Source organism: Delphinus delphis, chromosome 6 (assembly GCF_949987515.2).
Source record: "Delphinus delphis chromosome 6, mDelDel1.2, whole genome shotgun sequence".
NCBI lineage: Eukaryota > Metazoa > Chordata > Mammalia > Artiodactyla > Delphinidae > Delphinus > Delphinus delphis.
In genome coordinates, this window is record NC_082688.1 from 19,258,731 (window position 1) to 19,330,819 (window position 72,089).

General features: G+C 41.9%; 1 long non-coding RNA gene across 1 annotated transcript; it reads left to right on the top strand.

Annotated features, from left to right (window-relative positions):
- Positions 1 to 25,907: 25,907 nt before the first annotated feature.
- Positions 25,908 to 44,113, top strand: LOC132426536 (uncharacterized). The gene is made up of 3 exons (XR_009519721.1): positions 25,908 to 26,224; positions 33,034 to 33,107; positions 44,005 to 44,113. It is a non-coding gene; the product is annotated as an uncharacterized lncRNA (long non-coding RNA).
- Positions 44,114 to 72,089: the final 27,976 nt, after the last annotated feature.

Sequence of the window (72,089 nt, forward strand, 5' to 3'; positions counted from 1 at the left end):
AGATTAACAAAACCTGATGTCCAGGCACTACCCCAGACTGATTAAATCAGAATCTCCAACAATGCAAGACAAGCAACTGTATTTTTTTTAACTCCTAGGTAATTCCAAGGTGCCGCCAGAGTTGAACCAGAATTTTTGAAGCACTGGCGTATGAAGCAAAAAGCAAGGCCCTGAAGCTAGACAGATCTGCCTTATGGTCTCAACTCCACCCTGCTCCAGCTGTGAGCCCTCAGACAGATTAGTTAGTCTAGCTGAGCCTGACCTTCCTCATCTGCAAAATGAGAATGATAGTGCATGCCTCAGGTGTCCTTGTGAAGATAAAATGAGATATTGCCCATGAAGGTGCATGGCCCCTGCTCAGAGCTCAATAAATGGCGGCTGACATTCTGTCAGAAAACGACGTGAGATTCTGCTCCCTGTATTTCTTTTCTTCCGCATTTAAGGAAGCAAAAGCAAATTACGGAAGTTATAAGATTATAATGAAATGGCGTAGGGTAGATGATGAGCTGCAGATTTGGTTATTCATTCATTCAACTGGTATTTAACAAGCACCCTCCATGTGTTAGGCTCCTGCTGGGAGTTGTGAGTGAAATCGGCATGGCTATTGAGCTCACCAAGCTTCCAAGCTATTGAGTTGAAATCGTGAGGGGGGTACAATAAAGGAATTACAAAATAATAATACATTCTGATAAGCCATCATCTAAAGGAAACAAACAGGGTGCAAAGATAGAGAACAAGAGGGACCCACATAGGTGATTCAGTGTGTCTGATTTAGTAACATTTGGACTGAGGGCTCCACAACACAATTACTGACTGATAGCAAGCATGACTCACCCAGTGGGTATTGCTAATTACTAGGTTCCGGGGCAAAGAACAAGATGACTGAGCACTGGCCAGCTGCCAGCTGTCCCTGAGCCAAAAGCAAATGAGCTGCACCTTGGACTCCTCTGGCACGGCTGGTAACAACCACCCCAGCAATCCCTGGAGCTCCATTCCATGCTCTCAGATGGGAAACATTTCTCCTGTACCACTGCGTGGGGATCGAGAACGCTTCTTGGCACTCTCTGCGGTTTTTTAGAAGTGACACCCAACTGGACTTTGCTTCCTGTGCTAGGGAACTCTCCCAGTTATTGCCCTGGCACTAAGAAACACAATCTGACACAATAAAAAAAATTAGTGGCATGTATCCCTTCTCCCAAGAGTTCCATGGAGAGGAGAATAGGGTCTGGATGACAGTAACCATTTTATAGAGAAGTAAACTGAGGCCTAGAGAGGAAACCATCAGGCCCAAGGATTCACAGGAATAAAGGGGGCCATGTCTGAGCAACACCAATACAGTGTTCCCAGCCCCTACAGTGCTCCCCTAGAGGGTGTGGTCCCTGAGCAAAAGGGCCAGACATGTCCCACTCTGGAAGTCTACACAGCAAAATTAAATCCCTGTAAGTGCTTGCAGGTATGATGCAGGCAGGAACAGAGGAGTAAGGACCAACACACTGGGACCTTCTCACGTCTCCACGACCTTGTCCAGTATTTTCACTGTGAGCATTTTTACCATAGACATCTTTGCTGCAAGCTTTTTCGCCATATAGCCAATTGGTTGTAAGGCAATTTTGCCATAAAAGATAAAATAATTTAAAAAAGAGGGACATTTAGGGCTTCCCTGGTGGCACAGTGGCTGAGAGTCTGCCTGCCAATGCAGGGGACACAGGTTCGTGCCCCGGTCCGGAAAGATCCCACATGCCGCGGAGCGGCTGGGCCCATGAGCCATGGCCACTGCGCCTGCGCGTCCGGAGCCTGTGCTCCGCAACGGGAGAGGCCACAACAGTGGGAGGCCTGTGTAATGCAAAAAAAAAAAAAAAAAAAGGGACATGTAAAAGGACATGACATGTATGCACTGATGTGTATAAAATGTATGACTAATAAGAACCTGCTGTATAAAAAAATAAATAAAATAAAATTCAGAAATTAAAAAAAAAACCTAAAAAGAAAAAAAAAAGGACATAATGACTTATTTACAAAACAGAAACAAACTCACAGACTTAGAGAACATACTTATGGTTACCAGGGAGGAAGGGTGGGGGACAGGGAGGTAGATTGCGAGTTTGGGATTGACATGTACACACTGCTATATTTAAAAAGGATAACCAACAAGGACCGACTGTATAGCACATGGAACTCTGCTCAATATTCTGTAATAACCTAAATGGGTAAAGAATTTAAAAAAGAACAGATACATGTATATGTATAACTGAATCACTCTGATGCACACCTGAAACTAACAGAGCATTGTTAATCAACTATCCTCCAACATAAAATAAAAATTTCAGGGCTTCCCTGGTGGTGCAGTGGTTGAGAGTCCACCTGCCGATGCAGGGGACACGGGTTTGTGCCCCGGTCCGGGAGGATCCCACATGCTACGGAGCGGCTGGGCCCGTGAGCCATGGCCGCTGAGCCTGTGCGTCCGGAGCCTGTGCTCCGCAACGGGAGAGGCCACAACAGTGAGAGGCCTGCGTACCGCAAAAAAAATAATAATAATAAAAAAATTTCAAAAAAACTCAAATCTTAAGGACATAATGAAACATGAAAAATGAATAACAAAGTTAAAGACTTTATTGCAAAATACAAAATATCTGAATATATTTAAAATGTGCGTAGATTCATGGCAATACTGCACAAAGAGCTGACTTTATTTTGTGGGTTGTACCTAAGACTTGTCTTCCAAGTCTTTCATTCACAGTAATATACATTTTTTGGCTTATTGATTCGTCTCCTCGTTCACCACGTCATACATTTTCCTTTTTGCTAAAATTCCTTCTGTCGTTAAGAGAGATTTCCAAGCACTAGGGCGCATATTTGTGGCGGAGCTCCGCATTGCGTGGTGAAAGCCTGTTGCTTATTCTTTACATACTGGCACGTGTCCGTTGATAGACATCCCATGGGAAAGGTGGGTTCAACTCTGTGCCTTCAAAGCCCTTGGCCCATTTCACCTCCAATGTAGTGTGTTTCAAAATAAGAAACCAACTCTTGGGGCAAACCATCACGCTCTGTCAACTTGATAAAGCCATCAATAACGTCGCTAACTGGGAAGAACGCTATTCATTCCAACCGTTTGAAACCAAACTGTCAAAACAAACTCAGCCAGTTATCTTATCTTTCACAGCAAAACTGCCTTACCATCAATTTGTTATGCGGCAAAAATATTTTCGGCAAAAAGGCTCATGGCAAAGATGTTTATGGCAAAGAAGCTCACAGCAAAAATACCTAGAACCCCCTAGGATATTCTCCCCGTCCATATATTCATGAGCCCTAGCACTTCAGAGGCACAGCCATCCTCCACCAAGTGTCCAAAAGAAGAAAGAAGGACAGGGGAGGGGGAAGGGGAGGGGAGGGAAAGGGAGGGATATCTGCCATTACTGAGCACCTCCCCTGAGGCAGGCGTGACACAAGGCGCTTTACACTTGTTAACTCATTTAACCTTACCTAGAAGATAGATATTAATATTCCCGTTCTACACATGAAGGAACTGAGGCTTAGAAAGCTGTAAGAAAATTGACCACTGCTGTTCACCTCATAAGCAATAGAACTCAGCTTTCAGAGGCCTTCTTCCTTCCAGGGTTTACATTTCTGACCTGATGCAATCTTCTAACCCGACTTCCCCCCACAGTCACTCCCAGGAAATGGCTTAAATAGAAATTGATGGCTCAGCGTTCACTCGAAAGAGTGTGAGCCAGTCAATAGCTGCTCCAGATGGACCAGGCTAATCATTAGGATTATTCAGGAAGACAGAAAAGCAGCCCCTGATTGAATCACACAGATGCTCTAAGCAATGTTCCATGGCTTTGGTAAATGAAGAAGGAAGCTATGAAGAGAGTACTGAAAAACACTGGACATTTGCCTGTGCTTCCCCCATAGTCCCCCAAAGTGAATCCTGAAAGGTTAAAAGTGGTTTCATCACAAGTGTGGTTGTCAATTTCATAAAATGGGGAAGAAAAAGTCATTCGTGGGGAACTTAAGCCTTCTTTCTGCAAAGGTGAACGCTGGGCCCCAATTCATAACCACAGAGAGAAGAAAATGAAGCCCCTTACAATACAGCATAGAAAAGCAAGAGGCTAGAGACATGGGGTCCCTGTAATGCTCCACCGCATGCCCTTATCCAGGTCACTTGACAAAATTATTGTGCACTCATTCAACCAACATCAGCACCTAGCTCTAAGCACTACCCTGAGAGAACAAAGATAAAGAAGACATTGGGACTTCCAGTTGTAGCCACGCAGAGTAATGACTAAAAGACTTCCTGTCATCACAACTGTAAAACTGGACTAAGTATATGAAGCAACTGCTTTTGGGCATTGGACAACAGACAACATAGGGCTGTGATCTTGAGAGAAAGGAAATATGTGAGATGTGCTCCACATTCATCTCAGCTTCCTGCCTATGCAGTTTCCAAACAGTGACCCAGGGAAGTGGTACCCAAAGAGAAAGCAGCAGTCTGACAAGGTAGAGGAAACAGCAGGTTTGGGGACAGCTAGAATTTGTGCGGAAGGATACAGGAAAGAAGGATGTTGTATAGAGAAGCTGCAGAAATCTTCACGCAGGTCCCTTTGGCTGAATATTAAACTGTGCAAATGCAGAAGCATCACAGCAAACAGCTACAGGGAGCTTAAGAGCTGAATGGAGATTACAGAAGTCACACACTATTGTGATAGGATGGAATTCTGACCAACCAGAGTAGAGACAGATGACTGTAAGCCCAGGCATTCAGCTGAGACCCTAGAAAGACCACATTTAGGAATAGGATAAATGTTAGTAGACATGAGTCTCATCCTAACAAGCCCTTTGAACATGGCTTGACAGGATCAAGACTTCCAGAAACAAAACCAAACAAACAAAAGAAAACACAAAAAAGCTCAACATTTTTCAAAGTAAGACAACAAAAATCCAGGCTCTCAGCAACCTAGCCATCCATAATATCCAGCATACAATAAAAATTACCAGACATGCGCAGAAGTCAGGACAAATGTGCCTTGCAGCCAGAAAGAAAAAGAAATCACTGAAACATACCCAGAGATGGCAGAGCTGCTGGAAATAGGGGACAATATCTATTTGATATTATATATATGGTCATTGCTTTAAATCAAAAGATGGACATGACAAGTAAACATCTGGACTCTCAGGGAATAACTGGAAACTACAAAAACAATCAAAAGAAGATTCTAGCACTGAAAAATACCACATCACGAATTTCAAAATTTGCTGGATGGGTTTAACAGCTTAATGGACATTGCAGAAAAAAAAATATTGGTGAACTCAAAGACAGGTTAATAGAAATGAACCACATTAAGACAGAAGAAGAAAAAATACTGAAAATATTAACAGAAACCCAGTGACCTGCGGGACAAAATCAGGTCGAATATATGTTTAATGAGAGTCCCCAAAAGAGAAAAGAAAATTCACTGAAGCAGAAAATATACATGAAAGAATAGCAAAATTTTTCCAAATTTAATGGAAAAAAAGCAACACATGAACCAAAGAAACTTAAAGCCACCAACAGGATATGTTTTTTAAAAAGAAAAAAAGAACACCAAACGAAGGTTATCATATTCAAATGAATGGAGAAGAGAAAAATCTTAAAGCAGTCAGAAAAAAATACACATTACATTCAGGGAAACAATGATAGGAATGACATCCGATTTCTTAACAGAAACAAGACAGTGGAATAACATCTTTAAATTGCTGAAGGAAAAAATATATCAACACACAATTCTGTATTCAGTGAAACTCTCCTTCAGAAATGAAGGCAAAATAGAGATTAGATTTCAGCATGGGAGACCTGAGAGAATTGCAGTAGTCTAGGTTTGTCTGTGGATGAAATGAACCATGACTCTCAAGCTCTTAGGTTAAAATCTCAGGGAATGAAAGAGATGATGATAACTTTACTGACACACGACCAGAAGGGCAGTTTCTTCTACTTGTTCACCCAGAAATAGCTTTTGACTACCAAAATTTTTTGAAAGCGTTTTCTATGGAAAAAGATTCTTTGGGAGCCTTAACAAAAGCAACAAAAAGGCACATTTCTTGGGGGACAATAAATGAAGAGAGACTGCATGGGAAACTTCTCATCATTCAGTGTTCCAGTTTATGGTACAGAGAAAATCTGGACAGGGTTTTTTTCATGGAAACAATGCAGTAAATGTGATACTGCCTCAGCGATCAGAAAGCATTGTGTGAACTGAGTAACTAGGATTCCCTTTTTAAAATACTCCAGAGAATTTCACTAGGGTGAATTTCCTGTGATTGACAACATATCAACAGAAAGGACATATGGGCTTGATATCGTTTTAGGAGGCCAATGCATTCAGCTCATTCATTCACCCAGTATTTGTTGAGTGCTTACCTTGTACCAGTGTTCTATGTGTCCTGACTATAACCATTAACAACATAGGCATGGTCTCTGCTCTCAAGAAGCTAACATTCTAGGGCTTCCCTGGTGGCGCAGTGGTTGAGAGTCCGCCTGCCGATGCAGGGGACATGGGTTCGTGCCCCGGTCCGGGAAGATCCCACATGCCGTGGAGCGGTTAGGCCCGTGAGCCATGGCCACTGAGCCTGCACGTCCGGAGCCTGTGCTCCACAACGGGAGAGGCCACAACAGTGAGAGGCCCGCGTACAGCAAAAAAAAAGAAGCTAACATTCTAGTAGGGTGGGAGTGGAGAATCTTTTAAAAACACAATTTGGATAGTACACATGCTCTATATGGGCAATAGGAGCCATGGAGAAAGTGATGGAGTTGGGGACAGAGATCTTAAAAAAGGAGATGATGATAATGATTCTGGGGGTCGGGGAGAGGGACAGATTGGGAGTTTGGGACTGACATGTACACACTGCTATATTTAGAATAGATAACCAACAAGGACCTACTGTAAAAAAATAAATTAAAAATTTAAAACAAAAACAAAAAATAAATAAAATAAATTTTAAAAATCTATCAAATGGAATGGAGGTTAATTGCAAAGATTTAAGTGTACTCCTAGAAGTCATCAAGTCTCTCAACTGAAGTAGTTGAGCATCTGGGCCCCAGTACTAACCCCCCAGATGAACTGTGGCCTCTTCCTAATTCTATAGGTAATAAAGCCCTAGTTGAAGAATTTTCAAATGCTGAAACACAGAATCTGGACACCTGGAACAAGTTGATCTGGACTTTTTATAGTTGACAGTCTTGGTATTCAGGTACCAGTGGACTCTTCAGAAGCTACCCTAGGTCTTTTGGACCACAGTTCCCAGCAGCAGCTCTTTCAGGGCACTGATGAACTAACATTTCAGCAGGTAATACAGCTCAGCTGTAGCAATAGGCAATAGCTCCAGTTCAGCAGCCACACATAGGAACGCTTCTAAGACTGAACGAAAGGAAACTAGATTCCATATGGCTACAAGTAACCTGAAATGAATCTACTGTTGTCTCAGATGGCCCACAGAGACCATCCCTCTCACCCATGTTTTTATCAGTCATTATTCAAAGTCGTCCAATTCATTGATTACCTTAGTGAAGAGTTCCCTGAAACTCTACATGTAGCCCTGCATCTCTTTTGTTTCCTCCATGTCACCTTGCATAGTTCATTTTTAAGTGCTTATAAGGTAGAATATCTGCCGTTTCACTGAAGAATCCCAGCAGTTAACACAGCGCCCTAACTATAGTGACTATGTAACAAAAATGTGTTGAATGAATATTCAACTGGAAAATAGCTTACTGAAAGGCAGGAATGCATATATTATACATCTTTAAATATTTACACTAAGTAGTTTTATAGTTTTTAATTATAGCCAGTCTGTAAGATAAAATTTTAAGTTGAAATTGAAGTATAAAAGTATAAACATTCTACAAAAAATGTTAATTCTATTCCTGAGGTATATGAAAACTATGAAACATACAAAAATATTTCAGCTTAAACTTGATCACCAAAAAAAGTCTTCAAAGCCACAATATATCTGCACTTTCTTCTCCTTAATGGAGAGTTCCATATGCTGAATTTTAAGCACACATGAATTTTATTTTGGTAACCTTAAGAATTTGAATTTTCATCTAACTGAATAACTTCAAATGGTTGATAGTTATTAAAAAAAAGAGTTAAATTGAGAGCAGAGGAATATAATGTTTTGGAATTAAAGCAGACCTTAGCTTTCACGAAGCCTTGATGAAGATGGAGACAACTGAGAGGGTGTAACACAAAAGAAGATCCAGAAAAGAGGAACTCCAGATTTTCTTGACATTCGTAAACTTGTGGGTAGAGGACCAAAACATGCATGCACATACCACACACATACACCTATTTACACACACCTCTTGAGATGTGCATTATCACATAAACAAATGTACCAGCATCATGTTGGAACTAAAGAAAGGAGAAAAATGCATCTAATAAGCAGTGTGAATGCTAATTGGAAATTAATAGTATTGGATATTATGACGGCCAAGATGGAATATAAATGAGTGATTACATACTAGAACTACAAATTGCTTCTAATTTCCTTAAAATGTTATTAATATTGTCATTATTTGGTGTACTGCTTTTTTTCTTTTGTCTTTATGAAAATAAAAATACTTAAAAGGGCATAATGGGGACTTCTCTGGCAGTCCAGTGGTTGAGACTTCACCTTCCAGTGTGGGGACAGGGCAGGAGGGTGGATCCCAGGTCAGGGAGCTGGGATTCCACGTGCCTCACACCCAAGAAACCAAGGCATAGAACAGGAGCGGTACTGTAACAAATTCAGTAGAGACTGTAAAAATGGTCCACATCAAAAAAAAAGTGGGGGGGGGGGATAATGAAGGCAAAATAAACCATTTAAAATATACTGAAACTGAGAATTTATCAGTAGTAGATCTGCACTGAAAGAAATATTAAAGGAATTTCTTCAGGTTTGTGGAAGATGAAACCACAGGAAACAAAGATCTATGCAAAGAAATGAAAACACCAGAAATGGCAAATATAAGAGGGAATATGAAAGAAATTTTCCCTTATTTGTTAATTTTTTAAAAGACCATTGACAGGGCTTCCCTGGTGGCGCAGTGGTTGAGAGTCGGCCTGCCGATGCAGGGGACATGGGTTTGCGCCCCGGTCCAGGAGGATCCCACATGCCGCGGAGCGGCTAGGCCGGTGAGCCATGGCCGCTGAGCCTGCGTGTCCGGAGCCTGTGCTCCGCAGCGGGAGAGGTCTCAACAGTGAGAGGCCCGCGTACCGCAAAAAAAAAAAAAAAAAAAGACCATTGACAGTTCCGTGTTCTGTGATAGTCTAGTTGGGTGGATGGGTGGGAGGGAGGTCCAAGAGAGAGGGGACGTGTGTATGCATATGGCTGATTCACTTCACTGTGATGCAGAAACTAACACAACATTGTAAAGCAATTATACGCCAAAAAAAAAAGACAATTGACTTTCAAGTAGAGCTCGTCAAGCTACAACAAGCAGGTCATATCTGGCTTGCTGTCTACTTCTGTACAGCCCACAAGGTAAAATGGCTTGATAAAGATAAAAATTTTTTAATGTTGCATAGCTGAAAATAAATCAACAGTGTAATAACATTTCACAACATGTGGGAAGTTATATGAAATTCAAATTTCACTGTCCATAAAAACACTCACTGCATAGAACACAGCTATGCGCATTTGCTTAGGCAGCATCTACGGCTGCTTTTGCACAATAATGGCACAGCAGACCAACAGAACCGGTATCTGCCACTCCCATCACCTCTAACTGCTGTGTAGTGAACTGTAAATCACAGTAATGCAGTCATAACTTAGAGCATTTTGAGTTTCATACTTATACCTGTAATGCAGCTTTTCTTAATATTACCAATGCAAATCTGTCATGTTAAAAAAAAACAAGTGGACTTCCGAGGTCTCGCTTTAAGATACAGTGGAGTGTGGACTATTGTTTTGCCAAATAGATGGCAATATAGTGTGTTTATTATACAATGGCACTATAACTGTATGAAAAGAATAGAATATATGTCAACATCACGAGACTAAGCATTTGTCACAATATTCCGCATGCGTGAGTTAGCAACGGTCAGAAGAACTAGAAAATTTAGAAATAACAAATGTCCTCACAGCACAATGTCCTCACAAAAATGAGAAACGAAAATGAAGCCACAATAAAGGTAAGTTCCAATTGGCTAATATGTTAGCCAAGCAACGATAAATCACTCACCAATGACGAGTTAATTTTTATTAGTAGAAGGCAATTTTATTTTTTTTAAATCTTTATTGTAGTATAATTGCTTTACAATGGTGTGTTACTTTCTGCTAGATAAAAAAGTGAATCAGCTATACATATACATATATCCCCATATCTGCTCCATCTTGCGTCTCCCTCCCACCCTCCCTATCCCACCCCTCTAGGTGGTCACAGAGCACCCAGCTGATCTCCCTGTGCTCTGCGGCTGCCTCCCACTACCTATCTATTTTACATTTGGTAGTGTGTATATATGTCCATGCCACTCTTTCACTTCATCCCAGCTTACCCTTCCCCCTCCCTGTGTCCTCAAGTCCATTCTCTAGGTCTGTGTCTTCATTCCTGTGCTGCCCCTAGGCTCCTCAGGACCACTTTTATTTTTTTTTTGAATCCATATATATGTGTTAGCATACTGTATTTGTTTTTCTCTTTCTGACTTACTTCACTCTGTATGACAGACTCTAGGTCCATCCACCTCACTGCAAATAACTCAATTTCGTTTCTTTTTATGGCAGAGTAATATTCCATTGTATACATGTACCAAACCTCCTTTATCCATTCATCTGTCAATGGACACTTAGATTGCATCCATGTCCTGGCTATTGTAAATAGAGCTGCAATGAACATTATGGTACATGACTCTTTCCGAATTATGGTTTTCTCAGGGTATAGGCCCAGTAGTGGGATTGCTGGATCGTATGGTAGGTCTATTTTTAGGTTTTCAAGGAACCTCCATACTGTTCTCCATAGTGGCTGTATCAATTTACATTCCTACCAAGAGTGCAAGAGGGTCCCCTTCTCTCCACAGCCTCTCCAGCATTTATTGTTTGTAGATTTTCTAATGATGGCCATTCTGACTGGTGTGAGGTGATACCTCACTGTAGATCTGATTTGCATTTCTCTAATGATTAGTGATGTTGAGCATCCTTTCATGTGTTTGTTGGCAATCTGTATATCTTCTTTGGAGAAATGTCTACTTAGGTCTTCTGCCCATTTCTGGATTGGGTTATTTGTTTTTTTGATATTGAGCTGCACGAGCTGCTGGTCTAATTTAGAGATGAATCCTTTGTCAGTTGCTTCATTTGCAAATATTTTCCCCCATTCTGAGGGTTGTCTATTCAACTTGTTTATGGTTTCCTTTAATGTGCAAAATCTTCTAAGTTTCAATAGGTCCCATTTGTTTATTCTTGTTTTTATTTCCATTTCTCTAGGAGGTGGGTCAAATAGGATCTTGCTGTGATTTGTGTCACACAGTGTTCAGCCTATGTTTTCCTCTAAGAGATTTATAGTATCTAGCATTACATTTAGGTCTTTAATCCATTTTGGGTGGATTTTTGTGTATGGTGTTAGGGAGTGTTCTAATTTCATTCTTTCATTCTTTCATTCCCGTTTGTGCAGCACCACTTATTGAAGAGGCTGTCTTTTTTCCATTGTATGTTCTTGCCTCCTTTATCAAAAATAAGGTGACCATATGTGCGTGGGTTTACCTCTGGGCTTTCTACACTGTTCCATTGATCTATATTTCTGTTTTTGTACCAGTACCATACTGTCTTGATTACTGTAGCTTTGCAGTATAGTCTAAAGTCAGGGAGCCTGATTCCTCCAGCTCTGTTTTTCTTTCTCAAGATTGCTTTGACTATTAGGGGTCTTTTGTGTTTCCATACAAATTCTGAAATTTTTTGTTCTAGTTCTGTGAAAAATGCCAGTGGTAGTTTGATAGGGATTGCATTGAATCTGTAGATTGCTTTGGGTACTAGAGTCATTTTCACAATGTTGATTTCTTCCAATCCAAGAACAAGGTATATCTCTCCATCTGCCTGTGTCATTTTTAATTTCTTTCATCAGTGTCTAATAGTTTTCTGCATACAGGTCTTTAGTCTCCTTAGGTACGTTTATTCCTAGGTATTTTATTCTTTTTGTTGCAATGGTAAATGAGCGTGTTTCCTTAATTTCCCTTTCAGATTTTTCATCATTAGTGTATAGGAATGCAAGAGATTTCTGTGCATTAATTTTGTATCCTGCTACTTTACCAAATTCATTGATTAGCTCTAGTAGTTTTCTGGTAGCATCTTTAGGATTCTCTACGTAGAGTATCATGTCATCTGCAAATAGTGACAGCTTTACTTCTTTTCCGATTTGGATTCCTTTTATTTCCTTTTCTTCTCTGATTGCTGTGGCTAAAACTTCCAAAACTACGTTGAATAAGAGTGGTGAGAGTGGGCAACCTTGTCTTGTTCCTGATCTTAGTGGAAATGCTTTCAGTTTTTCACCATTGAGGACGATGTTGGCTGTGGGTTTGTCATATATGGCCTTTATTATGTTGAGGAAAGTTCCCTCTATGCCTACTTGCTGCAGGGTTTTTATCATAAATGGGTGTTGGATTTTGTCAAAAGCTTTCTCTGCATCTATTGAGATGACCATATGGTTTTTCTTCTTCAATTTGTTAATATGGTGTATCACGTTGATTGATTTGCGTATATTGAAGAATCCTTGCATTCCTGGAATAAATCCCACTTGATCATGGTGTATGATCCGTTTAATGTGCTGTTGGATTCTGTTTGCTAGTATTTTGTTGAGGATTTTTGCATCTATGTTCATCAGTGATATTGGCCTTTAGTTTTCTTTCTTTGTGACATCTTTGTCTGGTTTTGGTATCAGGGTGATGGTGCCCTCGTAGAATGAGTTGGGCAGTGTTCCTCCCTCTGCTATATTTTGGAAGAGTTTGAGAAGAATAGGTGATAGCTCTTCTCTAAATGTTTGATAGAATTCGCCTGTGAAGCCATCTGGTCCTGGGGTTTTGCTTGTTGGAAGATTTTTAATCACAGTTTCAATGTCAGTGCTTGTGATTGGTCTGTTCATATTTTCTATTTCTTCCTGATTCAGTCTTGGCAGGTTGTGCCTTTCTAAGAATTTGTCCATTTCTTCCAGGTTGTCCATTTTATTGGCATAGAGTTGCTTGTAGTAATCTCTCATGATCTTTTGTATTTCTGTAGTGTCAGTTGTTACTTCTCCTTTTTCATTTCTAATTCTATTGATTTCAGTCTTCTCCCTTTTTTTCTTGATGAGTCTGGCTAATGGTTTATGAATTTTGTTTATCTTCTCAAAAAACCAGCTTTTAGTTTTATTTATCCTTGCTATTGTTTCCTTCATTCCCTTTTCATTTATTTCTGATCTGATTTTTACGATTTCTTTCCTTCTGCTAACTTTGGGTTTTTTTATGTTCTTCTTTCTCTAATTGCTTTAGGTGTAAAGTTAGGTTGTTTATTTGAGATGTTTCTTGTTTCTTGACGTAGGATTGTATTGCTATAAACTTCCCTCTTAGAACTGCTTTTGCTGCATCTCACAGGTTTTGGGTCGTCGTGTTTTCATTGTCATTTGTTTCTAGGTATTTTTTGATTTCTTCAGTGATCTCTTGGTTATTTAGTAGTGTATTGTTTAGACTCCATGTGTTTGTATTTTTTACAGAATTTTTTCCTGTAATTAATATCTAGTCTCATAGCGTTGTGGTCAGAAAAGATACTTGATACAATTTCAATTTTCTTAAATTTACCAAGGCTTGATTTGTGACCCAAGATATGATCTATCCTGGAGAATGTTCCATGAGCACTTGAGAAGAAAGTGTATGCTGTTGTTTTTGGATGGAATATCCTATAAATATCAATTAAGTCCATTGTGTTTAATGTATCATTTAAAGCTTGTGTTTCCTTATTTATTTTCATTTTGGATGATCTTTCCATTGGTGAAAGGTGGGTATTAAAGTCCCCTACTATGAATGTGTTACTGTCGATTTCCCCTCTTATGGCTGTTAGCCTTTGTCTTATGTATTGAGGTACTCCTAGGTTGGGTGCATAAATATTTACAATTGCTATATCTTCTTCTTGAATTGATCCCTTGATCATTATGTAGTATCCTTTTCTCTTGTAATACTTTATTTTAAAGTCTATTTTGTCTGATATGAGAATTGCTACTCCAGCTTTCTTTTGGTTTCCATTTGCATGGAATATCTTTTTCTATGCCCTCACTTTCAGTCTGTATGTGCCCCTAGGTCTGAAGTGGGTCTCTTGTAGACAACATATATATGAGTCTGCTTTTGTATCCATTCAGCCAGTCTATGTCTTTTGGTTGGAGCATTTAATCCATTTACATTTAAGGTAGTTTTCAATATGTATGTTCTTATTACCATTTTCTTAATCGTTTTGGGTTTGTTGTTGTAGGTCTTTTCCTTCTCTTGTGTTTCCTGCCTAGAAAAGTTGCCTTAGCATTTGTTTTAAAGCTGGTTTGCTGGTGCTAAATTCTCTTAGCTTTTGCTTGTCTGTAAAGGTTTTAATTTCTCCACTGAATCTGCATGAGATCCTTGCTGGGTAGAGTAATCTTGGTTGCAGGTTTTTCTCCTTCATCACTTTAAATATGTCCTGCCAATCCCTTCTGGCTTGCAGAGTTTCTGCTGAAAGATCAGCTGTTAGCCGTACAGGGATTCTCTTCTATGTTATTTGTTGTTTTTCCCTTGATGTTTTTAATATTTTTTCTTTGTATTTAATTTTTGATACTTTGATTAATATGTGTCTTGGCGTGTTTCTCCTTGGATTTTTCCTGTATGAGACTCTCTGCACTTCCTGAACTTGATTGACTATTTCCTTTCCCGTATTAGGGAAGTTTCCAACTATAATCTCTTCAAATATTTTTTCAGTCTCTTTCTTTTTTCTCTTCTTCTTCTGGAACCCCTATAATTCGAATGTTGGTGTGTTTAATGTTCTCCCAGAGGTCTCTGAGACTCTCCTCAAGTCTATTCGTTCTTTTTTCTTTCCTCTGCTCGCGGTTGTTATTTTGACTATTTTACCTTCCAGGTCACTTATCCATTCTTTTGCCTCAGGTATTCTGCTATTGATTCCTTTTAGAGAACTTTTAATATCATGTATTGTGTTGTTCATCATTGTTTGTTTGCTCTTTAGTTCTTCTAGGTCCTTGTTGAACGTTTCTTGTATTTTCCCCATTCTATTTCCAAGATTTTGGATCATCTTTACTCTCATTACTCTGAATTCTTTTTCAGGTAGACTGCCTATTTCCTCTTCATTTGTTTGGTCTGGTGGGTTTTGATCTTGCTCCTTCATCTGCTGTGCATTTCTCTGTCTTCTCATTTTGCTTAACTCACTGTGTTTGGGGTCTCCTTTTCACAGGCTGCTGGTTCGTAGTTCCCGTTGTTTTTGGTGTCTGTCCCCAGTGGCTAAGGCTGGTTCAGTGGGTTGTGTAGGCTTCCTGGTGGAGGGGTCTGCTGCCTGTGTTCTGGTGGATGAGGATGGATCCTGTCTTTCCGGTGGGCAGAACCACGTCCGATGGTGTGTTTTGGGGTGTGTGTGACCTTATTATGATTTTAGGCAGCCCCTCTGATAATGGGTGGGGTTGTGTTCCTGTCTTGCTAGTTGTTTGGCATAGGGTGTCCAGCACTATAGCTTGCTGGTCGTTGAGTGGAGCTGGGTCTTAGCACTGAGATGGAGATCTCTGGGAGATCTCTGCCGTTTAATATTACTTGGAGCCGGGAGGTCTCTGGTGGACCAATGTCCTGAACTCGGCTCTCTGACCTCAGAGACACAGGGCTGACACCTGGCCGGAGCACCAAGACCCTGTCAGTCACACGGCTTCCATTCCAAGTGGTTGGCTCATGGATGAGAGCCTCCAAAACTCTGGGGGTTCATTGATCCCTACAGACAGGGCCCTTGGTCAAGAAATCGATTTCATGAAGTGTCTGCAGGCTCTATTGACTGTTCCACCAGGAAGACAAGTTCCCATAGGACCTGCAGGTCTTGGAGGGTCTCCTGGGGAGGTGGGGGTGCCTGTGACTCACTGTGAGGACAAAGACACTAGAGGCAGAAGCTCCAGAGAATATTCCTCCTCATGAGGTCCCCTGCAGGCTGCCATTTTCTCCCTTGTAGCTTTTTTTTTTTCTTTTTTTGGCGGTACGCAGGCCTCTCACTGTTGTGGCCTCTCCCGTGTGGAGCACAGGCTCCGGACGCGCAGGCTCAGCAGCCATGGCTCACGGGCCCAGCCGCTCTGCGGCATGTGGGATCTTCCAGGACTGGGGCACGAACCCGTTTCCCCTGCATCGGCAGGCGGACTCTCAACCACTGCACCACCAGGGAAGCCCTGTAGATTATTTTATACCTAATAGTTTGTTCCTCTTAACCCCTTACCTCTATATTGCCCCTTCCCCCTTCCTTCTCCCCACCGGTAACCACTAGTTTGTTCTCTATATCTGTGAATCTGCTTCTTTTTCATTATGCTCACTAATTTGTTGTATTTTTTAGATTCCACATATAAGTGGTATCATACCATGTTTGTCTTTCTCTGTCTGACTTATTTCACTTAGCATAACATCCTCCACGTCCATCCATGTTGGTGCAAATAGCAAAATTTTATTACTTTTATGGCTGAATAGTATTCTACTGTGCGTGTATATACATACACATACATACATACACACACACACACACACACACACACACACCCCACATCTTCTTTATCCATTCATCTGTCAATGGTCATTTAGGTTACTTCCTTATCTTAGCAATTGTAAATAACGCTGCTAATAACACTGGGGTGCATGTATCTTTTTGAATTAGTGTTTTGGGTTTTTTTTTAATATATACTCAGGAGTGGAATTGCTGGGTCATATGGTAGCTCTATTTTTCGTTTTTTTGTGAAACCTCCATACTGTTTTCCCCAGTGGCTACACTAATTTACATTCCCAGCAACAATGTACAACGGTTCCTTTTTCTCCACATCTTCGCCAATGTTTATTATTTGTGTTCTTTTTGATGATAGCCATTCTGACAGGTGTGAGCTGGTATCTCATTGTGGTTTTAACTTGCATCTCTGATTAACGATGTTGAGCTTCTTTTCATGTGCCTGTTGGCCATCTGGAGGTCCTCTTTGGAAAAATGTCTATTCAGTTCTCCTGCCCATTTCTTAATTGGGTTGAAACAAACAAACATGATTTTGGATAGTGGTACGTGCTCTGAGTGGACAACAGGAACAACGGAGAGAGTGATGGGAGCAGGGGTAGGGTTCAGGCTTGCTACGGTTGGGGGAAGCCTCTCCAAGAAGGTGACTTTTGAGCTGAGACTGATAGGAGGGAGTGAGGCAAAAAAAATTCTGGGAGGAACATTATGAGCACAAGGACAGCCAGTGCAAAGTCCCTGAGAATCCCTGGAGGGGCGTGGTTAAAGGCAGGTGGGGTCCTGTTATGCAGGGCCTTGTAGATCACAGTCAGCAAATCGCCACAGTGGACATTTAATTCTAACTGCAATGGGAAGCCATTGGAAGGTTTTAAGCAAGAGAATGGGATCATTCAGTATTTGCTTGCTGCGCCAGCTTATTCCCCTGCAGAAGGAAGGATTAGAACAGAGATTCTGAATCACCTCACATAGAAATATTTAAAGTAATACTTATCCAGGCCCAATCTTAGAGATTCCGATTTATAAGGCTTTTGAAAATTGGAATGTTGAGCCTTTCCTGGTGTTTCTGCTGTGCAACTTCTCCATATGATCCCCTTTTGCCTCAAGTGTTTACAAGTAGGGAAATTAAGATCACAGGTTATTAGAGGGACTTCTGGGAAGACAGCGGAAGAGTAAGATTCGGAGATCACCTTCCTCCCCACAGATACACCAGAAATACATCTACACGTGGAACAACTCCTACAGAACACCTACTGAACGCTGGCAGAAGACCTCAGACCTCCCAAAAGGCAAGAAACCCCCCACGTACCTGGGTAGGGCAAAAGAAAAAAGAAAAAACAGAGACAAAAGAATAGGGACGGGACGTGCACCAGTGGGAGGGACCTGTGAAGGAGGAAAGGCCTCTTCGCGGGTAGAGGCTGTAGGTGGCGGAGCGGGGAAGCTTCGGGGCCGCGGAGCACAGCACAGCAACAGGGGTGCGGAGGGCAAAGCAGAGAGATTCCTGCACAGAGGATCAGGGCCGACCGGCACTCACCAGCACGAGAGGCTTGCCTGCTCCCCCGCCGGGGCGGGCGGGGCTGGGAGCTGAGGCTAGGGCTTCCGTCGGAGAGCAGGGAGAGGACTGGGGTTGGTGGCGTGAACACAGACTGCAGGGGGTTAGTGCGCCACGGCTGCCCGGGAGGGAGTCCGGGGGAAAGTCTGGACCTGCCGAAGAGGCAAGAGACTTTTTCTTCCCTCTTTGTTTCCTGGTGCGCGAGGAGAGGGGATTAAGAGCGCTGCTTAAAGGAGCTCCAGAGACGGGCATGAGCCGCAGCTAAAAGCGCGGACCCCAGAGACAGACATGAGACGCTAAGGCTGCTGCGGCCGCCACCAAGAAGCCTGTGTGCGAACAGAGGTCACTATCCACATCCCCCTTCCGGGGAGCCTGTGCAGCCCGCCACTGCCAGGGTTCCGGGATCCAGGAACAACTACCCCGGGAGAACGCATGGCGCGCCTCAGGCTGGGGCAACGTCACGCCGGCCTCTGCCGCCGCAGGCTCTCCCTGCACTCCATGACCCTCCCTACCCCGGCCTGAGTGAGCCAGAGCCTCCGAATCAGCGGTTCCTTTAAGCCCGTCCTGTCTGAGCAAAAAACAGACGCCCTCCAGCGACCTACACGCACAGGCAAGGCGAACTCCAAAGCTGAGCCCCTGGGAGCTGTGAGAACAAAGAAGAGAAAGGGAAATCTCTCCCAGCAGCCACAGAAGCAGCGCATTAAAGCTCCACGATCAACTTGATGTACCCTGCATCTGTGGAATACATGAATAGACAACGAATCATCCCAAATTAAGGAGGTGGACTTTGAGAGCAAGATTTATGATTTTTTTCCCCTTTTCCTCTTTTTGGGAGTGTGTATGTGTATGCTTCTGTGTGAGATTTTCTCTGTATAGCTTTGCTTCCACCATTTGTTTCAGGGTTCTATCCATCTGTTTTTTTGGGTTTTTTTTCCTCTTAATAATTATTTTCTTATTTTAATAACTTTATTACATTTTATCTTACTTTATTTTATTTTACTTTATCTTCTTTCTTTTTTTCCTTCCTTCCAACAAATTCCTTCCTTGCTCCCTCCCTCCCTCCCTCCCTCCTTTCTTTCCTTCTACTTCTTCTAATTCTTTCTTTCTACTTTTTCTCCCTTTTCTTCTGAGCCGTGTGGATGAAAGGATCTTGGTGCTGCAGCCAGGAGTTAGTGCTGTGCCCGAGGTGGGAGAGCCAACTTCAGGACACTGGTCCACAAGAGACCTCCCAGGTGCACATAATATCAAACGGCGAAAATCTCCCAGACATCTCCATCTCAACACCAGCACCCAGCTTCACTCAATGACCAGCAAACTACAGTGCTGGACATCCTATGCCAAACAACTAGCAAGACAGGAACACAACCCCATCCATTAGAGGAAAGGCTTCCCAAAATCATAATAAGTCCACAGACATCCCAAAAAACACACCACCAGACGTGGACCTGCCCACCAGAAAGACAAGATCCAGCCTCATCCACCAGAACACAGGCACTAGTCCCCTCCACCAGGAAGCCTACACAACCCACTGAACCAACCTTAGCCACTGGGGACAGACACCAAAAACAACAGGAACTACGAACCTGCAGCCTGCAAAAAGGCGACCCCAAACACAGTAAGATAAGTAAAATGAGAAGACAGAAAAACACACAGCAGATGAAGGAGCAAGATAAAAACCCACCAGACCTAACAAATGAAAAGGAAATAGGCAGTCTACCTGAAAAAGAATTCAGAATAATGATAGTAAAGATGATCCAAAATCTTGGAAATAGAATAGAGAAAATGCAAGAAACATTTAACAAGGACCTAGAAGAACTAAAGATGAAACAAACAATGATGAACACCACAAAAATTAAATGAAAAATACTCTAGATGGGATCAATAGCAGAATAACTGAGGCAGAAGAACGGATAAGTGACCTGGAAGATAAAATAGTGGAAATAACTAATGCAGAGCAGAATAAAGAAAAAAGAATGAAAAGAACTGAAGACAGCCTCAGAGACCTCTGGGACAACACTAAACGCACCAACATTCGAATTATACGGGTTCCAGAAGAAGAAGAGAAAAAGAAAGGGACTGAGAAAATATTTGAAGAAATTATAGTTGAAAACTTCCCTAATATGGGAAAGGAAATAGTTAATCAAGTCCAGGAAGCACAGAGAGTCCCATACAGAATAAATCCAAGGAGAAATACGCCACGACACATATTAATCAAACTGTCAAAAATTAAATACAAAGAAAACATATTAAAAGCAGCAAGGGAAAAACAACAAATAACACACAAGGGAATCCCCATAAGGTTAACGGCTGATCTTTCAGCAGAAACTCTGCAAGCCAGAAGGGAGTGGGAGGACATATTGAAAGTGATGAAGGAGAAAAACCTGCAACCAAGATTACTCTACCCAGCAAGGATCTCATTAAGATTTGATAGAGAAATTAAAACCTTTACAGACAAGCAAAAAGCTGAGAGAGTTCAGCACCACCAAACCAGCTCTACAACAACTGCTAAAGGAACTTCTCCAGGCAAGAAACACAAGAGAAGGAAAAGACCTACAATAACGAACCAAAAACAATTAAGAAAATGGGAATAGGAACATACATATCGATAATTACCTTGAATGAAAATGGACTAAATGCTCCCACCAAAAGACACAGATTGGCTGAATGGATACAAAAACAAGACGCATATATTTGCTGTCTACAAGAGACCCACTTCAGACCTAGAGACACATACAGACTGAAAGTAAGGGGATGGAAAAAGGTATTTCATGCAAATGGAAACCAAAAGAAAGCTGGAGTAGCAATTCTCATATTAGATAAAATAGACGTTAAAATAAAAACTATCAGAAGAGACAAAGAAGGACACTACATAATGATCAAGGGATCGATCCAAGAAGAAGATATAACAATTGTAAATATTTATGCACCCAACATAGGAGCACCTCAATACATAAGGCAATTACTAACAGCCATAAAAGGGGAAATCGACAGTAACACATTCATAGTAGGGGACTTTAACACCCCACTTTCACCAATGGACAGATCATCCAAAATGAAAATAAATACGGAAACACAAGCTTTAAATGATAAATTAAACAAAATGGACTTAATTGATATTTATAGGACATTCCATCCAAAAACAAGAGAATACACATTTTTCTCTAGTGCTCATGGAACATTCTCCAGGATAGATCATATCTTGGGTCACAAATCAAGCCTTGGTAAATTTAAGAAAATTGAAATTGTATCAAGTATCTTTTCTGACCACAACGCTATGAGACTAGATATCAATTACAGGAAAAGGTCTGTAAAAAATACAAACACATGGAGGCTAAACAATACACTACTTAATAACGAAGTGATCACTGAAGAAATCAAAGAGGAAACCAAAAAATACCTAGAAACAAATGACAACGGAGACACGACGACTCAAAATCTATGGGATGCAGCAAAAGCAGTTCTAAGAGGGAAGTTTATAGCAATACAATCCTACCTTAAGAAACAGGAAACATCTTGAATAAACAACCAACCCTTGCACCTAAAGCAATTAGAGAAAAAAGAATGAAAATAAAACCCAAAGTTAGCAGAAGGAAAGAAATCATAAAAATCAGATCAGAAATAAATGAAAAAGAAATGAAAGAAACGATAGCAAAGATCAATACAACTAAAAGCTGGTTCTTTGAGAAGATAAACAGAATTCATAAACCATTAGCCAGACTCATCAAGAAAAAAAGGGAGAAGACTGAAATCAATAGAATTAGAAATGAAAAAGGAGAAGTAACAACTGACACTGCAGAAATACAAAGGATCATGAGAGATTACTACAAGCAACTCTATGCCAATAAAATGGACAACCTGGAAGAATTGGACAAATTCTTAGAAAGGCACAACCTGCCAAGACTGAATCAGGAAGAAATAGAAAATATGAACAGACCAATCACAATCACTGAAATTGAAACTGTGATTAAAACTCTTCCAACAAACAAAAGCCCCAGACCAGATGGCTTCACAGACGAATTCTATCAAACATTTAGAGAAGAGCTAACACCTACCCTTCTCAAACTCTTCCAAAATATAGCAGAGGGAGGAACACTCCCAAACTCATTCTACGAGGTCACCATCACCCTGATACCAAAACCAGACACAGATGTCACAAGGAAAGAAAACTAAAGGCCAATATCACTGATAAACATAGATGCAAAAATCCTCAACAAAATACTAGCAAACAGAATCCAACAGCACATTAAAAGGATCATACAACATGGTCAAGTGGGGTTTATCCCAACAATGCAAGAATTCTTCAATATATGCAAATCAATCAATGTGATAAACCATATTAACAAATTGAAGGAGAAAAACCATATGATTATCTCAATAGATGCAGAAAAAGCTTTTGACAAAATTCAACACCCATTTATGATAAAAACTGTCCAGAAAGTAGGCATAGAGGGAACTTACCTCAACATAATAAAGGCCATATATGACAAACCCATAGCCAACATCGTTCTCAGTGGTGAAAAGCTGAAACCATTTCCTCTAAGATCAGGAACAAGACAAGGATGTCCACTCTCACCACTGTTATTCAACATAGTTCTGGAAGTTTTAGCCACAGCAATCAGAGAAGAAAATGAGAGCTAATCAATGAATCTGGTAAGGTAGTAGGATCCAAAATTAATGCACAGAAATTTCTTGCATTCCTAAACACTAATGACAAAAAATCTGAAAGAGAAATTAAGGAAACACTCTCATTTACCATTGCAACATAAAGAATAAAATACCTAGAAATAAACCTATCTGAGGTGGCAAAAGACCTGTACACAGAAAACTATAAAACACTGATGAAAGAAATCAAAGATGACACAAACATAAGCAGAGATATACCACGTTCGTGGATTCGAAGAATCATTATTGTGAAAATGACTATACTACCCAAAGCAATCTACAGATTCAATGCAACCCTTATCAAACTATCAATGGCATTTTTGGCAGAACTAAAACAAAAAATTTCACAATTTGTATGGAAAAACAAGAGAGCCCAAATAGCCAAAGCAATCTTGAGAACGAAAAACGGAGCTGGAGGAATCAGGCTTGTGGACTTCAGACTATACTACAAAGCTACAGTAATCAAGACTCTATGGTAGTGGTACAAAAACAGAAATATAGATCAATGGAACAAGACAGAAAGCCCAGAGATAAACCCACACACATATGGTCACCTTATTTTTGATAAAGGAGGCAAGAATATATAGTGGAGATAAGACAGCCTCTTCAATAAGTGGTGCTGCACAAACTGGACAGCTACATGTAAAAGAATGAAATTAGAACACTCCCTAACACCACACAGAAAAATCCACTCAAAATGTATTAAAGGCCTAAATGTAAGGCCAGACACTATAAAACTCTTAGAGGAAACCATAGGCAGAACACTGTATGACATAAATCACAGCAAGATCCTTTTTGACCCACCTCCTAGAGAAATAAAAATAAACAAATGGGACCTAATGAAACTTAAGAGCTTTTGCACGGCAAAGGAAACCATAAACAAGACAATAAGACGACCCTCAGATGGGAGAAAATCATTGCAAAGGAAGCAACTGACAAAGGATTCATCTCTAAATTAGACAACAGCTCATGCAGCTCAATATCAAAAAAAACAAACAACCCAGTCCAAAAGTGGGCAGAAGACCTGAATAGACATTTGTCCAAAGAAGATATACAGATTGTCAACAAACACATGAAAGGATGCTCAACATCACTAATCATTAGAGAAATGCAAATCAAATCTACAGTGAGGTATCACCTCCCACCAGTCAGAATGGCCACCATCAAAAAATCTACAAATAGTAAATGCTGGAGAGGGTGGGGAGAAAAGGGAACCCTCTTGCACTGTTGGTGGGAATGTAAATTGATACAGCCACTATGGAGAACAGTATGGAGCTTCCTTAAAGAACTAAATATAGAACTACCATACGACCCAGAAATCCCACTACTGGGCATATACCCTGAGAAAACCATAATTCAAAAAGAGTCATGTACCACAATGTTCATTGCAGCTCTATTTACAATAGCCAGGACATGGAAGCAACCTAAGTGTCCACCGACAGATGAATGGATAAAGAAGATGTGGCACATATATGCAATGGAATATTACTCTGCCATAAAAAGAAAGAAAACTGAGTTATTTGCAGTGAGGTGGATGGACCTAGAGTCTATCATACAGAGTGAAGTAAGTCAAAAAGAGAAAAACAAATACTGTATGCTAACATATATATATGGAATCTAAAAGAAAAAAAAAATGGTCTGAAGAACTTAGGGGCAGCACAGGAATAAAGACATAGAGAATGGACTTGAGGACACAGGAGGGGGAAGGGTAAGCTGGGACGAAGTGAGAGAGTGGCATGGACATACACACACTAACAAATGTAAAATCGATAGGTAGTGGGAGGCAGCCGCATAGCACAGGGAGATCAGCTCTGTGCTTTGTGACCACCTAGAGGGATGGGAGAGAGACGCAAGAGGGAGGAGATATGGCGATAAATGTATATATACAGCTGATTCACTTTGTTATAAAGCAGAAACTAACACACCATTGTAAAGCCATTATACTCCAATAAAGATGTTTAAAAAAAAATAAGCTACAAGGATATATTGTACAACACAAGGAATATAGCCAATATTTAATAACTATAAATGGAGTATAACCTTTAAAAATTGTGAATCACTCTATTGTACACCTGTAACTTACATAATATTGTACGTCAACTATACTTCAATTTAAAAAAATCATGTTTGTTTTTATTGCCTCTCTCCATCCCCACTAGAATGTAAGCGCCCTGAGAGTTGAGACCCTGCCTATTTGTTAATGGTTATAGCCTAATGCGTATAGAACACTGCCTGGAACAGGTAAGCACTCAACAAACATTGGGTGAATGAAGAACTGAATGCATTGGCCTAAAATGCATAGTCAAGCCCATCATCAAGTCCTTTCTGTTGATATGTTGTAAATTTCAGGAAAATTTCCCTCCTGAAAGTCACTGAGGTATTTTAACAAGAGATTGGAAATCCTAATTACTCAGTTCACACAATGCTTAGTGAAGCTGCTTTCAATTTATTCGAGAACCTTTTTTTCTCTTGACCTTGCTGATTTAATAACCTTACATTCTGAGAATTTAGAATAAAAAGGAAAAAAGCACCTCGATAGCACTCTTTTTAGCCCAAACAGCTGGATTTAATCCTATGTATCCACATTTTTCATGGCTGTATTTATAGCACAAGGTGATGAATTCCCTGCTCCCATAACTTGAAAGCAATAATTTCACTGTGGGCCTCAGATCATCTCCAAGACATACTACATATGCATATTGCATAGTGCAAATTCAGCAATTTGCTGAAGTACAGCTATCAACATGTGGTTGCAACATGTTAACAGCAGAGCCCTATATTTAAATGAAACATAAGATGCTTTGAAAGCAAGGCAGTCACTGGGCAAGATCCCAAACTACTTTGGTTACTGCCCACAAACACAAAATCAGCAAGTCTCATCGTGTGGGGCTCTGCCAGTCATTCCACCAGGTGAGCAGGTGTGATGCTGCTGGACCCGTGGGGCAGGGGGTGGTCTCAGCCCACGCTTCCTTTAAGAGTGTGAGCTGAAGGCAGCTCCGTCATTTAAAGGTATAGATATGCACTGTCCATAAAACACGCCCAGTAAGTGGAGGACAGTGCTGCTCAACTAAAGGGACAGCGGCTCTACCGGAGATAAAACTGGCTGTTCAGTGCTTAATGAGAGTTTCTCTCCAGAGCCATGCCTTCTGAATGGGTTTTCACAGGCTGACTTTAAAATCCCACCCTGGTTAGGATCGGATTCTACTATACAACAGATAAAGCAGAGTGGCTCTGATGAAGTGACCTGGGAGAAACTCCAAGAGCCTCCCCCTCCCTGATGCAGCTTCCCCTGACTTCTTCACCTCTCTAGAGACCAAGTCCTGGGCCATCTGTCGAATGCAGGTAAGGTGTGGCTGCCACTGTTGAGTCTGCCCGACAGCAATGACTAAACAGGCCTGACCTGTGGTGAGAGCTCAATAAAGGTGCGCCAGCCTGCTGAGGTGGGGCTGAGGATGGATTCGGCAGGATATGCTGAGACAAAAGGAACAGGCACTTCGGTCTGGGGACCAATGGGAAAGATACAGAAACAGGGAGAAGAATTGGCTATTTAGGGAAGAAGATGAGTTTACTGGGGAGAGAGAGTGACACAGAGCAGCAATGGTGGATAAGATCGAAGTGGCAGGTGGAACTGGGTGTGGCCCTCCTTGATTCCGGGCTTTTTTGGAGGAGTTGTAAGAGTCAAGGCAAGATGGTGCGTCCAGGAGATTCCCTTCTTCTAGTGAGCTCTCTGCCCTGACAGCTCACTGCTGTTTTCCTTTTTAAACAGCATTTTATTTATCTCTGGCTCAAAGGGAGCAGAGAAGAATGAAAAAATGAAAAAGAAGAGTTATTTTAATGAATATTTGTTGAGTATATATTATATGCCAGATATTAGTGGAAGTACTGGAGACACCATAGTGGGCAGGACAGATAACATCTGTGGTCTCATGGAGATAATATTCTAGTGGGGGAAACTGGTAACAAAGCAGCCACTACAAGGAGAACTAAAGATGGTGATGGATGGAATCAGGAGTGATTGAGTGGGCAGAAAGGAACCAATTAGAGTTGATCAAACAAGAGACAATTCCAGGCACAGAGAATAACCAGTGCAAAGACTTTAAGTGTGATGAGCTTGAAGTGTTCAAGGAGCCAAGAGAAAGCCAGGGTAGCCCTAGAAGAATGAGGAGGGAGGCAATGCAGTGGGAGATAGGGTCAAAGAGGAAGATAGGGGCCAGGTCATGTAGGGCTCTGTATAAGGAAAAAGAGTTGGGGTTTAATCTATAGGCAGTTGGAATCCATTAACAGTAAACAAGGTAGTGACATAATCTGAGTTATATGTTCAAAGAGCAATCTGTCTGCAGTTTAGAGAATAGATGATAGAGGTGCAAGAGTAGGAGAGAAAGGGCACCAGTTAGGAGATTGTTTGGATGATCCAAGGCAAGAGAAAATGGGGCCACAGTCTATAGATGTAGATTCAAGAGAAGGAGATTCTTTTGGATCACGTTTTTCAAACAGATCCCACATGACTTAACACTGGGTTGGATGTGGGTGCTGAAAGGAAGAGAGAAGTCAAGGTTACCTTAACACCTAGTTTTCTGGGCTTTAGCATCTGGGTGGCTGTTGCTGCCATTTCCTAGAGTCAACAGATGGAGGAATGGCCTTGGCTGTGGGGAGAGCCCAGAGTTATATTCCACTGTGTAAGTTTGGGGACGCTTACTGAACAGCCAGGTGGAGGTGGCAGACAAGCAATGGGCAACATGAATCCACAGTCCCAGGGAGAAATCAACACCAGTCTATATGTCGGGGAGCCATCAGCACAGAGATAGTTGTTAAGCCACAGGGCTAAATGAGGTCACCTAGAGAGACTCATATAGATATAGATGGAGAAAGAAGCCCAAGACTGCTCTGAGACATCCCAAGATTTAGAGGTTGAGTGAAAGACAAGGCAAAAGAAACAGAAGTGTCACCCAGTCAGGTAGGGAAAAAGCCAGGAGAGTGAGAGGTCACAGAAGCCAAGGGAATAGAGCGTTTCAAGAAGGGATACTTCTGGGAGACCACACAACGTAAAACCCAAGAAATGCCCACCACTGGATCTGACAACATGAAGATGGTTGGTACACTTGAAAAGCAGTGTCTCAGTGTGGTGGTGGGAATCTGTTTCAGTTGTCTGTCACTAAGTAACAGATCACCAAGTACTTACAAAGAACCTGAAAAGAACAATTTATTATTTCTCATCATTCTGTGCGTTGACTGGCAGTTCCTCTCTTCCACGTAGTATCGGGTGGTGAGTTGGGATGATTACAGTCATCTGGAATCATCAAGCTGGAACATCCAGCATGGATGGAATTTAATGCTGGCAGTCAGCTGGGAGCTCCACTTGGGCTATGGACCAAACTGACTACATGTGGCCTCTCCACGTAGCTTAGGCTTCTCACGGCATCTCAGTTTTGAGAAGGAGTGTCGCAAGAGGGACCAGACCACGAGACACACCCAGGCAGAAACTGCAGGGATTCTGATGAACTAGCTTCAGAAGTCACGAAGCACTGCTTCTACAATGTCCTACTAATCAAAGTAAGCCCAGAATCAAGGGGAGGGAAAATAGTCTTCACCTGCCAATAGGAGGTTAGCAAAGAAACTGTGGCCATCTTTAATCTTCCACAGGACCACAGCCTGATGGAAGTGACAGGAGAATTTGAGGCAAGGAAGGGGAGAGAGAAACCACAAATATTACCTGCACTCAAGTTCACGAACTTGGCTTAAAAAGAAAAAAGAAAAAAAGGCAAGGCCTTCATTATGACCCTACTAGTAATTCTGCTAAGTTTAACTTTCCATTTTACAAACCTACCAAAACTAAGAAGTATAAAATTAGGTAGGGATAAAATATAAAACAGCAAAAGTACTAGGAGAAAATAGGGATAAAGTCATATGAAGATATAGCGGGCGACCTTCCTATAAACTCTGACAATGGGAGCCACAAAGGGAAAGACATTTTGACCAGATGAATATTTTAAATTTCTATTCATCAAAAACTAGAATTTAAGAAGTCAACCAAAAACTAGGAAATGTATTAGGAACATCACTCTTTAAATAATTCTTGCAAAGCAAGAAGAAAAACAAACACCCCAATGGAAAATGGGCAAAGGATACATATATACAAAAGAAGAAAATAAAATAGCCAATAAACAGATGAATAAAACATTTCAACTTCATTGGCAATCAGAGAATGGCATGTTTTGAAAATCTCACGGGCAGTGTCTTTTATGTGAACAGCAAAATAGGCAAGGTTCGTGGGAAAAGGCACTTCCATACACTGCCAGAGAAAGCATGGAGAGAAATTTAGCACATACGTATCAAAAATCCAGCTGCGTAAGATGTACTGTTGCTCTACAAACACAGACCATTGTTCTTCGGCATCATCCGACCTTTGCCAGACCCCCTCCACCTCTCTGGGTTTCCTGACTCCAGCACTCTTCATTGCAGGAAAACGCTCTTCGTCACTCTAAAGCCAGCTTAGATGTTAATTCTTCCAGTTAATTCTTCCACTCCGCTCCGAGACAGGAGCAATCCCACCTTGCGCCTTTCTCCAGTGTGTGTTGCTGTCACACTGTAATATGATTATCCGCCTTTCAGCTGGGTGATCTTCAGCAAGTCGCTTAAACGACGCTCAATTTCTATCTCTGGAAATGAAGGCGATAATACCTATGCTGCAGGGCTTTGGGAAGGATTAAGAGCCTCTCGATTTATTGGTACATACACAGTGAAAGATTTTATTTTTCTAATTCTTGCTACTTTTATACTCTGTCCAGCTTTCCCTTCCCTTTGGATAATAAGCTTCCTTAAATATGGTTCACTTCTGTTCTACTACTTCTCAGTCACCTTAAATATTAAACATGGCCTAGTTTCTATTTTTACAGCCTGGTCCACCTGGTTTTGAAGCCACCTCCTAAAAGTTCTCTTCCTGGGCCCCAGCCCAGGTTGTGCTCGTGCTTTCAGTAGCCTGGGGCAGGAGTTGCATGCGGTACGTACTCCGCTCTTCCTTCTTCCCTGGCTTTCTTCCTCTGTTGGGGTGGGAAGGAGGGAGAAAGAGGTTGATGTTTGTTCTCACCCAACTATTGGTGAGTGAGTGGCTGTTCTCTTCTCTTCTACATTACTCATAACTCTTGTTCCCTTTTGTGAGCAAACCCACAGGGATCTTTCGAGGTGAAGGTGGGTGACCTTCTTTTTGGTTGTCTCTGCTTCTCAGTCTGATTCTGGAAGTGCTGGCTGTTTCTCTCTAGGGGCCAGTGTCCAAATGCAGGCTCTCTTGTACAGGCTGTTTGCAGTTCTTTGCGGAGGGGGGCTCTCTGGGGACTGCTCTCTACCCAGGCCCCTGGCTGGGAGGCCCAGCTGAGGCTTGACATCTTCCTCTTCCTTCAACCCTCCCACCCCCGGGTAAGTCCATCCTACAGCCCCTGTGGGCAGAGGTTTAAGCCCCAGGCACCTTTCTGAGGTTCACTTCACCCAAGAGAGAATCCCCTATCGTTACAGTGAGAACGCAGCTCACCCACACTTCCTCTCTCCGACCCACCAACTCTCACCTACCCCTTTCTCTACAACCAACAGCATCAGCCTTAGAGTTCTAGGTTCTACACAGGTCCAGATGTTCACAGAGATTTCAGAAGTGAAATAAACTGCCCTTCCAACTTTGAGAGGAGGGTGAGGGAAAAGATGTTGGGCTTTCCCAGTATCTTCCCATTCCCAAGTCAAATGGCCTTCCATGACAAGGGGGAGAGGAAGGAGAGCTGAGAGCACACAGAATCAAGATTCCCCTCCCAGTACCTCTCTGGACTCTATGCCCCATCCCTTCACTTCTCACTGATGAAGGCCATCAGACTTCCTCTGCTCTGGCACCTGGAAGCACACGGGAAGTCCTTCACCAAGAGCTAAACTTTCTTGAAACAAGGTTTGGAGGAATCTAGCAACTCAACAGGGTGCTATCTCTACTGCAAACCCAATGTTACCTGGCAACTTCCAGTGACATGAAAATATGCTGTTTCAGACCAATCTGCTTCATTCAGAAAGAGAAAACAAGTACCGAGCGCAGTGTTAGCGTATGATCATTAACACCAGCAGTTATTGTCCTTGTCTTGACTGGGGACTCTTTCAGAAAAGAGACTATAGGTTGTTAAATTCATTTCAGTTCACTCTAACAATTATCAGTTCAAGACCTTATGTGCCCTAGACACATGGCTAGCCATGACCTCAAGGGGCTTATGCCCTAGTGTGGGAGATAACAAGGAACCAGATGATTCGGGAAAGAGTGAAGGGAGCATCACAGGCAAGTTTCCCAGCAGAACGGACCATGAGCTAGTCCTCCCAGCCTGAATAAGAGTTAGCCTGGCAAAGAGAGTTTTAAGTAGAGGAGAGAGCCCAGCCAAAGGCCTAGAGGTACAAGGCAGGCTGATGTGTTTGGGAAACTGACAGGGATTCAATCTGACTGAGAGAAGAGCACTGGGGTGAGAGGCAGAGATTGAGGGCACAAAGAAAGATGAGGCTGAAGAGGTAGATGGAACCACGGATGAGAAGTACTGTGGGCCATGTCAATGACTGTGGACTCTCTCTAGGAGTCCTAGGGAGCCATGAATGGGCTTGAAACAGGGGTAGAACTTGATATGATTTCCAGCTTGGGAAGATTATCCTGGCTGCACTCAGGAGAAAGAATTGGTTAGGAACAAGAGTAGAGTCAGGAAGATCTATTTGGAGGCTAGTGGCCTGGACTAAAGTATCATCAGAGAGACCAAGAAAAGCATGAAGACCAGAGACATGCAGAAGGCGCATTCAGCAGCCTTTGACAATTGATAGAATGTAGTGGTTGGAGGAGAAGAATATGCAAGTATGATGCCCAGGTTCTGGCTGGAGCAACTGAAGCATAGTAGTGCTACTTTCAAAGCTAGATGGTGCCAGGGGTAAAACGTGTTTGGCTCAGGGAATAACAAGGTGGTGTATTTAATATCATACATTATTTATATACCACTCACGACAACCCTGTAAGATAGATAACACTCTTCCCATCTCATAAATGGAGACACTAACAGTCCGTGAGGCGAAAAGTCATAAAGTCAGGAGGACGTAGAGCTGGGACAGAACTCCTCTTGACTGTAGGAGCCCCCAGGAACAAGGGATCCCCAACAGGCCAAACTGCCAAGATCACCTTGGGGCTGGTCGTCATTAACATCACCCTGGAAGCTCGCACTTCCCCTTTAGGGGAGCAAAGGAAGAAAATCTAAGAGACATCACCCGGAGTCATTTCTGTCCAGCTCAAATTCCCCACCAGACTGGGTTGGGGCCTGGACTTTCTTTATCTCCACCACACAATTTGCCAACCCTTCACCCACAGTTAAAACAGTCCCTGTACATAGGGAGGAAACATCAGGCAAAAGGTAGCATTTCCTCTTATGGGGGAATTGTCCCCACCTACTCCCTAGCCTCGCCTTGCACACCCATGGTTCCTTGGTCACTGTGGTCTTGGTGTCACAGCAATGTTCATCCCCCTTGCTTCTTCAGGAAAGCATGCCAAAAAGAAGTAACATGCCACCACAATTATTAAACCACTTCTCTCTGCTCAGTGCTGGGCTTAGATCAACTAATGCTCTCTGATGTCTGTAACTCCTGGAGTTCTGGAGTTTGCAGGCCTCAACCTTCTCCCTTTCTCAGCAAATGCAATGAACTACCAGATCTGTATCAAACACCTACCATATGCCAGTCATCGTGCCTGGCACAATGGAAAGCTCAAGGATAAAGAAGACTCACTATCGGCCAGGGCAGTTTTGTCTACAGAACCCAAGTTAAAGTCATAAATTCAAAAGATGGGGAAACCAAACATTTTTGAGCACCCACTATACTCCAGATACTATATTAGTGCTTTCCATGTGGCATCTCATTCAATTCTCACAACAAGCCATGAAATAGAAATTATTTTCCATATTTTATATACAGTGGGAGAAGACACTCAGTGTAGCAAAGACTGACAAACCTTGAGGAAACTCATTTCTCTTTTACCTGTTCATACATGTAGACTACATTTCCCAAAATCCCTTGCAGGTATGGCTATGGGTATGAGTCCTGACCAAGAGGAACTCTGGTCCACAGAAACTCTGTGTGATCCTTCATTTTCCCTCATCTCTCTGTCACAGCCAGAAGAATCCTGGAAGTCACATGTTGAAGATGACAGAGACACCTTGGGTCTGATTCCTGGAATCTCTGCATGGTTAGTGAGAAAATTCTATTGTCATAAGCCACCAATGTTCAGGGGTTTATCCATTACTGTAGCTAACATTTGTTAATGAACACAAAAGATTTCAAAGACACCAAATTACCTGCACAAAGTCAACCAACTTGTTAGTGGCAGAAAACAGATTTATTTAAATTTAGGTTTACCGAAGCCACATATTTTACCTACGGTTTGGGAGGTCTGGAGAGGTTTCCTGAAAGAGGTATAACTTCATCATGGCCATAGCAAATAAGGATGATTTAAAAAGACAGAAAGGAGGGTGGCAAAGGGTCAGAGAAAGGAGGCTATAAAGTATTCTTAAGGAATACGAATGGAGTAAAGGTTCTACAATGGAAAATTACAGGAGGGAAAATTGGAAATGTAGACTGAGCTGTAACCATCAGAATAAATTAGGCTACATTGCATTAACAAACAGAATCAAAATCTCAATGGCTTAACACAACCAGAGTTTATTTCTGGTTCACACGACATGTTCAGTGTGGATCTGCAGGCGTCTGACATGCATCACTTCTGGTCATATTTCTTTGGTCAAAGAAAGTAATATCACCACATTTAAACTCAAAGTTAGAGGAAATATAATTCTACCATACACCCAGAAAGCAAAGATCTGGAAATATTTGATAAATAGCACTAATGGCTGCTAAAAAATAAGAAGGTCCTAGATATCAAAGTAGAGAAATATATGTTCCTTTGGGAAATATTTTTATTAGAGGATTAACCACGTAAGTTTTATCAGAAGCAGGAATTCTTATTTTTGCCAGATATGGAGCAGAATTATAGACAGAAAGACTGGATAGAGCTTATAGAAAGGTAGTTTGGCTATGGATATGTACTGGGAATTTTAGGAATGTGTATATATCTTTTTCCCTTCAAATTTCTTTGTTTTACAAGAATTGCACCCAGGGATGCAAGGTTTCTTCAATGTATGCAAATCAATCAATGTGATACACCATATTAACAAATTGAAGAATAAAAACCACAATGATGATCTCAATAGATGCAGAAAAGGCTTTTGACAAAATTCAACACCAATTTATGATTAAAAACTCTCCAGAAAGTGGGCATAGAGGGAACCTACCTCAACAAAATAAAGGCTATATATGACAAACCCACAGCAAACATCATTCTCAATGGTGAAAAACTGAAAGCATTTCCTCTAAGATCAGGAACAAGACAAGGGTGTCCACCTTTGCCACTATTATTCAACATAGTCTTGGAAGTCCTAGCCATGGCAATCAGAGAAGAAAAAGAAATAAAAGGAATCCACATTGGAAAAGAAGAAGTAAAACTGTCACTGTTTGCAGATGACATGATACTATACATAGGAAATCCTAAAGATGCCACCAGAAAACTACTAGAACTAATCAATAGATTTAGTAAAGTTGCAGGATACAAAACTAACACACAGAAATCTTTTGCATTCCTATACACAAATAATGAAAGATCAAAAAGCGAAATTAAGGAAACAATCACATTTACCATTGCAACAAAAAGAATAAAATACCTAGAAATAAACCTACCTAAGGTGGCAAAAGACCCGTACACAGAAAACTATAAAACACTGATGAAAGAAATCAAAGATGACACAAACAGATGGAGAGATATACCACGTTCTTGGATTCGAAGAATCAATATTATGAAAATGACTATACTACCCAAAGCAATCTACAGGTTCAGTGCAATCCCTATCAAATTACCAATGGCATTTATCACAGAACTAGAACAGAAAATTTCACAATTTGTATAGAAACACAAAAGACCCCGAATAGCCAAAGCCATCTTGAAAAATAAAAGCAGAGCTGGAAGAATCAGGCTCCCTGACTTCAGACTATACTACAAAGCTACAGTAATCAAGACAGTATGGTACTGGCACAAAAACAGAAATATAGACCAATGGAACAGGATAGAAAGCCCAGAGATAAACCCACACACCTATGGTCACCTAATCTATGACAAAGGAGGCAAGAATATACAATGGAGAAAAGACAGCCTCTTCAATAAGTGGTGCTGGGAAAACTGGACAGCAACAATGTAAAAGAATGAAATTAGAATTCCCTAACACCATACACAAAAATAAACTCAAAGTGGATTAAAGACCTGAATGTAAGGCCAGATACTATAAAATTCTTAGAGGAAAACATAGGCAGAACACTCTCTTGACATAAATCGCAGCAAGATCTTCTTTGACCCACCTCCCAGAGAAAGGAAAATAAAAACAAAAGTAAAAAAATGGGACCTAATGAAACTTCAAAGCTTTTGCACAGCAAAGGAAACCATAAATAAGATGAAAAGACAACCCTCAGAATGGGAGGAAATATTTGCAAATGAAGCAACTGGCCAAGGATTAATATCCAAAATTTACAAGCAGCTCATGCAGCTCAATATCAAAAAACAAACAACCCAATCCAAAAATGGGCAGAAGACCTAAATAGACATTTCTCCAAAGAAGACATACAGATGGCCAACAAACACATGAAAAGATGCTCAACATCACTAATCATTAGAGAAATGCAAATCAAAACTACAATGAGGTATCACCTCACACCGGTCAGAATGACCATCACCAAAAATATCTACAAACAAATGCTGGAGAGGATGTGGAGCAAAGGCAACCCTCTTGCACTGTTGGTGGGAAAGAAAACTGATATAGCCACTATTGAGAACAGTATGGAGGTTCCTTAAAAAACTAAAAATAGAACAACCATATCACCCAGCATTCCCACTACTGGGCATATACCCAGAGAAAACCATAATTCAAAAAGACACGTGCACCTCAATGTTCACTGCAGCACTATTTACAATAGCCAGGACATGGAAGCAACCTAAATGTCCATCAACAGAGGAATGGATAAAGAAAATGTGGTACATATATACAATGGAACACTACTCAGCCATAAAAAGGAACGAAATTGGGTCATTTGTAGAGATGTGGATGGACTTAGAGACAGAGTGAAGTAGGTCAGAAAGAGAAAAGTAGATATCATATATTAACACATATATGTGGAATCTAGAAAAATGGTATAGATGATCTTATTTGCAAAGTAGAAATAGAGACACAGCCATAGAGAACAAATGTATGGATACGAAGGGGGAAACAGGGGGTGGGTGGGATGAATTGGGAGATTGTGACTGACATATATACACTATTGATACTATGTATAAAATAGATAAATAATGAGAACCCACTGTATAGCACAGGGAACGCTACTCAATGCTCTGTGGTGACCTAAATGGGAAGGAAATCCAAAAAAGAGGGGATATATGTATATGTATAGCTGATTCACTTTGCTGTACAGCAGAAACTAACACAACATTGTAAAGCAACTATACTCCAATAAAAATTAATTTTAAAAAAGCTATAAAAAAAGAATTGTATGATATTTAAGTCTTTGGTTCTGGACTCAGACAAATCCAGACTCTGCCCCCTACCAAATAGGTTATACTGAAGAAGTTACCTGGCCTATCTTAGGCTTTCTCACCTGTAAGATGAGAATGATAGTAACTGCTATCTTATAAACTTGTTTGAGATTAAATATGATTTAATACATGTAAAATCCCTTAGTAAATTCTTTTAAAAAATATTAGCCACTGCTAAACACTCAAGAATTCACAAAGGTATACACATTCTTCCTAGCACTGTTTGTAATAGTAGAAAATTTGAAATTCTCTTTTGTTCCATCAATGTAAAGATTATCACGTGTGTGCAGAGAGACAGAGAAGAAAAAAGAATATGAAATTGTTATTTTTTAATAAGACAGAATCATATATATTGATCTGGAAAGATATACATAATATATTGTGGAAGTGGGAAAAGCAAGTTGCAGAACACAATGCATAGCTTGGTTTCAAGTGTGTGTGTATATATACAAGTCACGATAAGTATATTAAGTCGTGGTAAGTCCTATAAAATATTTTAAAGATTATGCCATAGAGAGTGATTGGTTGGGGATGGGATGCTATTTTAAATTGGGTGATCAGAAAGAACCTCGCAGAGCAGAGCTGTGAATGACAAAAAATTATGTATAAAAAAGAAATCACAACCCAGCACCCAGATATTGGTATGTAATAGTATTCTCCAATAAAAAAACAAAAAACAGGGCTCCTTGGAGAAATGGCTGATTCTCCAATGGCAGAAAATAGAGAGGATGAGCCTACAGCACCTTGTAGTGCCAGAAAGTAAGAAAATGCTCAAGAAACAAAAGAATGGAGGCATGCCCCAGGGACACAGGAGCTGACTAAAAGAGCTCCTAAGGACCAAAGTTGGAACAATTTAGCAATGAAATAAGTAAGGTAGTATTGGATTCACCCCAAAGTATAAACTCATATTTATGAGTCCATACTGATAGAAATAAATGAGTAAATAAACAAATGCAGGAGGATAGACAAATTTCCGATGATAAGAAATTCCAAGTAATTTATGTAGATATTCTGCCCTCAAGGAAGTGAAGCATAACTCCATAACTCTTTGAGTTTGGGCTGAGCAAAGCGACTTCCTTCCTGAGAGCAGAGTATGGAAAAGCGGGGGGTGGGGGGGAACGGTTAACTTTATAGGAGAGAAATCTGACAAGTATTATCTCAGCCAAGAGATCAAGCTTAGCATCATCAGTGATAAGTCACGTCGATAGCAGGTATCCTTGACATGATATGATGAGAAGGGCACTTCACCTCTGTGGTCTTCCTCGCAAAACCTATAACCCCAGTCTAATTATAGAAAAACATCAGACAAACCCCAGTTGAAGGACAAACTATTAAAAAAAACCTGCCCTCAAAATTATTTAGATCATCAAAACCAAGGAAAGTCAGAAACTGTCACAGTTCTGAGGAGTCTTAAAAAAACAAAACCAAAAAAACCCCCCAAAAACCACTAAATGTAACATGGTATCCTGAATGGGATCCTTGAACAACAAGGAAAAGTCCTCGGGGGAAAACTGAGGAATTTAAATACATTACAGACTTTACTTAATATTGTTTCAATACTGCTTCATCAGTTGCGACAAATGTACCATACTAATGTAAGACATTACCAGGGAAACTGTACTATCTTTGCAACTTTTCTATAAATCTTAAATGACTCTAAAATAAATACTTTATTTTTTATTGAATTGATGCCTATGAACAGAAGAAAACTGTGGTATATTCACGCAATGGAATACTATTCAACAATTAAAAGGAAAAGATTAGTAATAGATGTTATAACACAGTTGTATCTTAAGGATATTGTACTAAGTAAAAGAAGCCAAACACAAAAAAAGTACATGCTGTATGATTCCATTTACAGGGCATTCTAGTATAGGCAAAAATAACCTTTGGCAATAGATGTGAAAACAGTGGTTATTTGGGGATTACCAATAAGGCGAGAATTGACTAGGAAGAAACATGAGGAAATTTTCTGGGTTGATGGAAATGTTTGGTGTCTTGATGCGTGTTCATCAAAATTGCTTGAATGGTATACTTAAGATCTGAATTTAAAATATATATTAAATATGGGACTTCCCTGGTGGCACAGTGGTTGAGAATCTGCCTCCTAATGCAGGGGACACGGATTTGATCCCTGGTCCAGGAAGATCCCACGTGCCGCGCAGCAACTAAGCCTGTGTGCCACAACTACTGAGCCTGCACTCTAGAGCCCGCGAGCCACAACTACTGAGCCCGCATATTGCAATTACTGAAGCCCGTGTGCCTAGAGCCCGTGCTCTGCAACAAGAGAAGCCACCACAATGAGAAGCCCACGCACCACAACAAAGAGTAGCCCCCGCTCGCCGCAACTAGAGAAAGCCCACACCAAGCAACAAAGACCCAACGCAGCCTAAATAAATAAATAAATATAAATAAAATTAAATTATAAATGTAAAATACATATTAAATATACGTATTATAAATACATCTAAAATATATAAAAATGATTTAAAATGTAAAGTATATAAAATCAATTTTAAATATACATTAAGTTGTGAAAGGAAATAAGAAAGAAAGTGAGGGAGGGAGAGAGGAAAAAGATGTTTTAGAAGCCTAGGACATTTGCATTACAAGAAAAATTAAAATCGTGTTTAATTAATTCACTTAGAGAAAAGCACTTTTTAACCTTCCAGACACAAACACAACAAAAATGGGATCATACTGCTCATATTAGTTTGTAGTCATTTTTTAAATTAACAATATAGTTTGTAATGTGTCCTTCAATAACACGGCACCTACTGGAATACAACGACATTGTACAGCGCAATTATATTGTATAACCTTGTAGAGACACGTGGCAAAACCTGCTAGCTCTCTCACTAGGGATTTTTCCAAGGGGCACTTAGGCAGGAATAGTCTTAAAGAAACTGATGACTAGATCATCTCTGTCCATTTGGATACTTTCCTAAAACTGACCCGCCTGAGAATACATCTTTGGTCAAGGTAAGGCTTTGGGCTTATCTTCTGGGTTCCCACTTTCCCTTTCAAAGTCACTTTTTTCTCTGTATACAATAGAAAGACACAATTTTCATCCAACCTGAATATGATGATGAAGATGGTGGTGATGATGATGATACAGGTTGTCAAAAGGGATAATTCAAAATGTAGGTGTCAACTTTGAAAAAGCAAGCTAAGAACTGGATAACAAATTCCTTCACAAGTCAGATGGTTTCCAATTCTTGTTTTCAACAAAACTGATGGAGTGAGTTGTCAACTGAGAGACGATTAAGAATAATATTTGATGGTAGACTACTGTGTGATTTTTCACATTCCCTCAAAAAGAGTTCAAGGAATTGAGAGACATTGCTATAAAATAATTCCTTCCATTTCCATTTATTTATTTATGGAACAAGGTTTTTCGGTGCTTGAATCTAGGAAAATAAAATCAGAAATATAATTGATGGTTATGCCTATACTTCCTATCACTAGTAACCATACACAGACACATAAATTAGTTTTTTAAAGCCTCATCCCTCTCTTTAAGAGATAACTTTTTGTTTCACATTTGCCAAAATATATGCTATGCTTACATTATTTTAATCAATTGTATAGTATCAATAATTATAATGATAATCTGAAGAAAAAATTTAATACTTTAGAGTCCCGTAGCCACTTTAAATTAAAATTTCCACTTCTATAAATATTATTGTGGCTGAGAGGTATGATAAAGTGATCAATAAAAAAAAACTGTTCAAGCAGGAAATATATATTAGAAAAAAATCTGTAGAGGAAGCAGAATGAGAAAAGGAATGATAGAAAATTTCCAGCTGTTTAAAACCATGTTTATTTATTTTTTAGATGGAGGATGGTGGTTATTGTATTGCAATGGTATTTATATTCCATTGGATGTATCTTAAAAGGTGACACGTTATAAAGCAGAAACTAACACAACATTGTAAAGCAATTATACTCCAATAAAGATGTTTAAAAAACAAAGGTGACACAAGAGTTTTATTTTTTATGTCAACATTTACAATAGGCCAGAAATTTTATCCTTCATATTCATATATGCCTGTGATAAAAAATAAAAAGTTTCAGAGACAATCTAAATGTGTACAAGGTAGTCTATAATTTTTCAAAATTCTTTTAAAGGATATGTGAGCAAAAATGTTTGAAGACCTTAGGCCTACCCAATACACATTCATTCTTTCTTCCTTTTGTTCCTTATACCAGAACTGCTGGCAATGTGCCCAGCTAAAAATCGAAGTCTCTGCAGATAAATACAGACAGGTGACTAAATGCCGGCTAATGACATGCTCACTTTTGCCATTTCTGCCTTCCACATGAGGTGTGAATACAATGGCAGGAGCTCCAGCAACCACTTTTGGCCATGCACTAAGAACAGCAGTACTGAAAGACAGAAGGAAATTGGGTTCTAGATGACTTTGTCACTCCTCCCTACCAACCACAAACTCCCTACCTCCAGGTTTCTTTTAGGAGAGAAAAATAAATCCATACATCTCTAAGTCACTATTATTTGGGGGTTTCTGTTATACAAAGCCAAATATAATCCTGCCTGGTAGAGTGGCTATAGCATGTTTCATATAATCAATCAATCATCAAACATTCAGGTTTTTTCAGATTACGCTATTATAAACCATACTGTGATCCTTATAAGATGTACCTTCGGATACATGCATAGTCATTTTTCTAGGAGACAGTCTAAAAAGTAAATTCTGGGTCAAGAATGTCTTGATACATAGTCAATTTTTTTTCTTTACAAAGGTTAATTTACACTCACATCAATAGTATGCGAGGGACTTCACTAGTGGCGCAGTGGTTAGGAACCCGCCTGCCAATGCAAGGGACGAGGGTTCGAATCCTGGTCCGGGAAGATCCCACATGCCACGGAGCAGCTAAGCCTGTGGGCCACTACTGAGTCTGTGTGACACAACTACTGAGGCCCAAGCACCTAGAGCCCGTGCTCCGCAACAGGAGAAGCCACCACAATGAGAAGCCCGCGCACCGCAAAGAAGGGGAGTCCCCGCTCGCCGCAACTAGAGAAAGCCCACACACAGCAATGAAGACCCAGTGCAGCCAAAAATACATAAATAAATTTATTTTAATAAATAGTATATGAGACTACAAGAACTCCACATACCTTCATCATCATTGGGTAGTCTTTTCTCTTAAATACTGCAATTTGATAGAAAGGAAAAAGGTTTATTTGTACTGTTTGTTAACTAATAAAGTTAAGCTCTTTTCCTGTGACATTTCCTAATGGCATTGTTTTTTATTATTATTTTTAAAAATTAAGAAAAAGAGCTAAAAGTATTTTTGCTCCAGATTAAGATAAGGTTGGAGAACTAGAGGCAAGGCTACCTCTGGGGTATCTGTAGAAATAAAGCTCCATGGCAACAAGGAAGTTGTCTGTCTTATACCGTGTTCTGTGTCTGGCACATAGTAGGCACTCATTAAGTAATTGCTGGATGTATGAAAGCCACAATCTTACTATGTGACTTCCAACAGTTAATTCCCTGCTCTGGGCCTCATTTTCCTGATTAATAAACTAACAGGATTGAATGAGTCTCTGTCATGGTCTTTTCCAAGTCAAACAACTTTTTATTCGAAGAGAGTCAGATCCAAGCAATGCCTATAGAGTATCCAGTGGGAAATACTCCCTTCCTTTGGGGCTATTTCTATTCGTCAGAAAGACCAGAGGCACAAGGGGATAAAATAAATAGAAAAGGACAATTTAACATTCTTTTTTGTTCTTCTTCTTCCACATTACTAGAAAACAAAAGCATTACAAAGGGAGTGGGAAACACCAGGAATATCTCTCTTCTCCTAAAATCATCCTCTCAGGACTGGGAGTAGACCCTAACTCTAGTCTAATGTCTATATCCTCTCATTCTGTTTGAGCCCAGACTTTGAAGTCAGAGAGGCCTGGGTTTGACTGAGCAAGTATGGGTAAATGAGAGATAATGATATCAGTACTGCAGGTATCAATTGAGATTAGGTATATACCCTGTACATAGAAGGGGCTCAATCAGTGGTAATTCCCGTGGTGGTACCCAGTCCCAAGTACCAAGTAGCCAAGCAGTGGTGGCAGTGGTTTTTTCCTAGAAAAGCCCTCACGGTGTACTTGGTCATGGTTTTGGCTACATTCATTTTGGATTCTTGCTCTCGGGCCCTCCTGGAGAGTCTGAGAGTTTCCTAAAACCCTTTCAAAAATTCCTTTGCTACTTAAATGAGCCAGAGTGGATTCTTCTGTCTGCAGCGCAGAACCAGGACTGTAGTAGCTTCTGTCAGCCACCACGTTTTATAAATCATTTAGTCTAAATCCCAAAAGAAGAGTTTTATTGGAAAGAAGCTTTAGTCTACCCATGCAGCTCAGCAACTATCCTTGACTTTATCGAATATGGATTCAAATTCTGCCCTAGTCAACTTGTGTGTAAACTGTCTTCTCAGCTCAACAGAAGCCCCTTAGAAACAGAGGCAGCCTGTTGAAGCCCAGTGGAAAATGACCAGAGGAATGAGTGGGGATGAGGAGATAAGGTCCTGAGTCCAGCACTGGAAACCCACGTAGCCCAAGGCACATCCTTTCCATACTGTGGGCCTTGGTTCCCCAGTCCGTGAAATGGGAAGACAGCATCTAGCCCAGGAAACTGATAAGAGGTCAAAAGGACAAATAGATATGAAGACCCCTTGTCAACTGAAGACCTAAGGGACACTTTAAATAGTGTCTTTTTCCATCTACCTCCCATGAAAGGCAGGGACTGGGTCAGACATTCCTCTTTCTGGACCCTTAGCTTGGTGATCAGGTCTCTCAGACCAGGGGCAGGGCCAAAACATGAGTCACATCGCCCCCTGGTGGATTTAAAGGGAAAGGGTATGGCTTTCAAATGGGTGACAAAGCTACAAAAACAGAACTCACAGAATCCTAGAATTCCAGAAGTGAAAGGGCTCTTCGAGACCATTTAATCTAACATCCTCATTTAAATATGGGACACTAATAAAGGGCCAAGAGGAAAAGTGACTTTCCTGAGGTCATACCAAGAACAAAGGTCAGAGCCAGGGCCAGATCCCAGACCCTAATGACCATCCAGAGCAGAGGTCATCCTCTCTGACATGAAACACAGAAACCCTCAGTGGTCAGTGTCCACATGACCTTGAACCCTCGGCACAGCTCAGCTATGCTGTCAGCAAGTAGTGCTTTAGCTGAACTCTGACCAAGATTGGGTAATTTCCCCACCCAGTTATGCTGTCAAAAAGTTTTACTTCTTTTTAAAACCTACCGTGTCAATGTTTTGATTTCAATACAAACAAACCAAGCTCTAACTATGGCAACTTCTTAGAAACTTAGAAAATATTCTCAAGCATGACTGGATAATTCTAAGAGAAAAGAACAGCAGAATGTTTGAGTTCTCCATGAACTAGAGAAACCCTTTTTTTCAGACACCAATCTCTCCCACAGGTGATTGTCTATGAAGATAGAAGAGTCCAGAGGAATTGAATGCAAATCACCTTCACATCAATGCAACTGCCAACCTGAGTCTGACTTATGTAAGACGCCACATTCTAATGGTGCCCAATTAGTCATCATAATAAATGCTAAAAGAAGTGGGTCGTGTTGGGTCTTTGCAATGGAGTGAAAATTTCCCATTCAAGACAATTCTTAGAAGTCTTATTTTTAGCCTCTAAATCCCTTTGGAATCTGAACCGGCCACAGGGAAGACTTCATTCAAGGTAGGGCTCAAATAAGCCACCTGAGTTCTGTCCCCAGAGACAGCAGGTGGGACTTTGAGTGAGTTACCCTCCCCCCAGCTCTCTCATGGGTAGCAGGGGGCCATCCAGTAGGTCCTGCCAGCCTTGCAGGGTTACTGAGAGGATCTAGTGGACTTCATCCCAGATCACACATTTTAATCCCCCACTCAGGAAGAGCCTGAGTATTCGTACCATGTCTAGACAGGATCCTGAAGCTTAGCCTGATTCAATCCTCTATTTATTATTTTTACTCAACAATAACAATATCTGGTATTGAGTGATTACAGTAACACTATTCTAAGACGTTCTCATGGCTTAACCCAACTTCCATGAAAACTCTGTACAGAAGGCACTACTAATTATCCCCATTTTCGAGATAGAAAAATTGAGGCTCACAGAGGTTAAGTAACTCATCCAAGATCAAACAGCTAATAAGTGAAAGAGTCAGAATTTGAAGCCAACTCCACCTGACTTCGTAGTCCATTCTCTTAAATCCAACCCCACTCGGAAGATTATCTTTACCATCCATTAGCTAAATCCTAGTAGGGAGTGGGACTTCAATCCAGAACTGAAGGTCAAAATCACAAAAGGTTCTGTTTCAGTTTGAGCCCAGTGTCCTCCCAAAGGCACCTCTAAACTGAATTTTCATGCTTATTCTAAGCATTTTTGTCCTCACTCAGCTTCCTTCTAGCAACATAAGTATATATCTGTAGTAACAGCCAGATAGGAAGTGACACCACGTTGGGAGTCCATTAGGTGTTTCCTCCTTCTGAAGGCAATATGAAATTTTTAAGAAGAATAAAGGCTTTGGAGTCAGACAGGCCCAGATTTCAGACCCAACTCTGCCATCTCTGCTACCTGCTTGTCCTTGGAGATTTACAGCGGCCCCCCCTTATCCATGGCAGATACGTTCCAAGACCCCAGTGGATGCCTGAAACCACTGATAGTACTGAACCTTTTTTCTGTTCATGTCTTCCACCCACAAATTTAATGCCTTTTCCATCTTGACTAAGTACTTATCACACACTGTGGCCGTAACTTCTGTAGTCTGAGGTGCTACAGCAAAACTAGCACAAATTTCTTTTTCCTTCCTCACAATTTCACACGTAAGATTCTGTCTTACCGTAGATCTTAGCAATTTCAGCATCTGATTTTTTTTTTCTCTGTTAAGTCAGGAACTTTCTCCTTTTCACCTATCGGAGCACTTTATGGTTTCTCTTTGGCAGATCCAAACTGCCAGCATTACGCCTCTTGTGCTTTGAGCCATTATTAAGTAAAATAAGGGTTCCTTGAACACAAGCACTGTGATACCATGACAGTCAATCTCATAACCAAGAGGTGCTACTAACTGATTAACAGACGGGAATGAGAATGGCTGGACAAAGCGATGATTCACATCCTGGGCAGATTCACATCCTGGGCAGGTCAAGGCAGATAGCTCGAGTTTTTATCACACTGAAGTCTAAAACTTATGAATTGTTTATTTCTGGAATTTTCCATTTAACATTTTTGGATCATGGTTGACCATGGGTAACTGGAACCGTTGAAAGCAAAACCACAGATAAAGTGGGGATTACTGTATTCCCTCTGGGAATCTTGGAAAATGTGGATAATAATATCAACATTATACTGTTGTTATGAGAATTAGTTCAAACCCATCCATGAATACCTAGCAGTGTCTGGCAGGCACACAGTAAGCATACAAAACATAGTGGCAATTAGCAGACAATCAGCCTGCATTCAGAGACTTATTTTCTTCCTATGCCAACCCCAGTAGCAAGAGGTGATGGTGGGCATCTGGGTAGGAGGATGCACACCTGTGACCTGCAGCATCACGCAGTGAGATGTGCATTGGCTTTAGATTGATTCCCAGTTCTGCGATGTTAAGCAGATTGCTTAATTTTGCTGAGACTCAGTTTTCTTCCCCATAAACAGAGGCAATAAATTCTCATTATATTTTATGTATCTTCATGATACTTACCACCCAGTCAGGAAACCAGGGTACAGACATAAAAATAAAAGGAAGATTAGAGCATCTCAAATAAAAAATGTGAAAAGTCCTTCAATGATGTAAGCTACTGAGTTAAATATTCTGAACTACCTTTATTTATTTTAAGAAATGAAATATTTATAAGAAATACTAATAATACAATAAAATATCAGCCCTCTGGATGTCCTAAAACTGGGGCGTTACAGTTAAGATATTTAGATTGTTTCAGACAAAAGAAATCCATTTGTCTAATTTTAATCAAATCGAGTAGAATTATTTTCAAGCGTATCTTACATTTCTACACATTCTTCATAAACTTTTCTAATTGTAAAAGCATCATAAATACACAAGAGCGGTTCTTGCAATATACAAAAAGAGGCGTGCACAAGAATGTTCAAAACAAGACTGTTTGTAACAGAAAACTGTAAAGAATTCAAAAGTCTACCAACTGAGAATGATTAAATTTATAAAGCATCGATACAATAAAAATAACTATATAGCAAGAAAAAATGAAATTAAAGCTATAAGCAGCATGGATGACTCCTCAAAGCATAGTATTGAATGAAAAGAACCAACTCATGGAACAATGCATGTAAGCGTTATATCACTTTTATAAAATTCAAAGCAAGCAATCCTAAATTAGATAATGTTTAGGGATACATAGAGAAGTAGTGAAGACATATTTTTTAAAAAAAATTTTTTTTTTATTTTATAGTAGTGATTACTGCTGAGAAATATGTGAAGGAATAGGATTAGGGAGCAATATATGGATCAATTCAATAGTATTGGAAAAGTTCCCTGCTGGGTGGTAGGGTCACCTATTTGAATATGATTTTTCTTGATTTACTATATTTAGAGCTATAATTATAGATACACACATGCATATGTATACTATTATATATAACAATGTTACATAATAACACTTTTAAACCCCATGCTATTCAATATTGGGCCAGAAATCTGATTCCCTTGCTCCTGATCCTGTACTGTTAATGTCTTAGGAAATTTTTCTTATGTCTATTCTATGAGTAGATTGTACTTCTCAGTTACTTATTAAAAAAGAGGTCCACTAAGGATCTGAGAGTAAGGCTGTAAACTTAATTACAGGAAGAAAGCAATCCACAAAGGCAACTCTGTATCCATCCCTCAAAGGTCAAGTGATAGAGGGTGGAGAACGGAATAGCACTGGATATCAGGGATGACATATCAATACTCAGAAGGAGGATATGAGTTAACACCTATTCCAGGGCTATCAGGACTAGTTTATTTCCACAGGCCACGACTGGACAGAACTGCATTCCCAAAGAGTTCACTGTGCTCTCCTGTGCTATATATAAGCAGGTCCAAGTCACTGAATTCGTTTGCCCAGGCTGCCATTAAAAAAAAAAAAGTACTACAAAAGCATCATAGACTGGGTGCCTTAAACAACATAAATTTATTTTCTTACAATTCTGGAGCCTAAAAGTAAAAGAAAAAGGTGTTGGCAGAGTTGTTTCTTCTAAAGGCCTTTCTGCTTGGAGATTGCTCTCTTCACCCTGTGTCTTTACATGGTCTTCCTCTGTATGTTTGTGTCCTAATCTCCTCTTTATAAGGAAACAAATCCTATTGGATTAGGGTCCACTTCAATGACCTCAATTAACCTTAATTACCTCTTTAAATGTCCTATCTCCAAATACAGTCACATTCTGAAGTAGTGAGAATTAGGACTTCAATACATGAATTTGGGGGGGACACAGTTCAGCTCATAACAGTCACCAGGGGTTCTTTGGAAAATGAGGGGCTTGATTATATTTCAAATTAGCCCACTGTTATCCAAGAAAACTTTGCATAATGATGGAAATGTTTTTCTCTCTGCGCTATCCAATAAAGGTAGCCCTAGGTAGCTTGCTACTGAGCACTTGAAATGTGGCTAGTGTAACTGAGGAACTAAATATATTTTCTATTAATTTTAATCAATACTAATTTTACTTTTACTTGTCACATGTGACTAGTGGCTACCATTGTGGACATCTTCAGGATTAGACAGACCACGAGCACAGGGGAGGCATACATCTGACAGACTGGGAAAGATCAGAACATCAGATTAGAAGGACTTTTTAGAGAACCTTCAGGAAACCCACCCACTGCCCAGAGATCTGTACCCCAGAGAGAAAGAACATTTGGTCCAGGGTCCTAGAGAAGTATGAGAATCCTCATGGCAGATTTATCTGTTGTTCTTTCTTTCCTTCATTCAAATTCTTCTTTGACATCCTCAGAGAATTAGTTCCAGACACTTGTTCTATATTCCCTTACCAATAACTAGCAGCCCTTATGTCATCCTGCAAAACACCATCTCCCTCTCATCTCAAGGCCTTCATACTTCCTACTCCTTCTGCTGGAGGCTTGTCCCCCAAGATCTTTGTTCAATGACTTCCTTCTTGCCAACCAGGCCTCAAATCAAGTGTCAACTTCCTTGATTGCCCTGTCCAGATTAGCAGCCCCCTCAATCCTGTTGCCCAGTTTTATTTCTATCATGATACTTCACTCTATATTATATCATCTTGTTTATTGATTTTTTTGTTTATTACCCATTTCCTGCTCTCCACCCCTACTGTACTGTGAGCTTCATAAGAGCAAGAAACTTGTCTGTCTTGCTTGCTGCTTTTATCCCCAGTTCCTAGGGATAGATCCTCAATAAATATCCCATGACGGATGGAAGATGGATGGATAGATGAATGTTTGTCCTCCTAAGGAGAAGGCCCCTGCCATGCTTTAAGTCTTATGAAGCAATAAGGACCTCCAATACCCATGCTCTCACCTTCCGCCCCCTAGAAAGCCAGCCAATAGGATGGCCTTGGGCCTCAGCCAACAGGATTGAGGAGACCATCCTGCACCCAGGAAATCCAAGAAGCCATTCATAGGGTAACCGATTACTTGTATAGAGCCCTACTGCTTCCTCACCCTCACGGACTCATTCCAGCAAGACAGCATCATCGTAAAAGTTCCCCTCCCTGGAGTGTAGAGGGGGTGACCATGAATGGGTAAAAGTCACAAACCTGTGCAGGGGGCCCAACCTGGCACCAGGCCCAAGAAGTATAAAACTGTTCCTGCCTGCTGATAAAATAATTCCACTGTGAGTGTTCCCAAGAAAATATTCCCAATATGAGGAGGGGTTGGTGAGGAGGGACACAACATACGATAGTGTAGAGCTGAAAACATCTCAAACACACAGCAACAAGAGAACAGCCAAGCAGACCATGTGGTCCATTACACAGGTGAACAATCCCTTACTCCAAACCCTTACAGCTTGATATATTTTGGAAATCAAATATTTCCAATTTTAGAAAAGCTATACATTGCTTCTATTCTTTTGAATTTTATTTTATTTTTTTATATAGCAGGTTCTTATTAGTTATCCATTTTATACACATTAGTGTATATACGTCAATCCCAAGCTTCTATTCTATTGTATATCACACCCAGCAAAGTCGGGGGCAGCCCACACTCAAACACACTAATACTGCAGCAAAACAGATGCATAGTCACCCTGGGTGGGATAAATAAAGAATACAAAGAGCCTCAGATCAATTCAGGTGACGTTAGGAAAAAGAATTTGCCCAGCAGAAGAGCTTCTGGTTTATGGAGCATCATAGATTTCAGAACTGCAGACAAGAGATAAGGACCTACTCTATTAACAAGAACACAACAGACTTTCAGGTTAGTCTGTTGAGACTATCAAGAGACAGGCCCACGTTATGTGGTGATACTGAAAAACTTATTTAGGAAAAGAAAAATAGATTAGTCAATAAAATGTGTTCCACCAACCCGTAAACTACATGCTCACAAGGACTGGGAGAGGATGGGGGTCACAGGAAGGTCAGTCCATGAAGCTATAAGTACATGATTGAAAGGAAAAGCAAGAACAGGGGCAGTGAGAGCAAGAGAGGGTAGGAAAGAGAAAACAGTGTCATCCAAACTGCGCCTTCTTCCTGACCTTTCTCCCTACTCAGGGCTCACCTAGCATGGAGAAGTGGCAACAAAGTAACAGGACCCTATACAGCAGAAGAGAAAGAGGTCCAGGGCACATCTATATGACATGCATTACAAATCACCTGCAAAGATTTTTAGTGGGACCCCTGCTGAACACCAAAGAAATGTTCTCACCAGGGCCCAAACTCATTGTCTGTGGCTCAATCCCTACTGCAGTTAAAACCCCAGGGACTCCATTCACAAGGTCAGAAGCCCTGTTGGGCAGATCACCTGCTATTTTTTCTGGTGCAGACAGAATGGGTAGAAACAAACGATGCTGAGAAAACTGCTCTGATCTGGAATTTGTAAAACAAGAGCATTCATCCTGGGTCAGCTTTTGAAAACATTGTTTAAAAATGCATGGTCTCCCATCTGTTTCTCTTCAGCCTCTCTTTTTCTCAAGAAAGTGAAATTCCACAAGCTCTTTTATTTTTCCTGTTGTGATAAGAACACTTAGCATGAGATCTATCCTCTTAACAAAATTTTAAGTGTGCAATATGGTATTTTTAACTATGGGTATAATGCTGTACAGCAGATCTCTAGAATTTATTCATCTTGCGTAAGTGAACCGTATACCCAATGAACAGCTCATTTATTCCTTTCCCCAGCCCCTGGCAACCTCCTTTCTACTCTCTGCTTCAACGGTTGACTATTTTAGGTACTTCATACAAGTGGAATCATGCAATATGTAATCTTCTATGACTGGCTTATTTCACTTAGCATACAGTCCTCCATCCACGTTATCACATATGGCAGGATTTCTCTCTTTTTTAAGGTTTTATTCCATTGTGTGTATGTACCACATTTTCTTTATTCATTCATCGATGAACACAGAGGTCATTTCCTTATCTTGGTCATTGTGAATAAAGCTGCAATAAACATGAGAGTACAGATATTTCTTTGAGATCCTGATTTCAATTCCTTTGGATATATACCCAGAAGTGTAACTGGTAAATCATATGATAGCTCTATTTTTAATTTTTTAATTAACTTCTATACTGTTTTCTATAATGGTCGTACCGGTTTACATTCCCACCAACAGTGAACAATAATTCCAACTTTTCCATATTCTTGCCAACACTTGTCCTTCGTTTTTTTGACAAGCACCATCCTAACAGGTATGAGGCGATATCCCATTGTGGTATTGATTTGCATTTCCCCGATAACTAGTGATGTTGAGCACCTTTTCATATACCCTTTGATCATTTGTATGTCTTTTTGAAGAAATGTCTATTCTAGTCCTTTGCCCATTTTTAAATTGTGTGTCTTTTTGCTATTGAGTTACAGGAGTTCCTTACATATTCTGGATATTAACCCCTTGTCCGATACAGGGTTTGCAAATATTTTCTCCCATTACATAGGTTGCCTTTCCACTCTGTTCGGTGTTTCCTTTGAAGTGCAGAGGCTTTTTTTGTTTGATGTAATCCCACTGTTTATTTTTGCTTTTGTTGCCTATGCTTTTAGTGTCACATTAAGGAAATCGTTGCCAAGACAAATGTCAAGAAGATTTTCCCTTATTTGTTCCTTTTAGAAGTTTTACAGTTCCAGGTTTTACATTTAAGACTTTAATCCATTTTGAGTTGATTTTTGTTACACAAATAAATAAATGACATCCTGTGTTCAGGGATCAGAATACAATATTGTTACTGTCCATTCTATCCAAAGCAATCTATATAAATTCAACACTATCCCCAGCAAAACTCTAATGGCATGTTTCACAGAAAAAGAAGAAACAATCCTAAAATTCATATGGGACCCAAAAAACACTGTGAATAGCCAAAGCAATCTTGAGAAAGAAGAACAAAGCTGGAGGCATCATACTGCCTGATTTCAAAATATATTCCAAAGCTACAGTAATTAAAACAGTATGGGGCTTCCCTGGTGGCGCAGTGGTTGAGAGCCCGCCTGCTGATGCAGGAGACGTGGGTTCGTGCCCCGGTCTGGGAAGATGCCACATGCCGAGGAGCGGCTGGGCCCGTGAGCCATGGCCGCTGGGCCTGCGCGTCTGGAGCCTGTGCTCCGCAACGGGAGAGGGCGCAACAGTGAGAGGCCCGCATACCGCAAAAAAAAAAAAAAAAAAAAAAAACAGTATGGTACTGGCACAAGCCCTTTTGTTAGAAATCATCCTGCTAACAGCCAGGAATTGAACAAGAAGGCTATTCCTGACAAGGAAGGGAACTCTGGGGCTTGAATAACACCATCTGGGTACTACTTTCTGCTGCATCGTCCCCCAGTGTTCCTTGGTAATCCATGAAGATGCTCCAAAGATCCCTAAGATTGAGACAAGAAGGTGCTGGGACTCACCTGCTGAAGAGGTCTGATCTTCAAACGCCTACTTGGACACAAAAGCAGAGAGGAATGACAGCCCTGTGGTTACATGCAGGAGCAATGGAGCCAGCAGGCCTGGATGCAAATTCTGGCTCCTCCTAAGAAGCTGTGTGATCTTTAGCAAGCTGCTTAGCCTATATGTGCCTTAGTTTCCCATAAGTAGAAGGGATAATGATAGCATCTACATTATAGAGTTGTATGAAGATTAAAGAAGAAAGTCCACCAACTGTGATAAGCACAGTGATTAGCACATAGTAAGGGTCTGAGAGAAGCTAGTTTTCTATGTGCAATGTGCCAGTACGTGAAGACTGACTGTGTGTTGCCATCTTAACTAACGCTTATGTCCAGTTCCTCCCAGCTGGGTCCTTTTCTTTGATTTCAAGTTTCTCAAACACAAGGAACATCTGCCATGTTACAACAACCCTCAGATTTGGGGATCCTTGGCCCAAATTGTAGGAGTGGAAACTGACACTCAAACAAGGGAAGTGACTGGCCCCAAATCACACAGTTTCTCAGGCAAGACAAGGATTTGAACCAGATTTTCTGACTCCAATAAACAGTGTTCTTTTTTTTTTTTAACATCTTTATTGGAGTATAATTGCTTTACAATGGTGTGTTAGTTTCTGCTGTATAACAAAGTGAATCAGCTATACATATAACAGTGTTCTTTTCATAGAACAATTATCCCATTAAAAAATCTTTTTGGTGGGGAATCTATGTCCTTGGAAGGAAATTTTTTTAGAAATACACAATAGATAGCTGAAGTCAAGATTGACAAGTGAGGTGGATCTGTGCGTAGACTACATAGAAATTTGACCTTGAAATAGAGAAACGGATTTTGGGATCTTGGGCAAGACCTGTTGCTAAACTGGGCCTCAGTTTCCTCATCTGTAAAGTGGGTTTGTTGGACAACATGACCTTAAAGGGACCTTCAGGAAAGGTTTGAATAATGGAAACCCCAGTGGCATTATGCTTGTTGCTGGATATATGAGTTTAGCTAAGTTTTGTTTAAATTATAGTTAACTTTATTGCATAGGTGCTTCTGAAACAACAAAGACGATCACTTCATTTTACAGAGAAAAAGAATAGTACCCAGAGAGGTATTAAATCTCTTTGAGGAAAAACAACCTCTGACCATCTCCTGCCTCATCCCCGGAGATACTCTCTGAATTTGTTTGGAGACATAATCGGTAACATCTAAAATTAGCACCCAAGCTTCTTCCCTCTCCCACTTCATCTCTGAGAGGTTCCACAGATTGGAGAATTGCTTATAATGATGATGGAATAACTCATTTTAAAAATCGCAAACTGAGAAAACAAGTTTACTGCTGTATATTTGAATGGTTTGGGCCTGAAAGGAAGACTGTGTCTTCCACCAAACAAAGGGGAAAAAAGCAATTATCTGAGACGAAAACCCCCAGCCCACCACTGTGCCTTCAAAAGATGGAATTCATTGATCAGAGTCAAAGTTCCAGGTCTAGATGGAGAAAAATAAGGTCCCTGCATCATTAATTTCAATAGAATCTAAAATAATGGGATGCAGCCAGGCAAAAATACAGAGAAATCTAATGTTCCCTTTTCCCTAAGTCACCTGCTCTCAGAGTGCAACGGGGCAGAAGACACACTCACACTTAACAGCTGCCCAGAAACAGTTTTCAAAGCCTCTGGGCTTTCTTCTCTTTTGATTATGATATATTTGAAACATTCAGAAAAATTCAGAGAACCATACAGTAAGTACTCACATACTAACCCAGATTTCATAAAGTTTGACATTTTGCCATATACACTTCAGGCATTCTAAGGCAATAACATGTTACAGATAAAATTGAAACTTGCTTCCCTCCCATCTCCTTTCCTCCATCCCCAAGATAACCACTATCCTGATACTGGTGTATACAGTTCCATGCAGATTTTTTTATACACACTACATATGTGTTGTTCTGTATGCTTTTTCTTATTATGATAAAACACTGAGAATAAAATTTACCATTTTAATCAACAGTACAGTCTAATGTCATTTAGCATACTCAGTGTTGTACAACCATCACTGCCATCCAATTCCACAACGTTTTCATCACCCCAGGAGGAACCCTGTGGCCTTTAAGCAATCACTTCCTCTTCTCCCCAGCCCCTAACTAACACTCATCTTATTTACATCTCTACAGATGTGCCTATGCTAGACATTCCCTACAAATGGAATCATACAATATATGGTCTTTTGAGTCTGACTTCTCTCACTTTGCATGATGTTTTCAAGGTTCATCCCTATTGTTCCATGTATCAGTACTTCATTCTTTTTATGGGCAAATAATATTCCATTTTGTGCATATGCCATAATTGTTTCTCCACTTATCTCTCGATGGGCACTTAGACTGCTTCTACTTTTTGGCTATTACGGATAATGGTGCTAAGAATATTCATATGCAAGTTTTTGTGTCAACAATTGTTTTCAGTTCTCTTGGGTAGACGCCTAGGAGTGAAATTGCATATGGTAACTCTGTTTAACATTTTGAGGAATTGCCTGTTTCCAAAACTCTACATGTTTGTATGCTGGTATCATCCTGCATCTAATTTTTTCACTCACCGTTATGTTTTGGAGAGTCTTTGGCTGCGGTTCATTTATTTTAATGGAGGTATAGATGCCACTGCAGGAACAAACCACTGTTCCTTTGCCATTACCCTCCTGCTGGATATTTAGGCTGCTCCTGGTTACCATAAATATCACTGCCATGAAGGGAGTTTCAAAGGTTTCAGTCTATAGACCCATTCTGTAGAGCAAGAGACTCTCACAGACCACTCATTGTATCTATTCTTAGTTCACAGCCCCCCAAATCTCCCAGAGTGACGCTTCTGGGATGTGGGTGGAGAATCAAGGTGAGCAAGCTGAAGGGATGCATCAGAACATGCCCCCCAAATAGCTAAAGCTCTCAGACCAGGGGTGGTCAGTGTATTAGCAGTCCCTGTTATTGGCTTCCCTCCCTGGAAGAGGATTACCCATCCCACTCATTGCTCTGTGGTCTGCAGTGCATCCTTGAAGGATAGTGGTACACTCCCCACTCCCCCGCCCCCGCCCCAGAAATGAGGCTTAGCCATGTCATTGGTGTGGCCTCGGGATGTGAGCAGTAATGATGTAAGCAACATAGAAGAGGGAGCTTTGGGAACCATTCCCCGCCTCTTCCTTCCACCACAGCAATGACACATCACAGATGAGGGCTGCTTCCTCAGCCTGGACCCCAAATGAAAAAAGCAACTTGCCCACAAGGACCTACAACATGAGCAAAACAAACGTTTATTGTTGCAAACCTCTGAGATGTTGGTGCTCTTCGTCACTGCAGAATAACTCAGCAAAAGCTAATGCAAAGGGCCTCTTCTTTATTCTCATCATGACTGAATTCTCTGCAATTTTTACCTAAAGGTCCACCTACCTAATTTTTAAACCCTTTTAGGCATCATTCCAACTAAAATGCATTTACCAGGTTTGGACCCCGCCCATTACCCAACCCAGAGCCTGGGATTGAAAAACACAGGAAAAAAATAATAGCAAGTATTCATGAGAATCTGCTCTGGGCCAGGCACATTCTTGCAGGCAGCATATCATTTGTCCTTGTGTAGCCAAACAAGGTAAACCTTGCCATTATCCCCATTTAATTGATGAGGAAATGGATGCTTCAAGGTGTTAAGTAACTGTCCTCAGGTGACACCTGATCTAGCAGAGACAGCTGGAGGAACTGAACCCAAGGACTCTCACTCCTCTGGTCCTTTGAGACACAGAGCCTGCTTCCATGAGCTCACTGACATGTGATGGAGAAAACAGCCTCCTGTCACACCACAGCTGTTTGTTTGTGCCAGGGACTTGGTGAAGATAAACCAGGCAGACAGCCCCAGCTCCTACCCTGCGGGAGGTGACAACATAGGAAAACAAATTTTTAATACTAATTTCATTCCGTGAATATGAAATATCCAAAATAGGTAAATCCATAGATACAGAAAACAGATCAGTGGTTGCCAGGGGCTGGCGGTAGGGAGCATGTGGAGCGACTGCTTAAAGTGTGCGGAGTTGCCTTTTGAGATGATGAAAATGTCTGGAACTAGACAGCAGTGATGGTTGAGCAATATCGCGAACGTACTAAATGTCACTAATGGTAAATGTGATGTGTATTCCACCTCAATAAAAATAAAACTAACTGTACAAGTGTGTATCATTGCAGTAAGTGCTGCAGAGAAAGTGTTCAGGGAGCTATCCGGCCACAGGACAGGGAGGCTTGCCTTAGTCTGGGGATCAGGGATGCTTCTCAGAGGAACCCCCATTACGACCCCACAGTCACGAGTGCCTCAGTGGAGACTCGGCAGAGGTCAAGGCCCCGCAGAGCGTGCCCTCGTGAGTGCTGTGAACCTCCCTCACAGCAGTGACCACAATGCACAGTGATAGACCCATCGGATGGAGGCCTTGTTAATGACTCTTTTGCCCACTGGAAAGCAGGCTTATCCATTCATTCAGTCACCAGGTATATTTTGAGCACAGAGGCCATGCAGACACCGTGGTGAAAACAACAACAGAGTCCCTGCCTTTGGTGGGGCTTAGCACCAAGAGGGGAAGGGACGATGAGCAAGTCAATCAGTGTAAGCAGAGATGGTGATGGGGAATAAGCAAAGGAAACAAAATGAGGCCACGAGAGAAAGAAGAGGGAGCCATTGTGTATGTGGCAAAGGGCTGGAATCAGCTTCCCTGGGAACAAAGATGTGAAGGAATAGGATGTGCACAGAGCAGGGAGAAGAGGCTCCAGGCACAGAGAACAGCAGGGACAAACGTTTGGAGGCTGAAGAGTGTTTGACACATGAGGGTGGACAGGAGGCTACCGAGGATGGACCACAGGAGAGGAAGTACATCAGCATGGTGGGTGTCTGTCTTTTCCCTGCTGGGAACAGAGCATCTGGCACAGTGCCTAGCAGGCAGTGTGCTTGTACTGGGAGGGATGGGGGTTGAGAAGCTGCTCCTGGGAACCGTAAGATCCGGGTTCTAGTCCCAGCTCTCTGCCCACTTGCATTATGACCTCAGGCAAATCCCTGCACCTCTTTGGACCTCAGTTTCGTCATCTGTAAAATGGTGGGTGAGGGCCCCATGATCCAGGAGAGGTTGCCACCTCTCTGATTCTGCTTCCACGTTCACATGGCCTCTGCCAACAACCTATGCACAAGCCATGGTTTCCTGAAAAAGGGAGGATGGGAGCAGAGAGGAGAAACAGAAGCCTTCGCCACCCACTATGAAGTGAGCTCCCCAACCCTCCTCAGCCCCGTTCCTGCTGGAGGAGGTCAGTAAGCCAGCAAGGTGCATCCTCTGTCCCTCCCTGGGCCCCCAACCCTCCTCCTTGGCCAGACTCACAGACTCCAGAATTGGAAGAGGGGACTACGGGGGAATGTGCACCTCCTTCCCTGCCGCTCCCAGGGAAGGAGGCGCACATTTTGCCAGACATCTTGCCTGATAGAAAGTTCTTTCACTGAGTTGAAATCTGCTTCTTGGAGAGTCTACCCTCAGCCTTTATTCTACTCCAGAGAACCCTCCATTTCTCCAGAAGAAAGCACAGAACTTGGGATCACAAACTTGTATCTGCGACAGACCTTGAAACCTTGAATGACCTGTTTCTCCATGCCATGTAAGATGAAGATGATGTTGTTGTTATGATGATGATGATGACTTTAGATAATGCCTATTGGAAGTTTACTGTATACCAGACAATGTTCTAAGCACTCTGCTTAGAAATAATTCACTTTATTATCAAAACCAACACCACACGATAGGTACTATTATCCCTCATTATACAGAGTAGGGGACTGAGGTTCAGAGATGCTAAGTAACCAGCCCAAGGTCACATCAAGGATGTGATAAAAACTAGACAGAATAATAGTGTCTGTTTCTCCAAGTCATTGCTAGAACTAAATGAGGTTAACATAGCTAAACTTACCGAGCCCTCACTGTGCTAAGCACTTGTGGTATGCAGAATAATGGCCCTTCAAAGATGTCCTTGATCCCTAGAACCTGTGACTATATCATCTTACATGGCAAAAGGGACTTTGCAGATGTGTTTAAGGTAAGGACCTTGAGGTGGGAAAATGATCCTGGACTATCTGGGTCTAAACTGTATTATCAGTCTAATGAAATGGGTTCCTGAAAGCCAAGAATATTTCCCAGCTGAAGTCAGAGGGAGATGTGACCACAGAAGAATAGGTGATCAGTAAATGGAATCTCCCCTCCCCGCTTTCCTTATAACAATCTTTTGAGCTTCATCTTTAATGCTCTGTCATCTCCACTGGAAATCACTTCTTGGACGCCTCACCAGCAGCCCAGGCCCACCCACAGAGACTCTAAAGTCATTGGTCTGGGGTGCAGCCAGAACACTGACATTTTATAAAACTGCCCAGATATTCTAACCGTCAGCCAAGTTTGTGAACCATAGGTCTGCAGCAATATCATCCAAGACACACATTGTTGACTTTCATTCCAGTCCTGAATAGATGCACAGAAATCAGACACAGACAAAGATTTCCTCCAAATGCATTCATGAGCAAAAAGGCTTTGTGACAAGTCCTCTCTCTCCCCCTCTCCCTCTCTCTCTCTCTCTCTCTTTCCCCCAGCCTTAGACAGTACCTCTTGGAGTCAGCAATTTCCAATTACAAGTGTCAAATTACTGAAGCCATGTCCCTAGTAAGCAACAGGACCGTGCACTTCTACTGTCACAGCATCTTCCCTATGAGGCTCCTTACCCTTTCCTTCCACACCTGTTACCCCATTGCTGGCTCAAGGCACCCATGTTTCCATTTTACAGACCAAAATACCTGGACTCAGAGTGACAAATGCTTTAGAAAAGCACAAGTGATGCTAGAAATCAGGTCTCAACTCCAAAGCCTGACTTGTTCAGTCCAGTGATGTCTCTAGATCAAGCTCCTTACCTCTCTGAGCCTCAGTCTGTCTCAAACAGAGGCTGTTGGCAATACCTCAAGGTTAGAAGAGAGCAAATGCACACCAAGAGCTTGCAGGTAAGTGGGACCAGCACTTGGCTTTGCTGCTCCACCCGAAGCCTAGCTCTACACGGAGGGGGCTCTTCCCCAGATGAAGCACAAGAGCAGCTCTACAGAGCGACAGAAAGATGTGTATGGTTTTACTGCAGTTGGCTCCCAAACTTTAATGTGAGTCAGAATCCCCTGGAGGGCTCGTTAAAGCGCAGATTGCCGGGTCCACCCACAGGTTTTCTGATTCAACAGATCCAGGGCGGAGCCAGAGAATCTGCATTTCTGACAATTCCTGGGTGATGGGGTTGCTGGTTCTCTTCTAGGGACCACACTTTATTGAAGGCCCTTTGAGGACGTCGAGGAGGGAGTCTGACAGCTCCTCTCACACACAAAACTTCTTTAAACTCCTCCTTCAACACTTCTCCCTCTCTACCGAGTTTTCTCCTTTGTGAACCTGCTCAAATCTCTGCCCTTTCCCACTCATTCTCACTGTGCTCAAATCCTAGAACTTGAGAGTCACACTCTTTTCCCTTCCCCAGCCCCTCAAGTAGAGAAGCCTGGCCCTGGAGGCTTCCACCTTGCTCCTCTCCACACCCCAACAAGCAATGCCAACCAAGGGTGCTCCTTGCAAAACAAACGAGGGATAACCAGGGCCAGCAGTGTTACTTTCATCAGTTTTGTCCTCACATACAATATCACCTTTAAGTCAATTAAAATGTGTGACGCACATACTGTGTGTCAGACACTCACTGTGGATCCAATATTGGACAGGAAGGCCACTCCTGCCCTTGGTGAACTCATAGTACAATGGGTAGGGGAAGGTGCAGGTAGAGACCACTACAAGGAAGGAGCGACTGCAATGTTGTGGCCATTTCTATGGTAGGATCTGTGGGAGCCCAGAAGCCAGGATCAAATCAGGGTGGGCTTCTCAGGGGAGGTGGTATTTAAGTTGACACCTGAAAGATGAGTAGGAGTTGATCAAAGAGGCAGGAGGAGAAGTTTCCAAGCAAAGGGAGACACATGTACAAAGGTCTAGAAGCAAGAGAGAGGGATAGAATAGTCAAGTTACCAAATCCACCCAAGAAGGAAGAGATGAGCCGTCTGTGTGGAAGAGAAGAATGTTGTGTGTGAAGAGCTTGATTTCCAAAGCCCCAGGGAGGATGATCTGCAGTCAGTGGACTGGGTTCTGTTTGGGGGACGATAATAAACCTACCAGGGTCAATCGTGTACGGCGTCGAGAAAAGGGAAGGACAAGGGGGACAGGTTGGCACAGACACCAAGACCACCCTCGATGGATATGTGCCCCCTCCTCATCCTACTGGGGACAGGGGCCACTGGAGGCTTTAGACACACAGACCTGCCAGTCCTCCCAGCAGCCCCAGGAGGGGGCTCTGTGAGCAAAACCTTCTATGCTTCCTGGAAGAGGAGACTGAGGCACCGGGAGGTTACACAACCCGTCCTAGGTCACACCGCACACAAGTGATGGAGGTGAGATGTGAATCTACGCAGGCTAGCCCGGGGCTGTGTTCTCGCAGCCACTGTGCCTTATTGGCTCAAGAGAAGAAAAACACAGGCACGCTTTCTCCCTCTCCTTGCTCCAATGCCAGCATTACCAGGAAACTTCTGAAAGCATGACCGTGGGGAACAGAACACCCCTCCAAGCCCCCAGAGCAGTCCAGACCACATGGGGCCGTCTTCTCATTGGAACGGACCCCTTGGCATCAGCGGGGCACCATATGCGCACCATTCTTTCTGAGTTGGCTGGTGTCACTCCGAGTTCTGAAGCCAGGCAAAACTAGGCTCACATTCTACTTCTAGTCTGTATGAGCTGCGTTCTCCTGGGCAAGTCAGGGAACCTTCTTCACGAGCTTCCACGTCCCCATGTGTAAAGTGAAGAGATTCCACGCTCACCCCAGGGGGCTGCCGTGGAAAGGAAGCAAGATGGTGTGCGCACAGCACCGGGCATGTGCCCAGCACAGAGCCGGAGCCCAGCCACGGGCAGCTGGGTGGCTTTCACTCTCAGTGGGCTGACCCAGGGGTGTCTGAATGCACAGAGCTGAGGGCCGCCAGTCCCCATCACGGAGACATACCAGGATAACTGCCACTTTGTGGGCACCAGGCGGGTTGTCTGCCGTCTCTCAGGCAACCACATGAGGCCTATTCCCCTCTCACTCCTGCCTCCTTCAGGCTCCCCATTTCCCATAATGCCTGTGAGAACTTCATAAGATCAGTTGTATTAGTTTGCCAGGGCTGCCATAACAAAGTACCACAGACTGGTTGGCTTAAACAACAGAAATGTGGTTCCTTACAGTTCCGGAGGCCACAAGTCCAAGATCAAGATTTGCTAAGTTGGTTTCTTCTGAGGCCTCTCTCCTTGGCTTGCAGATGGTGTTCTTCTCCTGTGTCTTCACGTGGTCTTCTCTCTGTGTATGTCTACGTCATAATGTCCTCTTTTTACAAAAATACCAGTCATACTGAACTACAGTCCACCCTGATGACCTCATTTAAATTAATTATCTCTTTAAAGACCCTATTTTCAAACATAGTCATAGTCTGAGGTACCAGGGGTTAGGACTTTAACACATGAATTTCAGGGGGGGCACAATTCAGCCCAGAGCATCAGTTATATAATGCATCTGGGGCAGGCTTAGCAGACAGGAAGCACTCAGTAAGTGGTACCAAAGGTGAGGGTGATGATGGAGATAATGATTCTCTCCGGATTGGGAACTACTGCAACAGGATGACAAGCCATCAGTGGCCATCGGGAAGTCCCTTTAGGTCAGTGGGAAGGCCTGGATTTAGAAGGCCATGAACCTGATGAATTCACACATCCACTGACTTTGGAGTCAGAGCCATGTGGGTTTAGACCCTCACGATAACACTCATCAGCTGGAGACTCTGAGCAAACCCACTCAGGTGAGCCTCAACTTCCCTCACATATCAAGGTAACAACTGTCGAGGACTTGGCAGTGAGAGGTGCCCATGCTCTTTCCTCCATCTGTGAGCAGGAAGACCAGGTTCCAAGTGGCAGTTGGGCCATCTACCGTGATGACCTTAGGCAAGCCGCTCCCGGGGGGCTCAGACTCTTCAGCTCTTGCCTGCAAATGACAATCCCAACTTCACGGGTTGGCACAAGGTAGGAATGAATCAAGGTATGTGAAAGCGCTTTGTCACCTGCAGAGCATCCTGTACAGGTGAACTGTCAGCCCCCTTTTAAGACGCAAATCTTCAAAGGTCTTCGTGAGAGGATGCTCACACCCACACACCCGATTCCAAGAAAAACACAAGAGGTGGGTACCGTGTGGTTTCATCCTTCATGACTCACAGAGGCCACTCCTGCCGGGTATTTAAATTCTGTGGCTAGAGGAGCTGTGCTTTTTGACTATTCAACTGAGTTTACTAACCACTCCCTAAGGCTGCAACCCACACCCACTCTTCTCTGGTCCACAGGGAGGGAGTGGAAGGCCATCGTGACATGGAAATTCATTCCAAGGCTGTGAGATTCTTTCTGGGGGGCAGGTGCTAAACATGTAAACAGGGAAGTCAGGAGGGGGCATGAATTTTCTGGTCAGTAGGAGAGGAGAGGATTCCCATCCCCGACAGCAGGAGATTCAAGTAGAAAAGTCCAGGAGGTAGCAGGAGATGCTATGTGGGAGTGAGGAAAGAAATAATAAACGGAGATGTTACCTACGGTGAGGCTAGAATTGCAGATATGAGAGCCAAAGAATAGAAGAGAGAAAAGAAGAAGAAAGAGAGGGAATAGGAGAAAAGGAGGGGAAAGAGAGTGAGTAAAGGGCAAAGCCTCAAAGAATGCCAACATTTAGGATCTTAGGAAGAAAAGGAGCTAAAGGGTTAGACAAATGAAGCCATCAGAGGTAAGGAAAAGGGCAGATCCATGAAGGATTGGGAGGTGTCCTAGCGCAGAACAAAAGACCATAGACTGGGAGTCTTAAACAACAGAATTTTTTTTCTCACAGTTCTAGAAGCTGGAAGTCTGAGATCAGGATGCCAACATGGCTGGGTTCTGCTGAGGACTCTCTCCTTGGCTTGCACACAGCCACCTTCTAGCTGTATCCCCACGTGGTAGAGAAAGAGAGCTAGTTCTCTGTATTTCTTCTTATAGGGACACTAAGCCTATTGGATCAGGGCCCCACCCTTACGACTTCATTTAACCTTAAGTACTTCCCTAAAGGTCCTTTCCCCAAATACAGTCACACTGGGGGTTAGGGCTTCAACATGTGAATTTGAGGGGAGCTGGTATACCATTCAGTCCATAGTAAGAGGGCAGAGGGGACATGAAAGAGGGAAGACAGCAGCCCAGTTGGGGGGCAGGGGGATCTCCTGGCCTCACACTGGGCCTAGAAAACACACTGCCCAGAGTCTCCATCTGGTAGCAAGAACCCTGTGTCCAGACCTGCCTCTGCCCCACTGGAGGTGGATTGGACAAGCCCCTTCCCCTGTCTGGACTCAGTTTCCCTACGTCTACAGCACAGGAGGGGATGCTATTCTCCAAGATCCCCTGGGTACTGTCAGGTTCTCAATGCAGAGGGTGAATGCCCCTGGGACTCAAAGAAGAGTCAGATATTTTTCAATAGGTCCATTCAAGGCAAAAAGAAGAGATGGGAGGTAACACAAAGTCAGAGGATTGAGACCTTCCCTTAAGAGCAAGGGACCCTGACTCAGCTGGCACAGAAGCAGCACTAGAAGTTGCCTCCAGCAGGCTTTGTGTTTTAAGAAAAGACAGAGGGAGCTGCGTGTCCCTCACCCACCCAACTCCATCTCACTCTAAAACAAGAACTTGAGTAGTGTTTAACTTTAGATTAAATTTGAGAGCCATTATCTTAAAAGAGCTGACTCCCACTTCTTTGCCTATTTAACTGGGGAAAGCTGTTTCATGATGTGACTCTGGGGTCTCAGATTGTCACTCATCCAGCAGGGTCTGTCTTGGAGCCCATGACTATAGGTCCAGGCCATGGAAGGGCTCCCAGCAATAAGAGAGACAGGGTAGCAAGAGCTGAAGTTGGGAGAAGCATGAAGGGCAGGAGGAGCACAGAGAGTGTTATTTAATTGAGCCTGGGGGCTGGCAAGGGAGAGGTCTGGGAGGCTTCCTGAAGGAGGTGACTTCTGAGATGGGAACTGGAGGAGGAGTTCCACAGGTAAGGATATGGGGGAAAGGGCAGCATTCTAAGCAAAATCCTAGGAGTGAGGATCAAATCAAATGCATTCCAACCAGGTTTAGGAAGCAAGATGGGACAGGCTGGTAGAGCCAGAACACGAAGATCCTAGAAGGCTGTGGTAAAGAGTAGGCTCCTTCCTGAGGGCAATGGAAAGCCAGTGAAGGATCTGAGCAGGAGGGTGACTTGATCCGACTTGGTTTGTTCATCCCTTTGTCTGTTTTGAGGAAGCAGAATTGAACCTTGGATAAAGAAAATATGCTCATGGTGTTCACCATCCACCTTGACAAGTGCCCTTCTTCTTTTTCTCCCTTTGGTTTACTTTTTGTCGAGGCAGTGGAATTTTACAGTTCAGTTTCCCCAAGCCTTCAAGGCACACATAAAATGAGGTTACAACAGTTGTTTTATAGAACAGAATGAAGAGCAAAAATTACCTATCCCATTTTATAAAGCTATTATAACCCTGATGCTTAAACCTGATAGGGATGCTGCCATAAAATAAAAGACAAATTTAAATATGGCCACAGTATTTTTTAAATCTTATATAAAATGCTGTCAATGTGAATTCAGCAAGCAATGTGTAAAATACATCACACTCAAGTATTACAAGAATATTCCTTCAGACAATCCGTTAACGCACTATACTTGTTATGGACTGACTTGTGTCCCCCTAAATTTATATGTTCAAGTCCTGACTCCTAGTATCTCAGAATGTGACTGTATTTAGAGATAGGGTCTTTAAAGAAATAATTCAGTTAAAATGAGGTCATTAGGGTGGGCCTTAATCCAACAGGACTGGTGTCTTTAAAAGAAGAGGAAATTTGGACACAGGTACAGAGGGAAGAGGCTGTGAAGACACAGGGAGAAGATGGCCATCTATAAGCCAAATGGAGAGCCCTCAGGAGAAACTAACCCTACTGACACCTTGAACTTGGACTTCTGGCCTCCAGAGCTGCGAGAAAATAAATTCCTGTTGTTTAAGACACCCAAACAGTGGTACTTTGTTACGGCAGTGCTAGCAAACTAATACAATACCACAGAAAAAGAATAAAATAGAAAATCCATATAAACATATCAGTAAAGGTAATAAAAGCAGTTGCTAAAATTAACCCTTTTTTAAAAAAATTTTTGAAGGGTAACATACCTAGAGAAAAGCATATAAATCATAAGTGTCAGTCAATGAATTTTTACCAACTAAATATACCTGTGTAATCAGCAACTGGACCAGGAAACAAGCATCCCAGAGTCCTCCTCACGTCCCCTTCAAGACCAATAGGCCTGGGACTTCCCTGGCAGTCCAGTGGTTAAGACTCTGTGCTTCCACTGCAGGGTACATGGGTTCGATCCCTGGTGGGGGAACTAAGATCTCACATGCCGTTCGGCATGGCCAAAAAATAATAACAAATAAATAAATAAATAACTTTAAAAAAAAAAAGACCAATAGACCTGTTATGATCTGAACTGTCCTCTCCCCACCACAAATTCGTATGTCTAAGCCTTATCCTCCAATGTTACTGTATTTGGAAATGGGACCTTGAAAAAGGTAATTAATGTTAAATAAGGTCATAAAGTGGGGCCCTAATCCCACAGAACCGGTGTCCTTGTAAGAAGAGGAAGAGACAGCAGGGAGGCATGCAGAAAGACAAAAGGACATGTGAGGACACAGCCAGAGGCAGCCATGTGCAAGCCAAGGAAAGAGGCCTCAGGAGAAACAAACCTGCCAACACCTTGATCTTAAACGTCCAGCCTCCAGACCTGTGGGAAAATAAACTTCTGTTGTTTAATCCACCCTGTCTGTGGTGTTTTATTATGGCAGCCTATGCAGACTAATACAACACTTCTCTCCTGGTTTTATTCCTTTTTATTCCCAACACGAATGATATATATCAAATTCCTTAAAATAATTACCTACCGGGCCTTGAGGAGGAGGGTAACAAAAAGACTAGCGTCTGGCACACAATATCATAGTACTGAGTTGAACAAAGCTAGACAGAGAACGAATTTAGGTAAATTTAAAACACAGATGTGCGTTTTCTGGTGAAATCTGTATGTGCACTTGTTTTAATTTTATCTAAGTGGCACGTGCAAAAACATCATCCAAAGCTGTGTGCCAGACACGGTTCTACTTTATTTCATTTAATTCTTACAATTGTTTAAAATCTATCCACGATGCCGTACATATATCCAGTCTGCGGATTCTGACTGATGCATCGTATTTTATCATGTGCCTATACCATATTTTATTCTTCTGTTTCCCCAGTGTACCCTAAGGATCTCCCAATCACCTTGCTACCAAAAGCAATGCTGTGATGAGCATGTTTGAATATGTTTCCTTAGGGGCCTATGTAGAAAGCCTTGGATGCTCACCAGATACTGGGGGGTCCATCGGTATGGATACACTATCTTGACTGAATTCTGCCTGATAACTCTCTGAAGTCACTACGTCAGTCTACACCCCCACCAGTGGTGTGCATGTGTCTCTGCTTCCCCAGATCCCTGTGAATGCTTGGCATTATCCAATTTTCTCATTTTTGCCAGTCTAGTGAGTGTAAATGTTCACTGTTGTGTTAACTCGTACCTTCCATTATTAATGAGTTTGAGCAGCTCTTCATATACTCATGAGCCAACTTGGCTTCTATTGTTGTGGATTGCTTATTTGTACACTTTGTCCAATTTTCCATTGGGTTTCCTTTTTCTTAACGATTTATAGGACTTCTTGTATATTCCAAGTTTTAGATGTGGCATCTGCATGTGATATGTGCCTACAGGAGAGTTTCTCGGCCCCAGCACTACTGATCTTTTGTCCTCATAATCCTTCCCTGAGGGGCTGTCCTACGCACTGGAGCATGTTTAACAGCATCCCTGGCCTCTACCCACTAGATGCCAGTAGTGCCTCCAGGCCAGCTGTGACAACCAAAAGTGTCTCCAGATATTGCCAATGTCCTGGGATGGGGGGCCATATCACCCCCAGTTGAGAACCACTGGTCTACAGGTTATCCCTCCCACCGGGTTATGGTTATCTAATCCCATTGATTAGAAATCCATAATTTTGATTAAAAATAAATTAATTTTTGATATTATACTTTGTCTTGGGGGTTTTCTTTGAGAAGACTTCCTCATGCCTAGGTTATAAAAATGTTCCCCTACATTTTCTTCAATCAATCAGTTTTATTGCTTAACCTTTGAGTTTTTAATTTATCTGGAGGCCACTTTTGTGCTCTGGGTAAAGTAGGAATCCAGTTCTCTTCTGATATATGTAATCAGCCAGCTTTCCAAAGCCATCTGCAAGTCAGTGGGACCTTTCCCATTGATCTATGGTGCCATACTTATCATATATCAAGTTCCCATGTATGTGTGGTCTGTCTCTGAGCTCTCTGTCCTCTTCCATTGGTTTATTAACCTATCCTTCCATGAGAACCACAAAATTCTTCTATTACCATGACTTTTTAATGTGTTTTAATATCTAGAAGATATGTCCCTCCTCTTTTTAAAAGTTGCCTCAGCTATTTGAAGACCTTTATACTTATCCATTTCAGAATAAGTTTGTTAAGTTTCTCAACATATCTATCTGGAATTCTGATTGCAATTGTATCAGATGTACAAATTAATTTGAAGATAGTGGACATGTGTACAATGTTATATTATTCCATCATGAATGGAGAATATCTCTCCATTTATTTAAAACTTCATTTTACATCCTTTAATTGAACTTAAATTTTTCTTCCATAGATGACTTGTTTATTCCTTGATAAAGTAACTCCTAGGTATAGTTTTTTAACTATGGTGAGTGGCATCATATTTTCTCTTATGTATTTTGTGGTTGGTGTTTGCTGGTGTGGAAACATGCTATTGGTTTTTAGTAGTTGGTCTTGTGTTTGGCAACCTTGCTGAATCCTCTTATTAGTTTTAAAAGAGGGTTTGCTGATTCAGTTGGCTTTCTTTGTCGATGATCATAACTCATGTGAATAATGGTAGCTTTCCCTTTTCCCTTCAGTCTGTATTAGTTGGCTGGGGAAGCTACAACGCAGTGCCATAGACTAAATAGCTGAAGCAGCAGAAATTTATTTTCTCACCATTCTAGAGGCTAGAAGTCCAAAATCAGGTGTCAGGAGGATTGGTTTCTTCTGAGGCTCTCTTCTTGGCTTGCACATGGCCATCTTCTCCCTGTCTTTACATGGTCTTTCCTCTGTACATGTCTGTGTCCCATTCTCCTCTTCTTACAAGGCCACCAGTCCTATTGGATTAGGGCCCACCCTAATGACCCTATTTTAACTTCATTATATTTTTAAAGACTCTATCTCCAAATACAGTCACAGTCTGAGGTTCTGGGGGTTAGGACTTGAACTTCTCATTTCTTATTGTTGGTATTGGCTGCGGGGATAACCCAAGGTGCCCCCATAGTTTTCTGTGTCACAGCTGAGTTGTGCCAGGTAGGCACTGGTGCTCTGAGGCAATGAGTGGGAGAGAGGAAAGAGGAGAAGTCATATCTGTCCCCTGGTGAGGCTCCCCATCCCCGTCTGCCTCTGGCTCATGTTCCCTCCACATGCCAAGTCAGGATGTCCTCCCCAGAGTTTTCCCACAGATTTCATGCCAGTTCTTCAGTGCCTCCATGCTTCACCCTCCTTCCATAATGTCCCCAGAGTTCAGGTTTTGGTGGCAGGGGGTAGGGCAGGAGGGCCAGCAGGAGTGGAGTGAACCATCCAGCCGAAATCCCCATGGTCTGATTGGGCTTTAGGAAGATCTCGTTGGCTTCAGTGTAGAAACTGAATTAAAAGTGGGCAACATCGGAGCTCAAGAAACTAGATAAGGGGCTACTGCAATAAATGAGCTGTTGACTCCTAGACAGAGGTAGTGGTGGTGGGAAAGGAGAAACAGATGGTGTTGACAGGAGTTGGTAATTCTTTACACGCTGGATAGAAAGCAAGAAAGAAGTCATGAAGGATTCCTAGGCTGCTGGCTTGGGCAACTGGGTGGATGGTGGTAGCTTTCACAGTATAGCACGAGACAGTTTGGGATTGGGGGGAAGGACTCAATGAGATTGACATGCCAACAAGACATCCAAACTGAGATGTTTAACAGGCAGTTGGAGTTATAGAGCTGGCGGTCAGGAGAGAAATATGGACTGGATGACCTTGGAAGTCATCAGCCCATGAATGGTCATTGAAGCTGTTGGAGTAGATGAGCATAGGTGAACTTCCAGGGATAGTGTGAGGAGGTAGAAGAATAGAGGGCCTGGGACCTATCCCTGAGGATTACAACATTTAAGGTCTGGTCTGAAGAAGAAGAGACAGCAAGGTGCTAAGAAGAAGTTGTCAGTGAAATACACAGTGTTGTCCCCTTGGCAGCCAAGGAAAGAGTGTGTGTTAAGAAATGTGGCCAGGTGAGAAATCAAGTCAGATGAGGCCTGAAAGGTGTCCCTGGATTTAGGGGCATGGAAGTCATCAGTGACCTCTGCTCTCAACAGAGGAGGTTGTCATTCTCACCATAGTGATAATAATAAATGGTCTCATTAACAATGATATCACCTTAGAACTATATGGCATTTTATATTTTTGCAAGCAGTTTATATTCTACAACCTTCTTTTGTTTTATGGAAACTGTGACCCATAATATAATTTGTGAAGGAACTAGGGAAGATTTTTCTGGAGAAGAAAAGACCTGGGGTGTGGACGGATGTTTTGAACATGCTGGGAGTCTTGAATTCACAAAAAGCTGTCGAGAGTCTGCTGTGGGGAAGCAGGACCCGACTCACATGTTTGCAAAGTCAGAACTGTTTAACAAAAGAATGCACTGCTCCAAAGCTGAAAAGACCCCCACCCTCACCCCACCCATTCCAGCCTCTCAAGCCCTTTCAAGTCCATGGTCTCATTTTGCCCTCATAGCAATTCTCTGCAGAGAGGTGATTCTCCCTGTGTTTACACATGGGGAACCTGAGGTTCAGAGAGGTTAAGGAATATGAAAAAGATCACACAGCAAGAATGTGGATGGAGTGGGGCCTAGGCCGGGTCCTCTCATTCCAAGAGCAGTGTCCTGGCCATGCCAGAGTTAAGTAGCCTCTTAACAGGGAAGCCCAGGAAAGAGCGACTGCCTTCGGGAAGGAGGAGAGTATGTCAGGGGTAGGGGCCCCTACTAGAAGTGGTTGCTTCCAGCTAAGCAATCAATGACTATGATTGTCTGCATCACATGGGGTAATGCATTCTTGACAGAAGAGGAAACTAAAACACAGAGGCTAAGAGACCCAGGCCGAAAAATGAAGACGTGCCTCCTGTTAATGCCAATACATTAAGGCTGTGCTTCTAGAGGCCTCAGCAGGAGAATTCCAACCTCACAGCGTGGCGGTAGCCATGGTTACCGATCGTTTACCTAGATCAGTGCGCTCGGGGCTGGTGGGAGTCTTTGCCCCCACTGCCCTGCTGCAGGGACAGCCTTGGTGATGACTGGGTCCTTGCACGGGACCAGCAGTGGCCCAAGCTCACACTCCAGGTCAGGGCTCTTTGGTTCATACTCACCTGCTCAGCTCTTCTCCTGGAGATGTTACCATATCAGGGAATAAGGATGCCAAGGACTACGAGAAACAAGTTTTGAGCAGTGACGCCATGTAACTATCACAGAAGCAAGGGCAGCCATGGACTGATTCAGCTCTTGGGCAGAACTCATCCCTTATGCCTAAGAAAATCCCTAAGATTCCTATCCATTTTGGGGGGTATCATAGAATCTCAAGGGGGTGATAGAGAACATTCTGTTAATCGGGGCAGGGAGAGCTCCTACGATTAATCTGAAAGAAATTATAACCAATCCAGGTATCCATCAACAAGAGAATGAACAAATAAATTATAGTATAGCCACACAGTGTAATACTATACAGCAGCAAAAACTGGATGAACAGGGTATTCACATGGAGCATGTTGGGTGAAGAAAGCACACTGCAGAAAAGCACGTGCACTATGACATAATTCAATGTAATTTAAAAGTCTGCAAAGTAATGCTACACATTGTTTAGGTATACATGCTGGTGCAATAAAAGTATAAGAGAAATGATTGGGACCGATAAAGACTTCATTCAAGGAATTGGTTACCATTTGGGTGAAGAGGTGGTGGGGAACATGCAATAGGAAAGGGATACCCAGGAGTTTCTACACGATTGGAAGTATTTGTTTCTTAGGATAGATCGAGTACACCCGTCTTACAAGATTCTTTAGGCCTTTTCGCTCTTAAAATATATTGCCTAATAATTTTTTGTGACTATGTTCACACTCAAAGCTGGTAACATAAACCATAACATTCATATGC